Below are 68,272 nucleotides of genomic sequence, written 5' to 3'. Positions count from 1 at the left end.
CATATAGGACACAGCTGGATAGAGAATTAGTGAATTAAAACAGGTGGAAGAGATTGTGCAGAACACCTTATAGAGAGACAAAGAGAAAGAAAATTTTAAAGAGAGCCCAAGAGACTTATGAAATGGACTAAGAAGTTATAAAGTACATGTCCTAGGCATCCCAGAAGCAACACACTGGGTGAATTTTGGAAAAGGTCATACACATAAAGGTCATCCGTCACATTGGCTGATTTATGCCTACACCATTTTCACCTTAAGATGTCACCAAAGCAACCAAATTGTACTGATTTCATTTTCAGGTCCCAGAGAGAGTGTGAGTCCCATAACTAGAGTTCTCAATGCCATGAGAATGACTCTATCATGGCCCACTGCTGGGCATTTTCTTTCCTCCCAATATCATAACAGTATTTCATAACAATGTTATAACAGTATAAATGATATTCCACTATTTTCAGTAAATGATATTGGGAAAACTGGACAGCTATAGGCAAAAGAATGAAACTGGACCACTTTCTTATACCATGCACAGAAATAAACTCAAAATTAATTGAAAAGCTAAGTGTGAGACTTTAAATCATAGAACTCCTAAAAGAAAACATAAGCAGTAATCTCTTGGACATAGGCCTTAGCAACATATTTATGGATATGTCTCCTCGGGCAGGGAAAACAAAAGCAAAAATAAAAAGCTTTTGCACTGCAAAGGAAACCATTAACACAAGAAAAAGTCTAACTAGTGAATGGGAGAGGATATTTGCAAATGATATATTCGGTAAGTGGTGAATATCCAAAATATATAAAGAACTCAAACAACTAAAAAGGAAAAACACAATCTGATTAAAGAATGGATAGAGGACCTAAGGAGACATTTTTCCAAAGAACACATACAGATGACCAACAGACCCATGAATGGATGCTCAACCTCATTACTCATCAGAGAAATGCAAATCAAACCACAATGTGATATCACCTCACACCAATCAGAAGGGCTAGTATCAAAAAGTCCAGAAAATACAAGTGTTGATGAGGATATAATGAAAAGGGAGACCTCATGCACTGTTGGTAGGAATAAGACTTGGCACAAACACCGTGGAAAACAGTATGGAGGTTCCTCAAAAAATTAAGAAGTAGAACTATCATATGATCCAGTAATTTCACTACTGGGTATTTACCCAAAGAAACCCAAAACCACTAATTTCAAAAGATGTGTGCAACCCTATGTTTATTGCAACATTATTTACAATTGCCAAACTGTGGAGGCAGCCCAAAAGTCCATCAGGAGATGAATGGATAAAGAAAATGTGATATGGGGGCACCTGGATGGTGCAGTTGGTTAAGTATCCAACTCTTGGTTTCGGTACAGGTTCTGATTTCAGTGTCGTAGGATGGAGCCCTACGTGGGGCTATGTGCTCAGCGCAGAGCCTGCTTAGGATCCTCTCTCCCTCTCCCTCTGACAGCCCCCACATGCTCGTGCACACTTGTGTCTCGTGTGTGTGTGTGTGTGTGTGTGTGTGTGTGTGTCTCAAATAAGTAAATCTTTAAAAAAGAAGTGAGGTACAGATATAGATAATGGAATATTATTCAGCCATAAAATATAACAAAATCTTGCCATTTGCAACAACACGGATGGAGCTAGAGAATGTATGAAAAGCAAAATAAGGCAGTGAGAGAAAGACAAATGCCATATGATTTCACTCACATGTGGATTTTAGGAAACAAAACAAATGAGCAGAGGGGTAAAAATGCGAGAGAGAGAGAGAGAGACAGAGACAGAGAGAGACAGAGACAATCCAAGAAACAGACGCTTAACTGTAGAAGACAAAGCGATGCTTACCAGAGGGGAGGTGGGGGGGATTGGTGAAATAGGTGAAGGGGATTAAGAGTACACTTATCTTGATGAGCACTGAGTAATACATTGAACTGTTGGATCACTATATTGTACACCTGAAACTAATATTACACGGCATGTTAACTACACTGGAATTAAAATTTTAAGAAAACAAGAAAAAAATTTAAAATTACCTAGAAATGGGTCAAAGATCAAAATATGAGTTTAAAATATAAAACGATTAGGAGGAAACATAAAGGTAAATCTTCATGACCTCAGATTTGGCAACAGAATTTTAGATATGATACCACAAGCAATAAAAGAAAAACATAGGTAATGTGAACCTCATGAAAATTTAAAAATTCCATGCTTCAAAAAACATCACCAAGAAAGTGAAAACCCACAGAAGGGGAGAAAATATTTACAAGTATATGTGCATATATCTGATAAGGGACTTGTCTCTACAATATAGGAAGAACACTTACAGCTCTGTAATAATGTGACAAATAACCACATTAACAAATGGGCAAAAGATCTGAATGCACATCTCTTCAAAGAAGATACACAAATGTCCACTAAGCAAATGAAAAGATATTCAACATCATTAGTCACTGGGGAAAGACAAATCAAAACCACAATGGGATACCACTTCACACCTACCAGGATGGCTACAATCAAAAACACAGATAATAATAACAAAGTGTTATCAAGGATGAGGAGAAAGTGGGACTGTCATTTGTTGCCGGTGGGAAAGTAAAATCACGCAGCCACTTTGTGACCAGGCTGGCAGTTCCTCAAAACGTTAAACATAGAGATAACGTATAACCCAGCAATTCCATCCCAAAATATATACCCAGGAGAAATGAAAATCTATGTCCACATAAAATCTTATAAAAGAATAGTTATAGCAGCATTTTTTATAATATCCAAAAAGTGGGGGAAACCCAAATGTCCAGCAACTGATGAAGGGATAAACAGATGTGGTATGAAGGGAATATTATTCAGCCATAGAAATGAATGGAGTACTGATACATGCTGCAACCTGGACGAAACTGAAGTCATTTTGTAAGTGAAAGGAGCCAGTCAGAAAACGCTACATATCGTATGATTCCATTCTTATGAAATGTCCGGAACAGGCAAAACCACAGAGACATAAAACAGAAATAGCGGTTGCCTATAGTTGGGGAGATGAGGAGAATGGGGAGTGATGTCTCTGTTGCTGTGTCTGAAGGACTGCTACCCACCTCAGGGACCTCCTTCTGTCCATGGCTAACAGGGGAAGACAGGCTTCAGGTGGATGCAGTGGCAGGCTTGCCGGGGGAGCACGTCTTTCAGCACCTGGAGTGAGAAGACTGGGTTTGATCCCCTCCTCAGATGCTCACACCTAGCATCCTTCAGGCAAGACACTTCCATCACATTGCTACTCAAAATGTGCCCCCTGGGCTGGTGCTGATCCACAAACTGTTACCTTCCCACAACAGCGTAAACACAAAATTGAAAGCAGCATTTACAAACCTTGACAGCAATCTGACAGAGTGGCTTTATGGATGTTGAATTTAAGAATAAACAGGTTGAGCTCTTTAAAAAGAAACTCGGAGGCTTCCCTCTCAATCTCCCAGGTGGAATGACCAAGAAAGACACGTATTGGCTCATCTTGAGACACCTCCTCACGTATAGGAACAATGGCGGTGGCTCAGAGGCTGCAGGTCCATCAGAGGCTGATTCAGAAGCGTGGGGCTGCACTAATCGGATGCTCCACAATACCCATAGGGTTGTAAGTAACTAAGGCTTGACCTTTCAAGAACAAAAGGTTGTAGCCTGAAAAGAACAGTCAGGTAAATCTGAATGACTTAAGAGTAGCAGCCTCAGTTGGGAGGGGTCCTGAATACTTGTTGTTTCTTGAACTTTTGGATTTAGATATTTCCGTACTGAGTTTGAGTCCTTCTTATGCTTTTCAAAGAATTTCACACTATGACTAGCTTTGAAAAAGTTTGATTTGTATATGCCTGTCCTATTACTGCTATTTCCCCCGTGTTGTTGCTTATACTTTGTTAGTGAAGCAGTAGTCATTCCCTTACTTCATCTCAGTAACCACAGCATTACACCATGATTGCTCACTAGGTACCTTTTACTTCAATCATCCACTCATAGGAATAATCGGATGTACTCCTTTCCCACTCTGGTCTTCAACATCAAACCCCATTTTCCTTTCTCCTTCCCAGATTTCATGTGTATCTCTCACACTTCCACTCCAGATGTCCCATACACAGTCCAATTATGGTGCATTTAATGTTGTTTTCCCAGTCCTCCCATTTGATTTCCGAAATTACAAACGCAACACACACACACACACACACACACACACACACACACGCACACACACATACTCTAATGGATTCAGGTTCTGAAAATAACGTTTTACCTACTATAACGTGTATGACACCGATACGCATGAGTAACTTTGAAAAACATCCATATGTCATATTGACAAACATGGGCATTTTGAACCAGTAGCATTTAGCTTGATTGAATTTAAGAGACTTAGTGAAATTCAGTTTTCCTTTTCTAAACGGTCCACAGTTCTTTCTCTGAAAAGGCAAAGGGCTCCGCAAGGAGCCTTAGGCTTCTAAAATTTCTTCCCGCTATGTATGGCATTTTCTAGGTACCACCCACAAGGATTTACTTCCACTCGATTTCCTTGTGGCTTTTGTAGGATTTTTATGAAGCAAGCTCTTTCTCTCCCCCCTCAACTGCCTTTGGCCTTTTCTCTCTTCTAATGGGCTCCTGAAAAGGTTGGATTGCTGTAATTTTCCTAATTTTGTCTCACCGATTGGCTCAGAATGACATCTTTCACAGGTTTCTACAATCACATCAAAGGTTATTTAGATTTATTTTAGGGGCGCCTGGGTGGCTCAGTCGTTAAGTGTCTGCCTTCGGCTCAGGTCATGATCCCAGGGTCCTGGGATCAAGCCCTGCATCGCACTCCCTGCTCAGCTGGAAGCCTGCTTCTCATTCTCCCACTCCCCCTGCTTGTGTTCCTACTCTCGCGCGCGCTCTCTCTCTCTCTCTGTCAAATCAATAAGTAAAACCTTTAAAAAAATAAAAAAAAATAAATTTATTTTAGAAGTTCACATGGAACACATAGGAAACGTAACAAAATGGTGGGTTTTTGTGCAACTTGTAACAAATTTCCAAGGATTGGAGTTCCCACCCCAACCCTGCCACTCTGTTCTCTCTTCACAGATATATACGAAGCTAGAAATCATTGGAATGGAAAGCTCTTGGATAATCACCAGCTACTTTGAAATTCAGCATGTACCTATAGGAAAAGGAAACAAAGGAAGAAAAAAAGGCCATGCACCAAGAAGGAAAACACAATGGGTATTAAAGTGCATTACCATTATCCTAAGCCCTCCTACCCATCAAATCACTTGAGGTAGAGGAAGGAGTCACCTTAGTCCTCTTAATTGCCAAAGGGCCTCCTCTTATTTTGATGCAAAACGATAGGGACAGGTCCCACTGTGACATCTGCATGTTCACACTTCCACCACCCTGGTTAAAAGGAAGAGCTTCAACAGAAACCCACAGGCAGACATGTCGACGATCACACCACCTTACCACTCAATCTCCAGGCACAGGAAGGCTATTATCGGTTCAGCCCTGGTCACCCGACCACCCTTGGGGCCAGTGGCTGTGGATCCTGCGCTGCCAGTTGCTTATTGGCTGCTGCTAGGGGAGGAGGCTGGGAGCACAGCTGCTCTCACTGTCGACCCCGTCATCCAGGCATAATTGCAGGGCAGGAAGCCCTTTGTGTCAAAGGGAAAGATGGTAGGCTACCAAGGCGCAGAATCAGAGAAATTTGAATGAAGCAAAGTAGGCCTTTCACAAGGTCAGGAGCTTGAGCATGGCATTTTCCTAGACAGTTTGAACGAGTTTTCTGCACGGTGTTTGGGTCCTCTTTTATGCATTTATGTGAATTCGGACAACGGGATATGTTAAAGGAGTGTGAATGGGGTAAGTTTGATTGTTATAGCTGCTACTGAACTTTGATTATTCCTATACCACACATTTTGAAAACAAAATCTCTCGATGATACGACTGTACACAGGTGGGAGAATGACAATGCGTGAGGTAAATAAAATTCTTGTGCAAATAGTTTTGACCGTAGAGATCCCTGAAGAGGCTGACCTAAGGGAACACCTAATAGAAATGACCATTTAGAAAAGTGATGAAATGCTGTATGGTTAAGAAAAATCATAGCAAACTGCACTAAAGACATATATAACGTGGAGCGGATCATGTTTTTAACATTTCTTTCACAATAAGAATTTTTAAAACTTGGCAGAACGGCACAGGTCCAACACTAGGGTAGACTGCACTTTGGAGGGCCACAGGTCTTTTTCTGCCATGTGAGGTGGCTCAGAAAACAGCCTTTGGTTTGCGGTGTGGTCAGGTGCTCCTGAGGGAGCTCATTGGCCTCTGGTGTACCTAATGACGGCCTCAGTGGCCTCAGACATGGCATGCTTGGCTGTCTTCTTGGGCAGCAGCAGGTGCACGGCTGTCTGGATCTCTCCGGAGGTGATGGCAGAGTGCTTCTTGTAGTGGTATGAGGTGCTGTCCTTGGACACAACCCATTATCCAAGTGAATCATAATCCTGCATTTAGTTCTATCTTGTTAACTTTTTTCTTTAAGTTGCCATAATCAGTATAATTATCCTAGGCCGTCAATGTATCATTTACCCCTATTTGCCAATTCATTCTATTATCAATCCTTCTTATATCCCGCATCTATTTCTATCGTCCTCATTTACATTCTTTACAATTTGTGTTCATTTGGTGTCAGTTGATGTAAATACTCTGAGTTATCATTTTTGAATAAAGGTCTTTACTTTCGAGTTAAAGTCCTAAGGTAACCAGAATTGAGATGGTGTAAGGTGTGCAGGGCATTAAATAGGTATTTAATCTTCTGAAATCCTGAAAGGTGTCAATTATGTCCCTACCTCTTCTTACGTGATATTCCTACAGAGGCAATGGTGAAAAATGTTAACTCATGGGAAATGGAGTTAGATGGGGTCCATATCACTTTGGGTGGCTTTGAGGCTGACCCGGGTATATTGTCACACACCCCTGGGAATTTTGGTTAAGGAAAAATCATGTGCATAATTATTGTGCTGATTAAAATAATTGGACTGGCGTAATGAATATTCTTTCCCTTTTAGGAACTCAGTGTTCTTCCTCACATGGGGTAATCTCAGACATTGGAGAAAAATGAAGATATGGGGATCTCAGCTTCCCCATTCCTCGACAGCATCAATGATTAGATGGTGGTTCGTGAACAAAACCCATCTGGGAGACCTCTCCATTCCACTGAGGCGGCTCTAGCCATAGTGTCAAGCAAACAAACAAGCAGAGCAGAATTGCACAAGAAGTGAAGGAAGTCAACTTCCTTTTCCCTGCATCATTCCATCCCCCAAGCTAGTATTGTTCTGGGCCAAGAAGAAATGTCCCAGCTAGTAAGAATTCCTCTCACCAGGGAAGGAACAGTGGAGTGAGTGACCAGCTTCTCTAGACTGTCCTGGCACTGCATGAAGGTCTACCTTCAGTTTTACCACACCCATGGCAGCAAGGAGAGTTGGCTAGCGACAAGGAATAAAAGCAGAGGCTATTATTAGCATATACACAGCTGGACTGACTGCAGTTTATGGAGAATTTTGTGCAGACAAACTCAGCAGCTTCCACCACTGATGGAGTCACTGGCTGGGTGCACAGATGCTGACAACCGTCCCAGTGATATTTGGGTCCCTAAAGCCAGCCATACGTCAGCATTTGCGCCCTCCTTGCCCCGGACCTCTCTCCAAACAACACACCTACACCGACCCCACCCTGCCAGAGCCCAGAGCCACATGAGTAACCATCCAAACCATCTGCAGCTGCACAAGAATAGAACAGTAGCCACCTGGATCCTTTCCCACCTCAACCAGAATCCAGGAGTTAAGCTCACAGACAATCCATTTTCCTAGCAGTCGTGCAAGAGCAAGACACCATCATAGGTATCCTTGTCAGACCCACCAGCTTGCGTGCACTTGGGGCTAGCCCCTCTAACTTTCTATGTACCGGCATGCCATCGACTGGTACCTGTCATTGGCATCTGCTACGGCACGTATGCCCACAGAGGGGACTGTGCAGTGATGGGTGAACACTCTGACAGCCAGGCCCCTGCCAACAGCTGCTTATGGATAGGAATCATGCTCAGGCTCCTGTCACTGGCCTGAAACACCATGCCCACCTACAGATAGCACCTCTAGAAGGTTCACTCTAGCAGGTCTCCCACCACTGGCCCTCACTGTACTGCACAGGCACAGGGGAAAGATGGTGTGGCCACAGGACAGCATACTGATATTGAGGACCCAACCCCAATGTTCTCGTGGGTCTGTATCAGACCCTGTCATCTGTTACTGGCCAGGAATACGACACACAACTGTAGATAGTCCCTGCTGCTGTGAACCTATATACCCCCAGCCCGAAACCCATCAAGGGCTTTCAACTCAGTATGCAGGCCCAGGGCAAGAGATTGCAGCTATACAAGAGCCCCTGATCACTGAGAGCCCCTGTAGCTGTCAGTGAGCTCAGATCAGGCTCTGCCACCTGTCACTGGCTGGCATCACCATGCCCACAGGTAGCTTTTCCCTCCAGTGTGGACCCACATGAACCTCAGCCAGACCCCCATCACTGGACTCCACTACTGTCTGCAAACCTGGGGGTAGAGTGTGAAACCATAGGAGAGTACACTGGCACCCAGGCCCTCTACAGAAGCCAGTGAGTGCACAGTAGTCCTTGTCCTTTGCTACCTCCCCCTGCCCCCATCACCACAAGTGTGTCTGCAGGTGACACCTGCAGTAGACCAGCACAGCCTAGTGTGTGTACACCACTGGCTCTGGACACCATTACTGCTTAACTTGGTCCCTAACTATGGGTCCTGGAGTCACCACTTAGGAGCCCAACCGCCCTTCTAGACACTGCATTCTCTCTGCCATGCTCATCGACAAACACACAGATGTTGACACTGTGGACCCTCAGTGCCCTGAACTGAAGTGACATCAAAGCCCCCTTCGTCCTGCTGCTGCCATGTGCCCCTGTACATAGCACCCTGTGCCAGTAGATGCAGGGGCATAAAACAAGCCAGTATGCTGCACATCCATACAGCATAATCACTCCATAAAGTCTGGAAGATGTGACTGCTTCCTCAAATGCACAGACACTTATACAACGCAACAGTGATGAGAATGAGGGAAACCTGTCTACCAAAGGAATACTGTAAACCTCCAGTAACTGGCCCCAAAGATGTGGAGATCCCGGAATCCTCTGACAAGAATTCAACCCAAATTGTTCTACAAAGACTCACAGGGCTATAAAAGAACACAAATAAACAAATTAATGATATCAGGAAAACAATTCAAGAACAAATCTGAGAAGTTCAACAGAGAGACAGAAAAAGAACTAACCTGAAAATTTGGAGCTGAAGAACACAATGAACTGAATAATTCAATAGAGAACATCAACAGCAGACTTGAATGAGCAAAGGGGAGAATCAGTGAGCTCGAAGACATATCAATTGAAATTATACAACTAGAAATGCAAAAAGAAAAAAAACAATGAAAAGAAATGCAGAAAGCCTATGTGAGTTATGAGATACCATCAAAAATAATAATGTAGGAATCATTGTCACCCCAGGAGGATAAGAGGGGGAAAAACAGTAGAAAGCTTACTAAAAGAAATCATGACTGTAAACTCCCCAAACATGGGGAGAGATGTGGACATCCAAGTTCACGAAGCTAATAGGTCACCTCAAAATTACAATCCAAAACATGCTTCACTGCGACACATACCAATCAAATTGTCTAAATCCAAATTCAAAGAGAGAGTTTTAAAAGCAGCAAGAGAAAAAAAAAATTTCTCTCATACAAAGGAAGCCCCATAAGTGTATCGGTGGAGTTTTCAGTAGAAGCCTTAAAGGCCAGGAGAGGATAGGATGATTGATATATTCAAACAGCTAAAAGAAAGAAACTGCCCACCAAAAATACTTGACCCAACAATGCTGTCCTTCAGAACTGAAGGTGAAATAAAGACTTTCCCTAATAATTAAGCGCTGAGGGAACCTGTCGTGACTAAACCTGGATCACAAGAAACGCCGAAAGGAGGTCTTCAAGCTGAAACAAAAGGACACTAATTAGTAACACCAAATATATGAAAATATACAACACACTGGTAAAGATAGGCATATAGTCAGATTCAGAATACCCTAATACTGTGAATGCGGAGAGGGGTTGACCGGGTAACCTGAGAATAAAGGATAAAAGATAAAGGTATTGAAATCTGCCATAGTATCAGCAATTTGTTAATCGATACGCACACACACACACGTAAACGATGATGTAAGAAAAGTGAAAGGGTGAGCCATAACAGGATGGAGTTGGGGCTGTGACCAAAGTTAAGCTGTTTTCAGTATAAAAGAGAATGTTACACCTACAGGATGTTGTATGTAAACCTCACGGGAGGCACAATGCAAGGATCTACCATAGATACACAAAAAGTAAAGAGAAAGGAATCAAAGCACACCAGTATGGAAAATGGTCAATTTAGAAAGGAAGGCAACAAGAAAGGAAGAAGTGAAAAGTAGAATTACAAAACAGCCAAGAAACAAATAATAAGTTGGCATTAGTAAGTTCTATCAATAATTACTCTCTTAATGGAGTGAATTCTCCGATCAAAAGTCCTACAGTGCCTTAGTGTTCATAAAGCAAGATCTAACCAAATGCTGCCTACAAGAGGCTCACCTCAGCTCTAAAGACACATAGAGGTACAAAGTGAAGGGATGGCAAAAGATATTCCATGCAGGTGGAAACCAGAGAGAGCAGGGTTAGCTATACTAATGTCGGACAAAATAGACTTTAAGCCAAAATGGTACCAGGAGAGAGAGATGATAATTAGGTAATGACGAGGAGATCAGTTCTTCAGGAAGATATAACAATCATAAATATGAACTCCACACTGGAGCACAGAAATATATTAAGCAAATCCTTAAAAAACTGAAAGGAGAAATAGACAATAATATGATAATACAAGGAGACGCCAATACCCCAATTTCTTAAGATGTTGTTTATTTATTGGACAGAGAGAGTGAGCACAAGCAGGGAGAGTGGCAGGTAGAGGGAGAGGGAGAAGCAGGCTCCCCACTGAGTAGGGAGCCCAACATGGGGCTCGATCCCAGGTCCCTGGGATCATGACCTGAGCTAAGACGGACACTTAACCGACTAAGCCACCCAGGCACCTCCAAAAGCCCACTTTCAAAATTGAATGGGTCCTCCAGACAGAACATCAACAAGGAAACATTGGACTTGAGCCATACTGTAGGCAAAACGGTCTTAAAAGACATATATGGAACATTTCATCCAATAGCAGCAGAACACACATTCTTCGCAGGTGCACACAGAGCATTCACCAAGGTAGATTAAAAAAAAGCCTTATCAAACGTAACAATATTAAAATCATACTATCTATACCGACTACAAACGTACGAAATATCACTAACAGGCAAAAAGGTAGAACATTCACCAGTATGTGGAAATTAAACAACATGCTTCTTGATAACACTTGGGTCAAAAGGAAATCAAAAGGGGAAATCCAGAAGCAAAAGCAAATGGAATCACAGCATATCAATGCATATAGGTTGCTGCTAAAGCCGTTCTAAGAGGGAAACTTACAGTGACAAATACCTATATTAAGAAACAAGAATGACCTCAACCTAACTTTTCATCTCAAGGAGCTAGGAAAAAGAAAAACAAACTAAACACAAAGACAAGAGAAGGGAGCAAGTAACAAAGATGTGAGAGGAAATAAATGTACCAGAGACCAGAGGAAAGGATGGACAAGATAAGTGAAACTAAGAGCTGGATATTTGAAGAGAAATAAATCGGTGAAACTTTTGCTAGGCTAACTCTGAAAAACAGAGAGAGGACTCAAATGAATAAGATCAGTAATCAAAGAGGAGACATTACAACTCACTCCACGGAAATACAAAAGACCATGAGAGATTACTACAAATGGTTATATGTCAACAAATGGATCACCTAAAAGAAATGGATAAATTCCCAAAACACACAACCCACCAAGACTGAATCATGAAGAAACAGAAAATCTGACAGGCCAGTATCAAGTACAGAGATTGAGTCATTACTCAAAACCTGCCAAAGCAGAAAATCCCAGGAACAGATGTGTCCCTGATGACTTCTACCTAAACATTTAAAGAACCAGCACCAACACTTCAGAAATTCTTCCCAAAAACTGGAGAGGAAGGAATCCTCCCAAACTCATTTTACAAGGCCAGCATTACTCTGACCCCAAAACTGGATGAGACCACTATAAGGAAAGAAAATGACAGACTAATATCCCTGATGAATATAGACACAGATATCCTCAATAAAAGAAAAACCATTAGCAAACGGAATCCAAGAGCACATTCAAAAAAAATCATTCACCAGAATGAAGGGGAATTTATCTCTGTGATGCAAGGATGGTGCAACATAGGCAAATCAATAATTGTGATACACAGCATTAACGAGACAAAGGATAAAATCATATAATCGTCTTAGTAGATGCAGCAAAAAGTATTCGATAAAACTTAATACCCTTTTCTGATTTAAACAAAATAAAAATATAACCTCTCAGGAAATGGGGATGGAGTGGACACACCTCAACATAATAAAGGCCATGTGTAACAAGCCCACAGCCAACATCATACTCAATGGTGAAAAGCTGAAAGCAATTTCTCCGAGATCAGAAACAAGATCAGGACGCCCAATTTGCCACTTTTATTCTACAAAATATTGAAATTTCTAGCCAGAGCATTTAGGCCAGCAAAGAAATGAAAAGGCATCCAAATTGTAAAGGAAGAAGTAGTAGTGTCACTATTTGCAGACGACTTAATATCACATATAGAAAACCCTAGAGACTCCACCAAAACACTGTTAGAACTAAGAAATGCATTCAGTAAAGCTGCAGGAAAATCAAACTGCAAAAATCTGTTGCATTTCTGCACACTGCAAATGACCTATAAGAAAGAGAAATCAAGAAACCAATCCATTTACACTCGTATCATAAGTAAGAAAATAACCAGGATTAAATTTATCCAAGGAGGCAAAAGACCTGTGCACTGAAAACTATAAGATGGTGAAGAAAAAAATTGAAGAAGACACAAATAAATAGAAAGATATTCCATCCTTGGGGACGGGAAGAGTTGGTATCGTTAAATGTCTCTTCTACCCAAAGCAATCTAGAGAGGCAGTGCAATCTCTACCAAAATTCAATGGCATTGTTCACAAGAATAGAACAAACAATCCTAAACTTTGTATGGAACCACAAACAATCGTTCAATCAAACAAAGACAAACCCGAAAATAGGCAGTGCCGTCTTGAGAAAGAAGAACAAAGATGGAGGCCTCACACTCCTGGATTTCAAACACTTTTACAAAGCTATAACAATCAAAACAGTATGCTATCGGCATAAATCAGATGCCCAGCTCAACCGATGAGACTATAGAGAGCTCAGAAAGAAAGCCATACATATACGGTCAATTAATTTACAAAAGGAGCCAAGAATATACAATGGGGGAAAGAACAGTCCCTTCAGTGGTATTGGAAAACCTGGACAGCCGCATGCAAAAGAATGGAATGGGATCACCGTCTCACACCATGGGCTAAAAATGAAACATAAGACGCGAAACCATAAAATGCCTGGAAGAAATCATAGGTGGCAAGCTTCTTGACACCAGTCTTGGCAATTTTTTCATTTATTTATTTTGGAGCTGCAACTAGGGGAAGGACAACAGCAACAAATATAAACACATGGTGCTACATCAAACTAAAAAGCTTCTGCACAGCAAAGGTAATTGTCAACAAAATGAAAAGGCAACTTGGCCAACGGGAGAAAATACTTGCAAATCATGCATCTGATAAAGGGTTAATATCCAAAATATAAAATGACATCCAAAATCACAAGAGCAGAAAAATAAAAATCAAACAACTTGTTTAAAAACTGGGCAAAAGATCCGAATAGACATTTTTCCACAGAAGCCTTACAGATGCGCAACAGGTACGTGAAAAGGTCTTCTATATCACTAATCAGGGAAAGACAAATAAAAGCCACAACAAGGTAAAACTTCCGACCAGTTAGAAGAGCTATAAACAAAAAGACTAGGAATAACAACTGCTTGTGAGGACGGAGAGAAAAAGGAGGTCTCGTTCACAGTCGGTAAAGTATGCAATATAAATTGATGCACCACTGTAGAAAACAGCATGGAGGTTACTCAAAAAATTAGAAGTACCAAATGATGCAACCATTCCGCCTTGAGGGTATTTACCGGAGAAAACGGGTACAATGAATGCGCACTAACATGTTCATTGCAGCATCATTTACGACAGCCAAGATATGGAAACATCCTAAGTATCCGTTTCAGTCCGCAGGATATGGCCTGGTTTTACATGATTTGAAGTCAGACCGACCTTGCAAAAATCCCAGCTTTACTATTAACCAGTTGTGTGCCACTAGGGAAGTTGCCTGAGCCTGTGTTGTCTCATCAGTAAAAACGGGAATGAAAGTACTACCCACCTCAGAGGGTGGTCATGAGCATTAAATGAGATGGTGGAAGTAAAATGCTTAGCTCAAGAGAGGTAATGAGCACTCAATAAATTTGGACTGTATAATTTCCTCTCACATGGCACAGGAAGGCAGCCCATTCACCCAGGCCTGGCCTTCCTCTCCACAGTCTGGTTAATTCCCTCAACCAGGTCCCTGGGAAGTTGGTATAAGGAGGGCTTCCTTGGCCACTAAGCACCCTCCCACACTGCCTTCTCCTGTGAGGTTTTAGCCTTGGCAGAAAACGTGTACATGGCTTGCTTTTGCACGCCTCACCACACGTGTTTTACTGACAACTGTGGTGGGTTGAGATCTCTGACATGTCTTTCGAGCACCATCCAAGGCTATCCTGCCAACCCTGGCAGGCCTTAACCAGTTGGCACCTCCTGTTCTTCAGCACATGTTTTAATAGATAGCCCACTCTGCTACACTTCTCCTTCCTAAGACAGCAGTGGTTTGCCACAAAACTAAAACATTCTAAAAGAGTTGATCAGTGTCTTCATTAGCTCTGCTGTGTACGGTGAATGATTCCCTGGAAATAGCCGTCCACCTCCCCCCACCAAACATCACTGCAATGCAAGTAATGTTCTGACCAGTGGGTTGTGAGCAACCTAGGATCTCCAATCAATGTAGGTCTCCCAGAGTCCAGGAAGGAATCCAACATCCCCTGTGGTTTTTAGGAAAAGGGGTCTGAACAGAACTTTGGGGATGAAGGGAGGGTCATGGGTGAAAAGTGTTATGGAATGCATTACATCCCTACGTGTGGTACACCTGCCTCTGCAGGCACACGAGATGGTTTTAGTGGCACAGAGATTTTTTTCTTACAGTTAAGCAGTGTAGTTAGTGTGAATTTAAAATATACACACACCATGTTATCCTGAGACGTTGCAGATATTATGGCTTAGGAATATGTTTTCAAAAATCTTGAAATAAGTTCCTTAAAATAGCTCTATTCAATAAACAATTACATTGGTGACACGCACATGTAGCAAAAAGCTTGAAACTATTAGAGGAAGGACTTTACATGCCATCCAAATGGTTATAAGCTTCCGAGTCAGAGAAACCTCATTCAAACCTGGTCTACCACTTACCAGCTGTGTGACTTTAGGAAAGTAACCTAATTTCTCTGAGCCTCAGGGGAAAAAGGAGGAGACTAATAGTAGCAGCTTCACTGGACTGTTTTCAAGCTGAAGCTAGGAGCTTTACACTGTAGTGGTGGGAGGGCCCAAAATCTAGTGCCAGGTGTTCTGGTTTCCAATGCTACCTCTTCTGCGGACTAGCTCATTGACATTGAGCAACTTGCTTCATCTTTCTGGGCCTTAGTCTCCCCGTCTGGAACATGGGACTCTTAAAGGGTTAAATGAGTTACCACATTTGAAGTGCTTAGAAATATTTCTACTATATATGAGGCATCATGTGCTACTTAGATTAAAAATACCTTCATGTAAATCTCCTGACACCTGACTCCTAGTAAGTCCTCGTGAAATGTTAGCCATTGGTGGTGCTTTGTATTGCCAGCGCCTGGAACAAAGAACTCTACAGTCAGAGTTTGATTAAGAAGCAGCATTTAATTGCCCAGGACTGATGCAGAATGGACAGGGCCCAGCACCTCTCTGCAGTAAAAATCAAAACACAGGGCCGTGGCCACGGAGAGTGGGCCTTCTTAAAGGACTGCCAGGAGTGGGGTTGGAGAGAGGCCCCAAGCTAGCTTTCTTTATCCTGTTAAAATAGGTGTGGGTCATTCCAATGAAGAGAAAAGGAAATTAAGTTTCAGAGAAATTAAGCAAGCTGCCTAATGCCACACAGCATATAAATGACAGAGCTCGGTAGAATGCTATCTTGATTCAGAACTCACAGCCAAAGTGGAGGAATACAGAACTAGTCCACTGGGGTTCTGATGAAAGGGTTATTTTACGGAATTCCTATGGTAGAGGTATGGTGATGATGATAGTAATGTAACAGCAATACAAGTAACTGAGATTCAGCCACTATTACTGACTACCTATAGACATTGTCCTATCTCCCAATCCTAAAAAAAAACCCCTCTTCTGTGATACCATTAACACTCTCTTCCTACTTCCTGACCAGTATCCCTTTTCTTTGAAAGAGTACCCGATTTCTACCTCCATTCCTCATCTACCTCATCTCACTCCTCAACACACTGCAGTTTGCCTTTTCTTTCCCGACCCATCACCGCCTCTTCTGGGACTCTAGAACATCTGCTCTCATCCGTCTTCCCATATTTATTCCACAACTACTGAGTCCCTACCAAGCGCCATACATGGTACACCCTCCTGATATATGACAGCAAAGGAGACATGGTCTCTCTTCTCAGGATGTTCACATTTCCGGTAAAAACAAACTTGGATCTGCTGACTGAGTGCTCTCAAAAGCAGTTCACTCGATGATGGAGACGATCACTAACAGCGGGGCACATGATGGTCATACCCTCAGAATAGATAATGTCATCAGGGTGAACCTGTTTGAGTACCTACTAAAGGTAGGTAGAGCAGAAAGCTCCAGGCAGCACATTGACATTCTTAATCTTAGGGCATCTTGGAGCCCTTCCTGTGAGAAAATGCAAAATCACTCACTCGGTGATTGTGACAACAACTCCTTTTGAAGAAAGAGGAATGAGTTGGAGAACCAAGTAGGGCGATTAGTGTAGGGCTTGCATTTCAATGAGGTTAAGAAAGAGATGTGAATGCTCATAAAATTGGGAGTAATAAAAGAGTTCAGATGAACTTACAGCTTTCAGATCACTACTGATTGGGGAAGGTAGGCCTAAACGACATCAGCAAACAAACCACACAATATGTATCTCCGGGCTACAAACTTCTTTGAAGTGCCTCTGATGAAGGGGTTCCCTTCCACAAATTTAAGGAAATTTTAATATTGCAACATCGATAACCTACTTAAATAAACCAAGAGAAAAGAGTGTTTGCAATGCCTGCTGAAGCTACTGGAAGGGCATGTTTGATATCTAATAAGTTACCTGAAAGGCTTAGAAAACCAAAATTGTCATTCTGAGCACATAGATCTCAAAAAAATCTTAATACAACCTTTGCTGATGAAATGCTACTATCATTCTTATTATAGCCCGAAAGTGACAAGAAATCTCTTTATCAGCATTACAGTCGAAAAGTATCTGTGAATATTTGGAAATTAAATTTTAAAAGATGTAAACACTAAAAAAAAAGAGAACCTAAATAGCTTTAGTTGATCTGATTGCCCTGCAAATGAGTAAATACCTAGGACAGCTTTATCTTGGGAAACTTTACACTCTTAGAACGACACAGGAACCTTAGCAGACTCTAAGCAAATGCAACCTGAAGTCAGGCATGGATTTTGTTTGTTTGTTTGTTTGTTTGTTTACCCATAGACATATTTGCACTGTCTATTCCAGATATAGTAGATCCCAAGGATTCTGTTGAGTGAATGAATGAGCTATATTTTCAATCTTTAGGTAGTAAGAATGGTGGGGGTGGGGTGAGAAGATAAAGGAGATGACGAATTTAAATGAGAGGTGGTAAGAATTAACCGAATACAGTTTTCTTCAGCACCAGGAAAATGACTTCAATTGTATGTCTTTTCTCCACATTTTCTTATGGACCCTGGTGGAGCGTGTGGATTTCCTGAGTTCAAGAACTGACCTTGCACTTATGAGTTTTGGGACTCTGTGCTCTCTGGATCTGAGTTGCTTCTGTAATAAATTAGTTATGATAGCATGGTTGTAAACACCAGATAAAATAGTACCTGTAAAATTATGCTGTAAACTAACAAACATTGTATAGTGCTACGGTGATATTATCACAAATAGGACAGTACTGCTTTCTCTGCTGTTGAAATAAAAGACCTGATTAAACAAACACACAAAACAAAAACAAGTAAATAAATAGAGGAAGCACTGAAGCTGTACTGTCAATAACATCTGCCAATATTTACTATACAAAATATTAAGACAGAAATGTTCATATGTATTCCAGAATCCATTTAAATTTGTAATAGGAACCCACTATATCACGTTAACATAAATTTCAAGTGCATATGAAAAATATCTTTTCTATAAGAGCATAAAGGAGATTGATGTTGCTTCCGATACTTAAAAATCCCTCCAATAACCCTCGTAACAGAAGTCAGACGGATTCTGATTTCAGCTTCTGCACTTTATCTGTTGCCATATCACCCATAATGAACCTCTGGAAAATTCACCACACGCTCATGAGAGAATGAGAGAGAAAATGATAAACATCATTATACCAAAAATAACCCCCATTGAGGCGGACCTACAGAAATATCGAATAGAAATGGCTGTGTAGGAAAGCCAAGAAAAGCGGCATGGATAAGCAGAGTCCACAGTTGTCCAAGGGAAAAACTGCACGCAAATATAGATGAAAGCAGTGCCGATCATGTTTGGTTCAAAGTAAAACTACTTTAAATATCCACAGAATGCCACAACGAGAACAAAAACTCTAGAGTTTGTCCCACTTTTTAAAGCCTACAGGCCTTTTCCCGCCAAGTGAGGTGGCTCTGAAAAGAGCCTTTGGTTTGCAAGGTGGTCAGATGCTCTGGAGGCAGCTCATCGGCAGACGGTGTACCTGATGATGGCTTTGGTGGCCTCGGACTCGGCGTGCTTGCCAATCTCCCTGGGCAGCAGCAGGCGCACGGCTGTCTGGATCTCTCCCTGGTGGTGATGGTGGAGCACTTGGTGGAGCGGGCCAGGCGAGAGGCTTCGTCTGCGATGTGTTCGAAGATGTCCTTAACAAACGAATCGAAGTTGCTCACGGTCTTCTGCGAGAGGCTCAGGCCCTCGTGAACCTGCTTCACAACCCAGGGGAAGTAGGCGGCGAAACTGTTTGGGCGGCGTGGGCGGCGTGGGCGGCGCCGGCGGTGGTGGCGGCCGCGGCATTGGCGGCTTGGCTGCTCGTGCTTCGGGCTCCTCGGGTCCACTGCTGTGGGTTTTCCGTGCCCGGGCATTCCCCAGAAGGGGTCTCACAGCCAGGCTCAGCCATTTGGGGCTCCCCTTCCCGACAGCTCGGAAGGAAGTACAGTGGCGGCTGCCGAGGGGCGCTGGCCCATTTACAGTCGCTGCATTTCCTGACGTCACGGGCAACCTCCATATCTGATTGGACAAAATGCAACGCACGGGAACGGGACTCTATGCCAGGCCGTGTCCCCTGTGATGGCATACCCTCGAGCTTCACATCACATCAGACAATCGGAGAAGGAAATCCGGTGCCCTCTAAACTTGTTGGGACCTCGGTCAGAAGATCTTTCAAGCATTCCAATTCATTGTGCATTTTGTCTGCTGATTTTCAACATCAAAACAGTAACAGATCTTAGGAGAGTCCTGTTTTTATTGGAATACTTTATATTGCACATCATTACCTTATTTCTGATAAGCAGTAAGTGCCATTGGATCAGGACATGCTAGAAACCAGGATGCTCTGGAGACCCAGAGTGAATATGTCCATCTCTTAAAATGACACCAAAGGTAAAGTGGTGGTGATGGAAACACATGAGTACATAGGGAGAGAGGAAGAAAATGATGCCTGGGTTTAAACAGGCATGTGTAACAGGAGGTAGCAATATTGGAGCACCTTCCCTTTCTATTCAATGGCTTTGTGTATTGGGGGGGCAAATTTATTGGCAGGTCGGGAGCAGCACACAAGAAAGAGAGGCATAAATTGGACCAGTCCCTATTCATGTATCTACCCAAAAACAGTATATTAAGAAGTTAGAAATAAGAGGTGGGGGGGTATATCAACCGGTCATAAGTAATTACACATCTCATAATAGCTCCTGGTGGTGGTAGTTGGTAAACGCTGTAAGGAAGAGCCAGCAGAATGGGATAAACCAGAGCTGAATCTTATTTCTCCATGTTTTCTGCACAAAGCGAGAGGTGAGGATATGAGATTGGGGTGGTTGTCTGTGGAACTGCTGAAATGCCTGGGGCCCTGTGATCCTTCAGGTATGTCCACTAGAGATAACCGGAGATCCCAGAAATTATCAAGCAAAGCTCTCCTGTGCGTGCCTGGCCTGCCCCGCTGGGGCAAGACCAGAGTAGTGCCCAGTAGTGCCCAGAGTAGAATGAAGAGAAAGTCAAGCAGCCACGAATCCCCAGCGAGCCTCCATTCTGTCACAGTCACTGGAATACCTTTTCTTTTTTCTTCCCAAGCAACCAGATGCTGATCTTCACAGATGGCAAAGCCACTACTCACAAATGAATCAGAACAGGCCTGGGAACACAGGCCCGTTTGTCAAGACTGGTTTACTTACCTTTCCAAGTCACTACTATCATTGTCAGCTGCTCAGCCTAACCCAACAGGTGCCACTACAGGAGAGGAGAGGGAGAAGGACGAGTCCCAGAGGGCCCATTCCCAGTGTAACGCAAAGTCCTCTTCCTCCTGACAGCCTGGAACCTGCAGCTATCACAGATGGGTCCCCCTGAAGATCCTTTCCCCTCTTCTGGCTTTCCAGGCAACGTATCAACTAATCAGAGTTGGTATTAAGCTTCCTGTTGCCTCTCGCAAAAGTACCACAAAAACACACGAGTGAGAAGAAAGGTCAACCAACAACGGGTGTTCCCTGATGCCCCAGCAGGGGAGCTTCGGGAAGACTTCACCAGAAGCACCAAAATTGTACGCTTTTCAGCTTTGGCTTACTGAGAGTGTCTGACCTCCATATCCCAGGCCCCCAGTTCCAGAGGAATGACTGGCCAAATTGGGGCCATTTCTCCTACTACTCAGAATGGACTGTTGTCCTGGGGTAAGCCACCATGGTTTGGGCAGGAACTCTCCCATGGCCAGCAGAGTGCTGGTACAAATCAAGAGATATAATTGACGAACCCCTGCCCCGAGTTCTGACGGAGACCCTCAGGAGAAATGGCAAAGTCCATAGTCTCCAAACACAGCACACCAGGAGGTAGTCATACAGATAAAAATACCAGAAAGGTTTTTAGTGTTTTTATCAGCATTTGCCAAGTTTTCAAATTGTTTTCTTAACAGTAGTTAGGTTGTAAAAACAATACCCGCACACTAGAATTGCTGACCAATATAAGTGTTGTTGGCTGGAAAACAAAACAAAACAAAACAAAACACCAATTTACCCAAGTTGTCTAAGAAACCACCAGAGGGACCTATATTACTCAACTCTTGTTGATCCGACATTGGATGTGGCCATCAGGGGAAGTCCCAGAGCTGGGACAAGGCAGCTCTCTGTAGTGGAGGGAGCGCCTAAAAGGGCTAATCGCCGAGGACTGCCAGCTGACTGCACTCTCAGCAGCTGAAGCAGAGTCTGTCTTTGAGGAGAGTTCTGGTTGGAACATCTTCATATCTATGATAGCCTCATTATCAAATGATACTCTGGCCACCCAGGCAACCGTAGTTTGACAGTGGTTTTCTCTCAGCACTAGCTTTTGGCTTCCATTTCTTGGTGAAAAGAGGTATGTTATCACATTGTTTGGTATTCCATTTTTAGGCACCGTGCCCTGTTGTCTGCTAACTTGTTCTCTATGCTTATATCCTGGCTTTACTACAATGCATTCACGTGTCCTTCCTGAATCCGGGATGTCATGGCTGCCTTAAATTTGGGGAAATTACCAGACATTTGTCTTTGAATATTATTCTTCCAAAATTCATCCAATTTCTGCTTTGGAATGCAGCTGAGCTGCACTTAATAACTACTTACCCCATTCCTTAAGTCTCTTTACCTCACTTCCATCCCATTTTTGTCTTTATCCTTCTATGAGGCGTTCTGTCTTATTACTTTCACCTCTCTTCTAGCTCACCCATTCTCTCTATCTGGTATGTGTTCTTTGTTGTGTAAACTTTGGTGGATCTTTTAATCTAGCGGTTACTATTTTCAAGACTAGAAAACTATTTAAGACATTTTTGATAACGAGTCGCTTCCTACTCACATTTTACATGTCTTGTAATTATTTTTTCAAGAGGTTACTTTTTCATGTGTCAGAGAGAGAGAGTGCACAAGCAGGGGTCTGGCAGGCAGAGGGAGATGCAGGTTCCCCGCTGAGCAGGGAGCGTGATGCGGGACTCGATCCCAGGACCCTGGGATCATGACCGGAGCTGAAGGCAGATGCTTAACTGACGGATCCACCCAGGCGTCCCTCTTGTAATTATTTATATGAACGTTTTAACCGTGTTTGGAAGTTGGCATTTGGTAATAATTCTTTGGAACTTTCCAGTTTGTTTTCTTGTTTGATTTTGAGAGGGGCGGCTTGTTTTGGGATTGTCTGCTTGTGTAGGAGGACTTTATCTGCAGGAATCCTGTAACAGCCTCAATTAAGGTTACTCCCCCAGGAAGGATTAGAAGTTCATTTGCCATGTGTCTGGGTTTCTGACCAGGAACTGTTGGCATCGTGCTGGCAGTGCTAACCTGAAACCCAGAGCTACACCAGGACACTCGTGTGAATGCACATTCTCAGGGAATTTTTTTCCCCCCTCACTCAGAACTAAGGATCGGGAATAGAATTTTCCTTGGCATCTCCTTTTCCCAGTAGGAAACAGTCCAGTTTTCTCAAAGTCTGTAGTCATTCAAGCACCACTTCACGCAAAGCCGGGTATGTAATGCAATGGGACTTACTTGCTCAGGCCCATGTAGCAAGAGGTAAACAACAACAACAACAACAACAAAGTGTACATTCAAATAGCCTGAGTTCAGATACATGGTCGGCATCAAGGGAAATCCTTTTACTACTATTAATCTGAGCAATTATCCTCTGACCTGATGCAAGTGGTGAGAGAGACGTCCACGCACGGGCCTGGATTCATATCATTCTACTCATGGTTAAAAGCATACAACTAGTCAAACAAAGAAACAAACAGCAGGTAGACTATAATTCCAATTTCCCACTCAATCGCAAAGGCTGAGTACCCAGTAAGACTCTTACTGGTTCAGCCTGAGACACCTGACCACACCCTAGGCCCAATACTGCGGGTCAGCCGCTCCACATCTCTGATTGGGAAACTCACAGCTGACTGAGGCTTGAGTTGCCTTGCCTAGAAGCCTCCATCATCCTCATGAAGCCGATCTGCAAGTCCTGAAGGTTTCTGATTTCCACAAGAAAAGATTACAGGCTTGGGAAGAATAGAATCAGCTAAATCTGGCCTACTTAAAGTGTTACCTCCAGTTACTAGGGAGCCTGGAATAGGAATTGTTTCCTGAACACTCTGATTTAGCGATTTCTGTACTGAGTTTGGGTCCTCTTCTGTTTTTCCATGAATTCCATAACAAAAGTAATGTTGAATAATTTGGATTGGGGGGGCACGTGGGGGCTGCGTTGTTTAAGCGGCTGCCTTTGGCTCACGTCATGATCCAGGGTCCTGGGATCAGGCCCCTCATCAAGCTCTCTGCTCAGTGGGGAGCCAGCTAGTCCTCTCCCTCTGCCTGCCACTCTGCCTACTTTTCTTCACTCTCGCACTCTCGCTCTACATCAAATAAATAAATAAAACCTTTAAAAATAGTTTGATTGGGGATGGTCGACTTACTAGTACTAGTTTCCCAGGGTTGTTGCTTTTAATTTGTTACTTAAGTGACAAATCCACTTCTCTCAAACAGTCTTTACCATTAACCACACTATTAGAGAATGAATGCTCACCAGATGCCCTGTGTCCTCAGTTGCCTTCAGAAGTGATCAGGGGTACTCATTTCCATTTTTCTAGGCCTCAACATCCATTTTCCCTCACTGCATCTTGGAGTTTGTATCTGTCACTCACTTCACACTCCCAGTCTTCACGGTCTATGTGGTGCATTCAGTGTTGTTTTACTCATGCTATTTGGTTTCTGAAACTCTGGAGCAAAGCACCCAAAAGAGTGCCAAACTGTCCTATCGGATTCCATTTCTTAATATGAGTTCTCACATAAAACGATACATATGAGACTGGTACGTAAGAGCAAGATGCAAAACCTCTGTGTGTCACATGGCGAATTGCCGTGGATCCTGTACTGCCAGTTGCTTATTGGCTGCTGCCAGCGGAAGCTGGGAGCATAGCTGCTCTCATTGGACTAACCAGTCATCCAGGCTTAATTGCAGGGCAGGAAGGCTTTTGTGTCAAAGGGGAATGGTGGTAGGCTACCAAGGCACAGAATTAGATAAATTTGACGGAAGTGAAGTATGCCTAGTATTTTATTTAATTAATTAATTAATTTATTTATTTTTATTTTTTTGTGTTAGGTTAATTGCCTAAAGTAGGCCTTTCACAAGTTTAGGCAGTTGAGTAGGGCACGGTTCTAGATAGTTTGAGTTTTCTGCACGGTATTTGGGTCCTCTTTTAAGTATTTAACTGAATTAGGATGAGGGGATACGTTGAGGGAATGTGAATGGGGTAAGGGTGAGTTTTGTATCTGCTACAGTGCCTCACTTGTTCCTGTATCAACATACTCGGAAATTCTCTATAGGACACTACTCGACACAAGTGGGAGAAGGAGAATACTAAAGGCAAGTAAAATTATTGTGGCCCCAGCTGTGACCGTAAAGAGTCCCGAAGATGCTGACCTGAGGGAAGGGACCATTTAAGAAAGGTATGAAATGCTACATGGTCAAGGTAAATCATAACAGCCTACACCACACACATATATTAAAGTGGACTTGCTCACAGTAAAGGTGTTTTAAGAACGGGGAGAATGGCACAGGTTGAAACGCTAGAGTAGGTGGGTGTCTGGAGAGTTACAGGTCTCTTGTGCCAAGTTAGGTGGCTCTGAAAAGAGCCTTTGGTTTCCGAGGTGGTCAGGCTGTGTGGAGGCAGCTCATTGGCGGAAGGTGAACCTGATGATGGCCTTGGTGGCCTCGGACTCGGCGTGCTTGCCAATCTCCCCGGGCAGCAGCAGGCGCACGGCTGTCTGGATCTCCCTGGTGGAGATGGTGGATCGCTTGGTGGTGCGGGCCAGGCGAGAGGCCTCCTCGGCAATGCGCTCAAAGATGTCCTTGACGAACGAATCCATGACGCTCACGGCCTCCTGTGAGAGGCTCAGGCCCTCGTGAACCTGCTTCAGAACCCTGGGGAAGTAGGTGGCGAAACTGTCCGGGCTGCGGCGGCGGTGGAGACGGACAAAGTGGCGGCAGCGGCGACCACCACGGTGGCCTCTGCGCCTCGGCTGCTTCTGCTTCGGGCTCTTCTGGTCCGCTGCCGTGGGCTCCTCGGTGCCGAGGCTTTCCTCAGAAGAGGTCTCACAGCTAGGTTCAGCCATGTTGGGCTCGCCTTCCCGACAGCTCAGAAGGAAGGGCACTGGCGGCAGCTTGAGCAGCAAGGGCCCATTTATACTCGCTGCATTTCCTGACGTCACGGGCAAGTCCTATCTGATTGGACGAAATGCAAAGACAAGAAGCGAGTCACTGAGCCAAGTCTTGTCAGATCTGATTGCTTCCCTCGAGCTTGACATCGAAACCAGTTGCTTCTAATTTTCTTGTGGCGGCCGCCAGAAATCCGTTCAAACATTCCATGTAAACTTGTAGTTTACCTCCAGATGTCGGGTCACGGTCTCAGGTTTGTGAAATACAGAGTAACATCAGGCTCTGTGCTGAGCTTGGACCCCGCTTGGGAGTCGCTCCCTCTCCCCCTGCCCATTCCACTACTGCCCTCCCTCTCTCTCTGACTCTCCTTGAAAAAAAATTTCATGTTGGAAATCTGGAGGAAACTACACCTTTACATGGAATGTTTGAACATTTTTCTAGTGGCCGTCACAAAAAATTAGAGGACGCCTGATTCCGACTCTGACTGAAGAGACGTCAAGCTCGAGGGCAAGCAGTCGGATCTGACAAGACCTGGCGCAGTGACGTGCTTCTTAGCTTTGCATGTTGTCCAATCAGATAGGACTTGCCGGTGACGTCAGGAAATGCAGCGACTATAAATGGGCCCTTGCTGCTCAAGCTGCCGCCAGTGCTCTTCCATCTGAGCTGTCGGCAAGGTGAGCCCCACATGGCTGGACCTGGCTGTGAGACCTCTTCTGAGGAAAGCCTCAGCACCGAGGAGCCCACAGCAGCGGACCCGATGACCCCGAAGCAGAAGCAGCCCAGGCGCGGAGGCTGCTGCCGTGGCAGTGGCCGCGGCTGCCACCGCCGTGTCAGCCGCCGCCACCGCCGCCGCCTCGACAGTTTCGCCACCTACTTCACCAGGGTTCTGAGGCATGTTCACGAGGGCCTCAGGCTCTCGCAGGAGGCCGTGAGCGTCATGGATTCGTTCGTCAAGGATATCTTCGGGCGCATCGCTGAGGAGGCCTCTCGCCTTGCCTGCTCCACCAAGCGCTCCACCATCACCACCATGGAGATCCAGACAGCTGTGCGCCTGTTGCTGCCTGGGGAGATTGGCAAGCATGCCATGTCCGAGGCCGTGAAGGCAGTCATCAGGTTCTATGGACGCAAATGAGCTGCCTCCGGACGGCCTGACGACCTCGCAAACCAAAGGCACTTTTCAGAGCCACCTCACTTGGCACAAGAGACCTGTAACTCTCCAGAGACCCGCCCACTCTAGTGTTTGAACCTGTGCCATTCTGGCTGCTCTTAAAACACCTTTACCTTGAGAAGTCCACTTTAATACATGTGTGTGGTGCAGTCAGTTACGATTTCCCTGATCATGTCACATTTCATCACATTCCTAAGTGGCCCAGTCCTTCAGGTCAGCGTCTCCATGACTCTTTACGGTCACAGCTTGGTATACAATAATTTTATTTGCCTTTTGTATTCTCCTTCTCCCACTTGTTTCGAATAGCATCCTATAGAGAATTTCCGAGTGTGTTGATACAGCAACAAGTGAAGCACTGTAGCAGATACAAAACGCACCCTTACCACATTCACATTCCCTCAACGTACCCCCTCATCCTAATTCAGTTAAATACATAAAAGGGGACCCATACACTGTGCAGAAAACTCAACCTATCTAGCACTGTGCCCTAGTCAAGCTCCTGACCTTGTGAAAGGCCTACTTTAGGTGAATAACTTAACAGAAATAAATAAAATTTTAAAAAAAGGACTTTACTTCATTAAAAATTTATCTGAATCTGTGCCTTAGTAGCATGCCATCTTTACCTTTGACACAAATGGCTTCCTGCCCTGCAATTATGCCTGGATGACAGGGTCATCCAATGAGAGCAGCTGTGCTTCCAGCCTCCCCTGGCAGCAGCCAATAAGCAACTGGCAACGCAGGATCTACGGCCATTGGCCCAAAGGGTGGTGGGGTGACCAGGGCTGAACCAATAATAGCCTTCCTGTGCCTGGAGATTGAGGGGCAAGGTGGTGTGATCGTCGACATGTCTGCCTGTGGGTTTCTGTTGAAGCGCTTCCTTTGAACCAGGGTGGTTGAAGTGTCAACATGCAGATGTCCGAGTGGGACCTGTCCCCGTAATTTTGCATCAAAATAAGAGGAGGCTGCTTGGCATTTAAGGGAACTAAGGTGACTCCTTCCTCTACCTCAAGTGATTTGATGGGAAGACATAGGGTAATGGTAATGCACTCTAACACTCATGGTGTTTTTCTTCTTAGTGCATGGGCTTTTTTCCTTTCTTTGTTTAGTTTTCCTACAGGTACATGCTGAATTTCAAAGTGGTTGGTGATTATCCAAGTGCTTTCCATTTAATTGATTTCCAGCTTCCTATATATCTGTGAACGGAGAACACACTCTAGGGCTGGGTTGTGGGGCTTCATCCTTTGAAATTTGTTACATGTTGCATGAAAACCCACTATTTCGTTATGATTCCCCTGTGTTCCCTGTGAACTCTTAAAATAAATTCTAAATGACATTTGATTTGAATGTAGAAGCCGGTGAATGGTGTCACTCTGAGCCAAACAGTGAGACAAAAGCTCGGTAAACTACAACAATCAAAACTTTTCTTGAGCCCATTAGATGAGAGATAAAGCCAACGGGATATGGAAAGGGATGGGGGACTTGCTGCATAAAGACCCAAGGAAAGCTACCATAAAATGAAGTGCCAGTAAATCCCTGTGGGTGGTCCTTAGAAATGGACATTTACATGGGGAACTGAAGTTTGGAAGCCAAAAGCTCTTTTCAGAGCCATATGCCTTTTCAGAGAAAGGACTGGGGACCATTTAGAAAAATAAAATCCTGTTTCACGAAGTCACTTAATTTCTATCCTGCTGATTGCTGCTGGGTCAAAAGGCCCTTTTTGTCCACATGACTTACAGTGGTTTTTCAAAGTTATTCATGCACATTGGTCTCATACATATCATGTTATTTAAAAAGTCATTTTAAGACTGCGAATCCAGAGGAGCTTGGGAAGATGGCAGAGTAGGAGGAGCCTGAGCTCACCCCATCCCACATTTAAAACTAGATATCATCCAGAAAAATTAAATAAACCAGAGAGCACCCCAAGGACAGGAAGAAGAAACCCCATAACTAAATATAGGGAGGAAGCTGCATCTGAAAGGTTAGGAAGGTCAGAAACGTAGAGGGAGGGTGCCCACAGGAAGGAGGGAGCTGTGCATGGGGAGAGGGCAGAGAAATGGGCCCTCGCACCAGGGAGCTCACACGGGGGAAGCTAATACCCATACTGTTTGGCTGTGTAAACCAGAAAGGCTGAATACCCTGAGTTTGTAAAACCAGTGGGTCTTAGAGCCTGGAGCTTTGAAAGTCAGCTGACTCTGCACTCATCTAACACTGTGTGTTAACCAACTGGAATTAAAACAAAAACTTAAAAAAAAAAGAATGGGAATCCATTAGGATATGTGTGATGTGTGTCGGGGAGGGAGGGCACACGTGGGCTCTTTTGCATTTGTAATTTCGGATCAAATGGCAGTGCTAGGAAAACAAGGTTAAAATGCACCTAAAATGGGCTGTGGATGCAAGACTGGGAATGCAAGTGTGAGTGACACACACGAAATCTGGGAAAGGAGAAAAAAATGGGGTTCGATGTTGAAGTCCAGAGTGGAAAGTGAATACGTCTGACTATTCCCTTCAGTGGGTGAGTCAGGAAAAATGTACCTGGTGAGCAGTCATGGTCTAATGCTGTGGTTACCAAGAAGACGATATAAGGGAAGGGCTCCTGCTTCGCTAATACGTCATAAGCATCAACACCGGAAAATAGTATTAATAGGACAAGCATACCCAAGTCAATCTCTTCTCTTTTATTTTCTTAAGATTTATTTATTTATTTGAGAGAGAGAGAGAGAGAGAGAGAGAGAGCACACAAACAGGAGGAGCCACAGAGGGAGAGGGAGAAGCAGGCTCCCTAATGAGCAGGGAACCCGATGCCAGGTTTGATCCCAGGACCCTGGGATCATGACCTGAGCTGAAGGCAGACACCCAACCGACTGAGCCACGCAGATGCCCCCCAAGTCAATTTCTTCTAAGCACTACTCATATTAATTCAATTCATTGGAATTGCTTCATTGGAATTCACTGGAATTCATTGCAATTCATTGGAAAACAGAAGCAAGGACTGAAACCCAGTACAGAAATACCTAAATCCAAAAGTTCAAGAAGGAAAACCTATTCAGGCTCCCTAGAAACTGAAGTTACTGTTCTGACACATCCAGACTTATCTGACTCTGTTCCTTTCAGGCTACAAACTTTTGTATTTGAGAAACTTAAAATTTCATGACGTGCAACACCTCATCATGGGGATGATGGGAGACTCTGTTCAGAGCAGCTCAAGCCCCACACTCTTCTGAGTCAGCCAAGGAGGGGACCTACATCCTCTGAGACACAGCTATTGGCCCCATGTGTGAGAAGCTGTCCCAAAGTGAGCCACAGGAGACCTCCTTGGTTGTGCCACCTTGGAGATCGGTGGGGGGGGAGGATGGGGGAAAGAGCTGTTAGTCTTTACCGGCTATTTCTTATTTGCTTGATGGCTTAGTCATAGGTGTTTTAATCGTGTTGATTTAAGGTGTAATATTAGCTTTGTAGGGCTGCTAAATCAAATACCAGGGACTGGTCAACTTAAATGACATGTCCATTTATTGCCTCACAGTCCTGGAGGCTAGAGGTCCAAACTCATTGTCTGATGGGTGGGTGAGTCTCTGGGCTATGAGGCAAGCATCTTTCATAAGTCGTTCTCTTTGTCCTAAAATAGCCACATTCTCAAAATATCTACTCATATGGTCTTCCCTCTGTGAGTGTCTGTGACTCCAAATGTCTCCTTTTCCTAAGGACAACAGTCCTATTGGGTGAGGCCTACCTTAATGATTTCACCTGCACACGACCACCAGGGTAATGCCAGGGTAGTAGTCTACCATCAAATAAGGTCACATTTAGAAGAACGAGGGATCAGGAATACAACATATCCATTATCGGAGCACAAAGTTCAACCCATAAGAGTCAGCCCTCTCGCCCCCCAAATTCATGTCTTCATGTCCACAGTGCATTCATCCTATATGAATGTCACCAAAAGTCTTCGCCCATTCCAGCAACAATGCAAAGGCCAAATTTCATCTAAATATCCTGTACAACAGATGAGGGTGCATTTCCAACTCTGATTAATGCTGAAGGCGTAATACCTGCCCAGCTGAGAACGTGTGACAGGAGACAAGAAGTTACCTGCTTCCAAAACACAATGGACAGACAGGCACAGGACAGTCATTACTATTCCAAAATCAAGGTATTGGAAAGGGAAACAAGGGTTCGTGGGCCCAGAGCAAGTTTGGGTTCTAGTAGGAAACATTATACTAGATCATAAGGATGGAGAAGAATCCTCTCTGGCTCTAGGCCCCGAGCTCCGCTCCCACAAGGGGTGGCAGCCCTACACTCTCTGCATGGGAAGTGGCGGCCTCCCACCCATCCAGGGCTGCTGCAGTACCATCTTCTGAGGGCCAGGTGTTCCTAACCTTTGGAACCCAGGAGGCGGCCTCGGTCTCAGGAATCAAGGAGAAGATGGCTCTACAGATCCTGGCATTGCGCCTCTGGGTCTGTATTGGCAGTGGCAGCTCTGCCAGCCACTGAACCTTCTGTGGGGTCATTTGCCCCCTTTCCTGAAGAATAGCCCATGTTCCCAGTGAGATATAGCTGTGGGCCCTTTTCTCGCCTGCCGAATCCCAGCAGTCCCAACAGTCTTCCTTCGTGGTGTCTGTCCCATCTCTTTCCCTTGAGTTCCGGCTAGCCACCTTTCAGCCAGCATCAAATTCTCAGAATAAGACACCTGTTGGCTTTCCCTACAATCCAAAGGGTTCAAGCTATCACACAGTAGGGTCCTCCACACGTTTTTCTCGCATAACCCTATCTCCATTCCTGGTTCCTGCTGAGATGGTCGATTGGACCCACGTGTCACATGCCTAAGCTCCCAACTGATGGCTTTCCAGGCACACCCTTGGCCCTTTTACCAAAGCAGGCTACCTGGTTAGGCTGAGAAGGTTGCAAATCATTGTGTGCTAGTTTCTTCTCATTTCACGCTACCTTCTTCAATTTACGTCTCTCCTCTGGCATTTACTATGAGGAGCAAGGGGAGACCAGGCCATGCCTTCAACCCTGTGCTTACAAATCCCCTCAGCTTATCTGTCCCAGCTCATCATGTGAACCTTCTAGTCTTCACCAAACACAAAACACTCGCACATGGTGTGGGCAAATGCTCTGTCACCTGATAACAAGGATGGCCATTTCTCAAGTTTCCAATAACATGCCTCTAATTTCCATCTGCTATCCCAGCAGAAGCACCCTTCTCACTCACATTTCTAGCAACATAATTTTCATGATGCTCTATGTATTCTCTAAGATGATAAAGTCTTTCCCCATAGCTCTCCTCTTTTCTGTATGAGCCCTCACCTGAAATACACTTCATGTCCATATTTCATCCAACAGTCCCTCAAAGCATCTCAGCTTGTTCTGTCATGTATCTCAAAACGCTACCATCCTTACCCATTACCCAGTTTCTCCCCGCCCCCACATTACCCAGTTTCAGAGCCACTCCCAAGTCCTTAAATCTTTGTTACAACATCATCCCACTTCTGGCATCAAAATCTGCATGAGTGTGCTAAGTCTATCCTTACAAAGTACCACAGACTGGGAAGCTTAACAGAAATGTATTGTCTCACATCTGGAGGTTAGAAGTCCAAATCAAGGGTTATGTGCCACGTTACTTCCTTCTGAGATGTGTGAGGCAAGAAACAGATCCTGGTCGCTCTCTCTCGGGCTCTTAAATTACTGACTTCTCCTATTGTTTGGTTTTGTTTTTTTTTTCCCACATTTTCTTCTCTATGTGCATGTCTTTGTGTTAACATTTCCCCCCTTTCATACAGGCAAAAGTCATTTTGGATTAGTGTCCGTACGAACGAGGGTATTTTAGCTTGATTGCCTCATTAATGATTCTATATCCAAATATGATCCCATTGGAGGTCCTGGGAGTTAAGGATGTCTTCATATGATTTTGGTGCAGGTGGGGGGTGGGGTGGGGGATAGAACAACCCATGTGAGATAAGAAACCCGAGCTGTACATGGGCACATGCACTGCTTCTTCCATCATATCGATTACTTGTTGTCCCGTTAGAGAAGTGAGGTGACCTCATTCACCAACCTTTTCCTCAAGACGGTATTAATGTTGCTTAATTTTATCGTATTTTTTATTTTTCTAGCTTCCTATCTCTGCAAAAGTGAATATACTCTGATTTCAATTTTTAGAAATTGATTATGGTATTTTTGGCAATCCATATTTGGTCGATATTTTGAGAATGGCATTTGTACTCTTAAAATACTTTGTAAATGCCCCTGTGAATGATGACATTCCCTGCCAAACAAATCTGGATAATCTCCAAAATCCAAAAACTTTCCTTAGCCCTTCTGATGTGCCGCAGGAACCTCCTGGAGTGTCACATCACAAAACTTATTTAGCTATGACAGAACAATATGACTTCCAGAAAAATAGGGTGGGCAGTTCCAGAAAACGAAGGATACCAGAGAAAGCTTTTGTGTGTAGCAAAGACGTGAAGCGCTGCAATGCCTCTTCCATCACTAGGTGCCAAGTCTGGATTTTTGTTGTTATTTTGTTGTTTGTTTGGTCCAATGTAGAAGAACTCGGATGAGCCATTATAACTCCGGAGCTCTCCTTGGGATCATTACAGTAAGAATTTAGGATCAGTGGTCATGCTCATAAGGTTTATTGCTTATTGTTTCTCTGGAATATTTGAAAAATCTAATGAAAGGATTTGGAAAATTACGGAATTTATGCTGTAAGGCCAGTGGGAAACATTACCGGGAAATAAACAACCAGTAATTGTCCTTGGTAGTGTCTCAAGATGGGGAAGAATATTTGGGGAGCAAAGGCTCTTCACCACCATGCAGATTTTCAGAGATACAACGGTGAGCCTCTTTGCATAAACAGCATTCCACTGAGGGACTTCCTTTCTGTCATGCTCACTGCTGGTGTTTCAAAGTCCCCGTGTTTGTCCATGTGACACACAAAGCTTTTGTGTCTTGCTCTTACATACTGGTCTCTTATGTAGCATTTTATGTGAGAAGTCATATTAAAAAATGGAATCCATTAGGACACTTTGGCACTCCTTTGGGTGCTTTGCTCCAGAGTTTCAGAAACCAAATAGGAGCATGAGTAAAACAACACTGAATGCACCACATAGACTGTGAAGACTGGGAGTGTGAAGGTGAGTGACAGATACAAACTCCAAGATGCAGTGAGGGAAAATGGATGTTGAGGCCTAGACAAAATGGAAATGAGTACCCCTGATCACTTCTGACAGCACCTGAGGACAAAGGGCATCCGGTGAGCATTCATTCTCTAATAGTGTGGTTAATAGTAAAGACTGATTGAGAGAAGTGAATTTGTCACTTAAGTAACAAATTATAAGCAACAACCCTGGGAAACTAGTACTAGTAAGTCGACCATCCTCAATCAAACATTTTTTAAAGCTTTTAATTATTTATTTGATGGAGAGCGAGAGTGCGAGAGTGAGGACAAGTAGGCAGAGCGGCAGGCAGAGGGAGAGGAGAAGCCGGCTCCCCACTGAGCAGAGAGTCTGATGAGGGGCCTGATCCCAGGACCCTGGGATCATGACATGAGCCAAAGCCAGCCGCTTAAACAACACAGCCCCCGCGTGCCCCCTCAATCCAACTTTCTCAACATTAATTTGTTATGGAATTCATGGAAAAACAGAAGACAGGACCCAAACTCCGTACAGAATTCGCTAAATCAGAAAGTTAAGGAAACAATTCCTATTCCAGGGTCCCTAGTAACTGGAGCTAACACTTTAAGTAGGCCAGATTTAGCTGATTCTATAATTCCGAAGCCTGTAATCGTTTCTTGTGGAAATCACAAACCTTCAGGACTTGCAGATCGGCTTCATGAGGATGATGGAGGCTTCTAGTCAAGGCAACTCAAGCCTCAGTCAGCTGTCATTTAACCAGTCAGAGATGTGGAGCCGCTGACCCACAGCATTGGGCCTAGGGTACAGTCAGGTGTCTCAGGCTGAACCAGTAAGATTCTTACTGGGTACTCATCCTCTTCACTGAGTGGGAAATTGGAATTATACTTTACCTGCTGTTTGTTTCTTTGTTTGACTAGTTGTATGCTTTTAACCATGAGGAGAAGGATATGAATCCAGGCCTGTGTGTGGATGTCTCTCTCACCACTTCCATCAGGTCAGAGGAGAATTGCTCAGATTAATAGTATTAAAAAGATTTCCCTTGATGTCGACCATGTATCTGAAGTCAGGCTATTTGAATATACACTTTGTTGTTGTTGTTGTTGTTTACCTGTTGCTACATGGGCCTGAGCAAGTAAGACCCATGGCATTACATACTCGGCTTTGCATGAATTAGTGCTTGAATGACTACAGACTTTGAGAAAACTGTACTCTTTCCTACTGGGAAAAGGAGATGCCAAGGAAAATTCTATTCATGGTCCTTAGGTCTGAGTGAGGGGGAAAACAAATTCCCTGAGAATGTGCATTCACACGAGTGTCCTGGTGTAGCTCTGGGGTTCAGGTTAGCACTGCCAGCATGATGCCAACAGTTCCTAGTCAGAAACCCAGACACATTGCAAATGCACTTCTAATCCTTCCTGGAAGAGGAACCTTAATTGAGGCTGTTACAGGATTCCTGGGGATAAAGACCTCCTACACAAGCACACAATCCCATAACAAGCTGCCCCTCTCAAAATCAAACAAGAACCCAAACTGGAAGGTTCCAAATATTATTACCAAATGCCAACTTCCAAACACGGTTAAAACGTTCATATAAATAATTACAAGAGGGACGCCTGGGTGGTTCCGTCGGTTAAGCATCTGCCTTCAGCTTCGGTCATGATCCCAGGACCCTGGGATGGAGTCCCACTTTGCGCTCCCTGCTCAGCGGGGCCCTGCTTCTCCCCCTGCCTGCTGCTCCCCCAGCTTGTGTGCTCTCTCTCTCTGACACATGAATAAGTAACATCTTGAAAAAATAATTACAAGACATGTAAAATGTGAGTAGGAAGCGACTCGTTATCAAAAATGTCTTAAATCGTTTTCTAGTCTTGAAAATACTAACTGCTAGATTAAAAGATCCACCAATTTTACACAACAAAGGACACATACCAGATAGAGAGAATGGGTGAACTAGAAGAGAGGTGAAAGGAATAAGGCAGAACTCCTCATAGAAGGATAAAGACAAAAATGGGATGGAAGTGAGGCAAAGAGACTTAAGGAATGGGGTAAGTAGTTATTAAGTGCATCTCAGCGGCATTCCAGAAGCAGAAACTTGGATGAATTTTGGAAGAATAATATTCAAAGACAAGTGTCTGGTAATTTCCCCAAATTTAAGGCAGCCATGACATCCCGGATTCAGGAAGCACACGTGGATCCACTGTAGTAAAGCCAGGATATAAGCATAGAGAACAAGTTAGCAGACAACAGGGCACGGTGCCTAAAAATGGAATACCAAACAATGTGATAACATACCTCTTTTCACCAAGAAATGGAAGCCAAAAGCTAGTGCTGAGAGAAAGCCACTGTCAAACTACAGTTGCCTGGGTGGCCAGAGTATCATTTGATAATGAGGCTATCATAGACATGAAGATGTTCCAACCAGAACTCTCCTCAAACCAGACTCTGCTTCAGCTGCTGAGAGTGCAGTCAGCTGGCAGTCCTCGGCCATTAGCCCTTTTAGGCGCTCCCTCGACTACAGAGAGCTGCCTTGTCCCAGCTCTGGGACTTCCCCTGATGGCCACATCCAATGTCTGATCAACAAGAGTTGAGTAATATAGGTCCCTCTGGTGGTTTCTTAGACAACTTGGGTAAATTGGTGTTTTGTTTTGTTTTGTTTTGTTTTCCAGCCAACCACACTTATATTTGGTCAGCAATTCTAGTTGTGCGGGTATTGTTTTTACAACCTAACTACTGTTAAGAAAACAATTTTAAAACTTGGCAAATGCTGATAAAAACACTAAAAACCTTTCTGGTGTTTTTATCTCTATGACTACCTCTTGGTGTGCTGTGTTTGGAAACTATGGTCTTTGCCATTTCTCCTGAGGGTCTCAGTCAGAACTCGGGGCAGTGGCTCGTCAATTATATCTCTTGATTTCTACCAGCACTTTGCAGGCCATGGGAGAGTTCCTGCCCAAGTCATGGCATCTTAGCCCAGGACAACAGTCCATTCTGAGTAGTAGGAGAAATGGCCCCAAATTGGCCAGTCATTCCTCTGGAACTAGGGGCCTGGGATATGGAGGTCAGACTCTCTCAGTAAGCCAAAGCTGAAAAGCCTACAATTTTGGTGCTTCTGGTGAAGTCTTCCCGAAGCTCCCCTGCTGGGGCATCAGGGAACAAGTGTTGTTGGTTGACCTTTCTTCTCACTGGCGTGTTTTTGTGGTACTTCTGAGAGAGGCAACAGGAAGCTTAATACCAACTCTGATTAGTTGATACGATGCCAGGAAAGCCAGAAGAGGAGAAAGGATCTTCAGGGGGACCCATCTGAGGTACCTGCAGATTCTAGGCTGTCAAGAGGAAGAGGACTTTTTGGTACACTGGGAATGGGCCCTCTGGGACTCGTCCTTCTCCCTCTCCTCTCCTGTAGTGGCACCTGTTGAGTTAGGCTGAGCAGCTGACAATGATAGTAGTGACTTGGAAAAGTAAGTAAACCAGACCTGCCAAAGGGCACTGTGTTCCCAGGCCTGTTCTGATTTATTTGTGAGTATTGGTTTTGCCATCTGAGAAGATCAGCATCTGGTTGCTTGTCAAGAAAAAAGAAAAGGTATGCCCATGACTGTGACAGAATGGAGGCTTGCTGGGGATTCGTGGCTGCTTGACTTTCTCTCCATTCTACTCTGGGCACTATTGGGCACTACACTGGTCTGGCCCCACCGGGGCAGGCCAGGCACACACATGAGAGCTCTGCGTGAGAATTTCTGGGATCTCCGGTTATCTCTTGTGGACACACCTGAAGGATCACAAGGTCCCAGGCATTTCAGCAGTTCCACAGACAACCACCCCAATCTCCTATCTTCACCTCTCGCTTTGTGCAGAATACATGGGGAAATAAGATTCAGCTCTGGTTTATCCCATTCTGCTGGCCCTTACTTACAGCGATTACAAACTAGCCCTGCCAGGAGCTATTATGAGGTGTGTAATTACTTATGACCAGTTGAAATCCCCCCCCACCTCTTAATAGTAACTTCTTAATATACTGTATTTGGGTAGATAAATGAAAAGGGACTTGTCCAATTTATGCCTCTCTTTCTTGTGTGCTGCTCCCCACCTGCCAAAAAATTTGCCCCCCCCACACACAAAGCAATTGAATACAAAGGGAAGGTGCTCCAATATTGCTACCTCCTGTTACACATGCCTGTTTAAACCCAGGCATCATTTTCTTCCTCTCTCTCTATGTATTCATGTGTTTCCATCACCACCACTTTACCTTTGGTGTCATTTTAAGAGATGGACATATTCACTCTGGGTCTCCAGAGCGTCCTGGTTTCTAGCATGTCCTGATCCAATGGCACTTACTGCTTATCAGAAATAAGGTAATGATGTGCAATATAAAGTATTCCAATAAAAACAGGACTCTCCTAAGTTCTGTTACTGTTTTGATGTTGAAACTCAGCAGACAAAATGCACAATGAAATGGAATGTTTGAAAGATCTTCTGACCGACGTCCCAACAAGTTTACTGGGCACCTGATTTCCTTCTCCGATTGTCCGATGTGATGTGAAGCTCGAGGGTATGCCATCACAGGGGGCACGGTCTGGCATAGAGCCCCAATTCCGTGCGTTGCACTTTGTCCAATCAGTTATGGAGCTTGCCCGTGACGTCAGGAAATGCAGCGACTGTAAATGGGCCAGCGCCCCCTCGGCAGCCGCCATTGTCCTTCCTTCCGAGCTGTCGGGAAGGCGAGCCCCACATGGCTGAGCCTGGCTGTGAGACCCCTTCTGGGGAATGCCCAGGCATGGAGGAACCCACAGCAGCGGACCCGAAGAGCCCGAAGCACGAGCAGCCAAGCCGCCAATGCCCCCGCCACCGCCACCGCCGCTGCCGCCGCCGCCCCAACAGTTTCTACGCCTACTTCCCCAGGGTTCTGAAGCAGGTTCACGAGGGCCTGAGCCTCTCGCAGAAGACCGTGAGCATCTTGGATTCGTTCGTTAAGGACATCTTCGAGCGCATCGCCGACGAAGCCTCTCGCCTGGCCCGCTCCACCAAGTGCTCCACCATCACCACCAGGGAGATCCAGACAGCCGTGCGCCTGCTGCTGCCCGGGGAGATTGGCAAGCACGCCGAGTCCGAGGCCACCAAAGCCATCATCAGGTACACCGTCTGCCGATGAGCTGCCTCCAGACCACCTGACCACCTTGCAAACCAAAGGCTCTTTTCAGAGCCACCTCACTTGGCGGGAAAAGGCCTGTAGGCTTTAAAAAGTGGGACAAACTCTAGAGTTTTTGTTCTCGTTGTGGCATTCTGTGGATATTTAAAGTAGTTTTACTTTGAACCAAACATGATCGGCACTGCTTTCATCTATATTTGCGTGCAGTTTTTCCCTTGGACAACTGTGGACTCTGCTTAAACATGCCACTTTTCTGGGCTTTCCTACACGGTCATTTCTGTTTGATATTTCTGTAGGTCCGCCTCAATGGGGGTTATTTTTGGTATAATGATGTTTACCATTTTCTCTCTCATTCTCTCATGAGCGTGTGGTGAATTTTCCAGAGGTTCGTTATGGGTGATATGGCAACAGATGAAGTGCAGAAGCTGATATCAGAATCCGTCTGACTTCTGTTAGGCGGGTTATTGAAGGGATGTTTAAGTAGCTAAAGCAACGTCAATCTCCTTTATGCTCTTATAGAAAAGATATTTTTCATATGCATTTGAAATTTATATTAACATGATATAATGGGTTCCTAGTACAATTTTTAAATGGATTCTGGAAAATATATGAACATTTATGTCTTAATATTTTGTACAGTAAATATAGGCAGATGTTACTGACAGTACAGCTTCGGTGGTTCCTCTTTATTTATTTACTTGTTTTTATTTTGTGTGTTTTTTTAATCAGGTCTTTTATTTCAACAGCAGAGAAAGCAGTACTGTCCTATTTGTGATAATACCACCGTAGCACTATACAATGTTTAATAGTTTACAGCATATTTTTACAGGTACTAATTTATCTGGTGTTTACAACAATGCTATCATGACTAGTTTATTACAGAAGCAACTCAGATCCAGAGAGCTCAGAGTCCCAAAACTTGTAAGTGCAAGATCAGTTCTTGAATGCAGGAGATCCACAGGCTCCACCAGGGTCCATAAGAAAATGTGGAGAAAAGACATACAATTGAAGTCATTTTTCTGGTGCTGAAGAAAACTGTATTCAGTTACTTCTTTCCACCTCTCATTTAAATTTGTCATCCCCGTTATCGTCTCACCCCACCCCCACCATTCTTACTACCTAAAGATTGAAAATATGGCTCATTCATTCACTCAACAGAATCCTTGGTATCTACTGTATCTGGAATAGACACTGCAAATATGTCTATGGGTAACAAACAAACAAACAAACAAACAAACAAAATAGCCATGCCTGACTTCAGGTTGCATTTGCTTAGAGTCGGCTAAGGTTCCTGTTTCGTTCTAAGAGTGTAAAGTTTCCCAAGATAAAGCTGTTCTAGGTATTTACTCATTTGCAGGGCAATCAGATCAACTAAAACTATTTAGGTTCTCTTTTTTTTTAGCGTTTACATCTTTTTAAAATTTAATTTCCAAATATTCACAGATACTTTTCAACTGTAATGCTGATAAAGAGATTTCTTGTCACTTTCGGGCTATAATAAGAATGATAGTAGCATTTTATCAGCAAAGGTTGTTTTAAGATTTTGTTTGAGATCTGTGTGCTCAGAATGACAATTTTGGTTTTCTAAGCATTTGAGGTAACTTATTAGATATCAAACATGCCCTTCCAGTAGCTTCAGCAGCCATTGCAAACACTCTTTTCTCTTGGTTTATTTAAGTAAGTTATCGATGTTCCAATTTTAAAATTTACTTAAATTTGTGGAAGGGAACCCCTTCATCGGAGGCACTTCGAAGTAGTTTGTAGCCCGGAGATACGTATTGTATGGTTTGTTTGCTGATGTCGTTTAGGCCTACCTTCCCCAATCAGAAGTGATCTGAAAGTTTTAAGTGCATCTGAGCTGTTTCATTACTCCCAATTTTATGAGCATTCACATCTCTTTCTTAACCTCATTGAAATGCAAGCCCGACACTAATCGCCCTACTTCATTCTCCAACTCATTCCTCTTTCTTCAAAAGGAGTTGTTGTCACAATCCCTGAGTGAGTGATTTTGCATTTTCTCACAGGAAGGGCTCCAAGATGCCCTAAGATTAAGAATGTCAATGTGCTACCTGGAGCTTTCTGCTCTACCTACCTTTAGTAGGTGCTCAAACAGGTTCGCCCTGATGACAGTATCTATTCTAAGTGTATGACCATCATATGCCCCGCTGTTAGTGATCGTCTCCATCATCGAGTGAACTGCTTTTGAGAGTACTCAGCAGATCCAAGTTTTGTTTTTACCGGGAATGTGAACTTCCTGAGAAGAGAGACCTTGTCTCCTTTGCTGTCATATATCAGGAGGGAGTACCATGTATGGCACTTGGTAGCGACTCAGTAGTTGTTGAATAAATACGGGAAGATGGATGAGAGCAGATGTTCTAGAGTCCCAGAAGAGGCGGTGATGGGTCAGGAAAGAAAAGGCAAACCGCAGTGGGTTGAGGAGTGAGATGAGGTAGATGAGGAATGGAGGTAGAAATCGGGTACTCTTTCAAAGAAAAGGGATACCGGTCAGGAAGTAGGAAGAGAGTGTTAATGGTATCACAGAAGAGGGGTTTTATTTTAGGATTGGGAGATAGGACAATGTCTATTGGTAGTCAGTAATAGTGGCTGAATCGCAGTTACTGGTATTGCTGTTACATTACTATCATCATCACCATACCTCTATCATAGGAATTTTGAAAGATATTCTGACCGAGGTCCCAACAAGTTTAGTGCGCACCTGAATTGCTTCTCCAATTGTCCGATGTGAGGTGAAGCTCGAGGGTATGCCGTCACAGTGGACACGGGCTGGCATAGAGTCCCGTTCCCCTGCGTTGCATTTTGTCCAATCAGATATGGAGGTTGCCCATGACGTCAGGAAATGCAGCAACTGTAAATGGGCCAGCGCCCCCTCGGCAGCCGCCATTGTCCTTCCTTCCGAGCTGTCGGAAAGGTGAGCCCCACATGGCTGAGCCTGGCTGTAAGACCTCTTCTAGGGAATGCCTGGGCATGGAGGAACCCACAGCAGCGGACCCGAAGAGCCCGAAGCACGAGCAGCCAAGCCGCCAATGCCGCCGCCGCCACCGCCACCGCCGCCGCCGCCGCCGCCCCAACAGTTTCGCCGCCTACTTCCCCAGGGTTCTGAAGCAGGTTCACGAGGGCCTGAGCCTCTCGCAGAAGACCGTGAGCATCTTGGATTCGTTCGTTAAGGACATCTTCGAGCGCATCGCCGACGAAGCCTCTCGCCTGGCCCGCTCCACCAAGTGCTCCACCATCACCACCAGGGAGATCCAGACAGCCGTGCGCCTGCTGCTGCCCGGGGAGATTGGCAAGCACGCCGAGTCCGAGGCCACCAAAGCCATCATCAGGTACACCGTCTGCCGATGAGCTGCCTCCAGACCACCTGACCACCTTGCAAACCAAAGGCTCTTTTCAGAGCCACCTCACTTGGCGGGAAAAGGCCTGTAGGCTTTAAAAAGTGGGACAAACTCTAGAGTTTTTGTTCTCGTTGTGGCATTCTGTGGATATTTAAAGTAGTTTTACTTTGAACCAAACATGATCGGCACTGCTTTCATCTATATTTGCGTGCAGTTTTTCCCTTGGACAACTGTGGACTCTGCTTAACCATGCCGCTTTTCTTGGCTTTCCTACGCGGTCATTTCTGTTCGATATTTCTGTAGGTCCGCCTCAATGGGGGTTATTTTTGTTATAATGATGTTTACCTTTTTCTCTCTCATTCTCTCAAGAGCGTGTGGTGAATTTTCCAGAGGTTCGTTATGGGTGATATGGCAACAGATGAAGTGCAGAAGCTGAAATCAGAATCCGTCTGACTTCTGTTAGGCGGGTTATTGAAGGGATTTTTAAGTATCTGAAGCAACGTCAATCTCCTTTATGCTCTTATAGAAAAGATATTTTTCATATGCATTTGAAATTTATGTTAACGTGATATAATGGGTTCCTAGTACAATTTTTAAATGGATTCTGGAATACATATGAACATTGCTGTCTTAATATTGAGCCCTCAATAAATTTGGGCTGAATAATTTCCTCCCACATGGCACAGGAAGGCAGCCCATTCACCCAGGCCTGGCCTTCCTCTCCAAAGTCTGGTTAATTTCCCTCAACCAGGTCCCTGGGAAGTGGTTATAAGGAGGGCTTTGTTGGCCGCTAAGCACCCTCCCACACTCCCTTCTCCTGTGAGGTTTTAGCCTTGGCAGAAAAGGTGTACATGGCTTGCTTTTGCACTCCTCGCCACACGTGTTTTACTGACAACTGTGGTGGGTTGAGATCTCTGACATGTCTTTCGAGCACCATCCAAGGCTATCCTGCCAACTCCGGCAGGCCTTAACCAGTTGGCACCTCCTGTTCTTCAGCACATGTTTTAATAGATAGCCCACTCTGCTACACTTCTCCTTCCTAAGACAGCAGTGTTTTGCCACAAAATTAAAACATTCTAAAAGAGTCGATCAGTGATTTCGTTAGCTCTGCTGTATATGGTGAATGATTCCCTGGAACTAGCCATCCACCTCCCCCCACCAAACATCACTGGAATGCAAGTAATGTTCTGACCAGTGGGTTGTGAGCAACCTAGGAAATCCACTCAATGTACGTCTCCCAGAGTCCAGGAAGGAAACCAACATCCTCCGTGGTTTTTAGGAAAAGGGGTCTGAACAGAACTTGGGGGATGAAGGGTGGGCCGTGGGTGAAAACCGTTATGGAATGCAATACATCCCTACGTCTGGTACACCTGCCTCTGCAGGCACATGAGATGGTTTTAGCGGCACAGAGATTTTTTTTCTTACACTTAAGCAGTGTAGTTAGTGTGAATATAAAATATACGAACACCATGTTATCCTGAGACGTTGTAGATATTATGGCTAGGAAAATGTTTTCAAAAACCTTGAAAATAAGTTCCTTAAAATAGCTCTATTCAATAAACAATTGGATTGGTGATATGCACATGTAGCAAAAAGCTTGAAACTGTTAGAGGAAGGATTTTACATGCCATCCAAATGGTTATAAGCTTCCGAGTCAGAGAAACCTCATTCAAACCTGGTCTACCACTTAGCAGCTGTGTGACTTTAGGAAAGGAACCTAAATTTTCTGAGCCTTAGGGGAAAATGGAGGAGAATAATAGTAGCAGCTTCACTGGACTGTTGTCAAGCTGAAGCCAGGAGCTTTACACTTTAGTGGTGTGAGGGCCCAAAATCTAGCGCCGGGTGTTCTGGTTTCCGATGCTACCTCTTCTGCTGACTAGCTCATTGTCATTGAGCAACTTACTGCATCTTTCTGGGCCTTACTCTCCCTGTCTGGAAGATGGGACTCTTAGAGGGTTAAATGAGTTACCACATTTGAAGTGCTTAGAAATATTTCTAGTATATATGAGGCATTATGTGTTTCATAGATTAAAAATACCTACATGTAAAGCTCCTGACACCTGACTCCTAGTAAGTCCTCATGAAACAGTACCCATTGGTGGTGCTTTGTGTTGCCAGCACCTGGAACAAAGAACTGTACAGTCAGAGTTTGATTAAGAAGCAGCATTTAATTGCCCAGGACTCATGCAGAATGGACAGGGCCCAGCACCCTTCTGCAGTAAAAATCAAAACACAGGGCCGTGGCCATGGAGGGTGGGCCTTCTTAAAGGACTGTCAGGAGTGGGGTTGGAGAGAGGCCCCAAGCTAGCTTTCTTTATCTTGTTAAAATAGGTGTGGGTCATTCCAATGAATAGAAAAGGAAATTAAGTTTCAGAGAAATTAAGCAGGCCGCCAAACGCCACACAGCCTATAAATGACAGAGCTCGGTAGGATGCTATCTTGAAGCAGAACTCAGAGCCCAAGTGGAGGAATAGAGAACTGGTGCACTGGGATTCTGATGAAAGGGGTAAATAACGGAAATTCCTATGGTAGAGGTATGGTGATGATGATAGTAATGTAACAGCAATACCAGTAACTGAGATTCAGCCACTATTACTGACTACCTCTAGACATTGTCTTATCTCCCAATCCTAAAATAAAACCCCTCTTCTGTGATACCATTAACACTCTCTTCCTACTTCCTGACCGGTATCCCTTTTCTTTGAAAGAGTACCCGATTTCTATCTCCATTCCTCATCTTCCTCATCTCACTCCTCAACCCACTGCGGTTTGCCTTTTCTTTCCCAACCCATCACCGCCCTTCTGGGACTCTAGAACATCTGCTCTTATCCGTCTTCCCGTATTTATTCAAAAACTACTGAGTCCCTACCAAGCGCCATACATGGTACTCCCTCCTGATATATGACAGCAAAGGAGACAAGGTCTCTCTTCTCAGGAAGTTCACATTCCCGGTAAAAACAAAACTTGGATCTGCTGACTGAGTGCTCTCAAAAGCAGTTCACTCGATGATGGAGACGATCACTAACAGTGGGGCACATGATGGTCATACCCTCAGAACAGATAATGTCATCAGGGAGAACCTGTTTGAGCACCTTCTAAAGGTAGGTACAGCAGAAAGCTTCAGGCAGCACATTGACATTCTTAATCTTAGGGCATCTTGGAGCCCTGCGTGTCAGAAAATGCAAAATCACTCACTCAGGGATTGTGACAACAACTCCTTTTGAAGAAAGAGGAATGAGTTGGAGAATGAAGTAGGGCGATTAGTGTCGGGCTTGCATTTCAATGAGGTTAAGACATAGATGTGAATGCTCATAAAATTGCGAGTAATGAAAGAGTTCAGATGAACTTACAGCTTTCAGATCACTTCTGATTGGGGAAGGTAGGCCTAAACGACATCAGCAAACAAATCACACAATCCGTATCTCCGGGCTACAAACTTCTTCAAATTGACTCCGATGAATGGGTTCCCTTCCACAAATTTAAGGAAACTTTAATATTGGAACATCGATAACTTACTTAAATAAACCAAGAGAAAAGAGTGTTTGCAATGGCTGCTGAAGCTACTGGAGGGCATGTTGGATATCTAGTAAGTTACCTGAAATGGCTTAGAAAACCAAAATTATCATTCTGAGCACATAGATCTCAAACAAAATCTCAATACCACCTATGCTGATGAAATGCTCCTATCCTTCTTATTAGAGCCAGAAAGTGACAAGAAATCTCTTGATCAGCATTACAGTCGAAAGGTATCTGTGAATATTTGGAAATTAAATTTTAAAAAGATGTAAACGCTAAAAAAGAAGAGAACCTAAATAGTTTTAGTTGATCTGATTGCCCTGCAAATGAGTATATACCTAGGAGAGCTTTATCTTGGGAAACTTTACACTCTTAGAAAGAAACAGGAACCTTAGCAGACTCTAAGCAAATGCAACCTGAAGTCAGGCATGGCTTTTATGTTTGTTTGTTTGTTTACACATAGACATATTTGCACTGTCTATTCCAGATAGAGTAGATACTAAGGATTCTGTTGGGTGAATGAATGAGCCATATTTTCAATCTTTAGGTAGTAAGAATGGTGGGGGTGGGGTGAGAAGATAAAAGAGATGACGAATTTAAATGAGAGGTGGTAAGAATTAACCGAATACAGTTTTCTTCAGCAGCAGGAAAATGACTTCAATTGTATGTCTTTTCTCCACATTTTCTTATGGACCCTGGCGGAGCGTGTGGATCTCCTGCGTTCAAGAACTGATCTTGCACTTACGAGTTTTGGGAGTCTGTGCTCTCTGGATCTGAGTTGCTTCTGTAATAAACTAGTTATGATAGCATTGTTGTAACTACCAGATAAAATAGTACCTGTACAATTATGCTGTAAACTAACATTGTATAGTACTACAGTGATATTATCACAAATAGGACAGTACTGCTTTCTCTGCTGTTGAAATAAAAGACCTGATGAAACAAACACACAAAACAAAAACAAGTAAATAAATAAAGAGAACCACGAAACCTGTATTGTCAATAACATCTGCCAATATTTACTGAACAAATTATTAAGACAGAAATGTTCATATGTATTCCAGAATCCATCTAAAAATTGTACTAGGAACCCATTATATCACGTTAACATAAATTTCAAATGCATATGAAAAATATCTTTTCTATAAGAGCATAAAGGATATTGACGTTGCTTCAGATACTTAAAAATCCCTTCAATAACCCGCCTAACAGAACTCAGACAGATTCTTATATCAGCTTCTGCACTTCATCTGTTGTCATATCACCCATAACGAACCTCTGGAAAATTCACCACACGCTCATGAGAGAATGAGAGAGAAAAAGTTAAACAACATTATACCAAAAATAACCCCCATTGAGGCGGACCTACAGAAATATCGAACAGAAATGACCGTGTAGGAAAGCCAAGAAAAGCGGCATGGTTAAGCAGAGTCCACAGTTGTCCAAGGGAAAAACTGCACGCAAATATAGATGAAAGCAGTGCCGATCATGTTTGGTTCAAAGTAAAACTACTTTAAATATCCACAGAATGCCACAACGAGAACAAAAACTCTAGAGTTTGTCCCACTTTTTAAAGCCTACAGGCCTTTTCCCGCCAAGTGAGGTGGCTCTGAAAAGAGCCTTTGGTTTGCAAGGTGGTCAGGTGGTCTGGAGGCAGCTCATCGGCAGACGGTGTACCTGATGATGGCTTTGGTGGCCTCGGACTCGGCGTGCTTGCCAATCTCCCCGGGCAGCAGCAGGCGCACGGCTGTCTGGATCTCCCTGGTGGTGATGGTGGAGCACTTGGTGGAGCGGGCCAGGCGAGAGGCTTCGTCGGCGATGCGCTCGAAGATGTCCTTAACGAACGAATCCAAGATGCTCACGGTCTTCTGCGAGAGGCTCAGGCCCTCGTGAACCTGCTTCAGAACCCTGGGGAAGTAGGCGGCGAAACTGTTGGGGCAGCGGCGGCGGCGGCGGTGGCGGCGGCGGCGGCGGCGGCATTGGCGGCTTGGCTTCTCGTGCTTCGGGCTCTTCGGGTCCGCTGTTGTGGGTTCCTCCGTGCCCGGGCATTCCCCAGAAGGGGTCTCACAGCCAGGCTCAGCCATGTGGGGCTCGCCTTCTCGACAACTCGGAAGGAAGGACAATGGCGGCTGCCGAGGGGGCGCTGGCCCATTTACAGTCGCTGCATTTCCTGACGTCACGGGCAACCTCCATATCTGATTGGACAAAATGCAACGCAGGGGAACGGGACTCTATGCCAGGCCGTGTCCCCTGTGACGGCATACCCTCGAGCTTCACATCACATCGGACAATCAGAGAAGGATCCAGTGCCCACTTAACTTGTTGGGCCTTCGGTTAGAAGATCTTTCAAACATTCCATTTCATTGTGCCTTTTGTCTGCTCATTTTCAACATCAAAACAGTAACAGATCTTAGGAGAGTCCTGTTTTTATTGGAATACGTTATATTGCACATCATTACCATATTTCTGATAAGCAGTAAGTGCCATTGGATCAGGACATGCTAGGAACCAGGACGCTCTGGAGACCCAGAGTCAATGTGTCCATCTCTTAAAATGACACCAAATGTAAAGTGGTGGTGTTGGAAACACATGAGTACATAGGGAGAGAGGAAGAAAATGATGCCTGGGTTTAAACAGGCATGTGTAACAGGAGGTAGCAATATTGGAGCACCTTCCCTTTCTATTCAATTGCTTTGTGTGTGGGGGGGGGCAAATTTTTTGGCAGGTGGGGAGCAGCACACAAGAAAGAGAGGCATAAATTGGACAAGTCCATTTTCATTTATCTACCCAAAGGCAGTATATTAAGAAATTACAATTAAGAGGTGTGTGGGGGGGTATTTCAACTGGTCATAAGTAATTACACATCTTATAATAGCTCCTGGTGGTGCTAGTTTGTAAATGCTATAAGGAAGGGCCAGCAGAATGGGATACACCAGAGCTGAATCTTATTTCCCCATGTTTTCTGCACAAAGCGAGAGGTGAGGATATGAGATTGGGGTGGCTGTCTGTCGAAATGCTGAAATGCCTGGGGCCCTGTGATCCTTCAGGTGTGTCCACAAGAGATAACCAAAGATCCCAGAAATTCTCAAGCAGAGCTCTCCTGTGCGTGCCTGACCTGCCCCGGTGGGGCAAGACCAGCGTAGTGCCCAGTAGTGCCCAGAGTAGAATGGAGAGAAAGTCAAGCAGCCACGAATCCCCAGCGAGCCTCCATTCTGTCACAGTCACTGGCATACCTTTTCAATTTTCTTGCCAAGCAACCAGATGCTGATCTTCTCAGATGGCAAAACCACTACTCACAAATAAATCAGAACAGGCCTGGGCACACAGGCCAGTTTGTCAGGACCGGTTTACTTACCTTTCCAAGCCACTACTATCATTGTCAGCTGCTCAGCCTAACCCAACAGGTGCCACTACAGGAGAGGAGAGGGAGAAGGACAAGTCCCAGAGGGCGCATTCCCAGTGTACTGCAAAGTCCTCTTCCTCCTGACAGCCTGGAACCTGCAGCTAGCACAGATGGGTCCCCCTGAAGATCCTTTCCCCTCTTCTGGCTTTCCAGGCATTGTATCAACTAATCAGAGTTGGTATTAAGCTTCCTGTTCCCTTTCTCAGAAGTACCACAAAAGCACGCCAGTGAGAAGAAAGGTCAACCAACAACACTTGTTCCCTGATGCCCCAGCAGGGGAGCTTCGGGAAGACTTCACCAGAAGCACCAAAATTGTAGGCTTTTCAGCTTTGGCTTACTGAGAGAGTCTGACCTCCATATCCCAGGCCCCTAGTTCCAGAGGAATGACTGGCCAATTTGGGGCCATTTCTCCTACTACTCAGAATGGACTGTTGTCCTGGGCTAAGTCACCATGGCTTGGGCAGGAACTCTCCCATGGCCAGCAGAGTGCTGGTGCAAATCAAGAGACATAATTGACGAGCCCCTGCCCCGAGTCCTGACAGAGACCCTCAGGAGAAACGGCAAAGACCATAGTCTCCAAACACAGCACACAAAGAGGTAGTCATACAGATAAAAACACCAGAAAGGTTTTTAGTGATTTTATCAGCATTTTCCAAGTTTAAAATTGTTTTCTTAACAGTAGTTAGGTTGTAAAAACAATACCCGCACACTAGAATTGCTGACCAAATATAAGTGTTGTTGGCTGGAAAACAAAACAAAACAAAACGAAACGAAACAAAACAAAACACCAATTTACCCAAATTGTCTAGGAAACCACCAGAGGGACCTATATTACTCAACTCTTGTTGATCCGACATTGGATGTGGCCAGCAGGGGAAGTCCCAGAGCTCAGACAAGGCAGCTCTCTGTAGTGGAGGGAGCGCCTAAAAGGGCTAATGGCCGAGGACTACCAGCTGACTGCACTCTCAGCAGCTGAAGCAGAGTCTGTCTTTGAGGAGAGTTCTGGTTGGAACATCTTCATGTCTATGATAGCCTCATTATCAAATGATACTCTGGCCACCCAGGCAACCGTAGTTTGACAGTGGTTTTCTCTCAGCACTAGCTTTGGCTTCCATTTCTTGGTGAAAAGAGGTATGTTATCACATTGTTTGGTATTCCATTTTTAGGCACCGTGCCCTGTGGTCTGCTAGCTTGCTCTCTATGCTTATATCCTGGCTTTACTACAATGCATCCACGTGTGCTTCCTGAATCAGGGATATCATGGCTGCCTTAAATTTGGGGAAATTACCAGACATTTGTCTTTGAATATTATTCTTCCAAAATTCATCCAAGTTTCTGCTTCTGGAATGCCGCTGAGATGCATTTAATAACTACTTACCCCTTTCCTTAAGTCTCTTTGCCTCACTTCCATCCCATTTTTGTCTTTATCCTTCTATGAGGCGTTCTGTCTTATTTCTTTCACTTCTCTTCTAGCACACCCATTCTCTCTATCTGGTATGTGTCCTTTGTTGTGTAAACTTTGGTGGATCTTTTAATCTAGCGCTTAGTATTTTCAAGACTAGACAACCATTTAAGACATTTTTGATAACGAGTCGCTTCCTACTCACATTTTACATGTCTTGTAATTATTTTCTCAAGATGTTACTTATTCATGTGTCAGAGAGCGAGAGCGCACAAGCAGGGGGAGCGGCAGGCAGAGGGAGAAGCAGGCTCCCCGCTGAACAGGGAACGTGATGTGGGACTCGATCCCAGGACCCTGGTATCATGACCGGAGCTGAAGGCAGATGCTTAACCGAGGGAGCCAGCCAGGCGTCCCTCTCCTAATTATTTATATGAAAGTTTTAACCGTGTTTGGAAGTTGGCATTTGGTCATAATTCTTTGGAACTTTCCAGTTTGGTTTCTTGTTTGATTTTGAGAGGGGCGGCTTGTTTTGGGATTGTGTGCTTGTGTAGGAGGACTTTATCTGCAGGAATCCTGTAACAGCCTCAATTAAGGTTACTCCTCCAGGAAGGATTAGAAGTGCATTTGCCATGTGTCTGGGTTTCTGACTAGGAACTGTTGGCATCATGCTGGCAGTGCTAACCCGAACCCCAGAGCTACACCAGGACACTCGTGTGAAAGCACATTCTCAGGGAATTTTTCCCCCCCTCTCTCAGACCTAAGGACCGGGAATAGAATTTTCCTTGGCATCTCCTTTTCCCAGTAGGAAAGAGTCCAGTTTTCTCAAAGTCTGTGGTCATTCAAGCACCACTTCACGCAAAGCCGAGTATGTAATGCGATGGGTCTTACTTGCTCAGGCCCATGTAGCAAGAGGTAAACAACAACAACAACAATAATAACAAAGTGTACATTCAAATAGCCTGAGTTCAGATACATGGTCGGCATCAAGGGAAATCGTTTTACTACTATTAATCTGAGCAATTCTCCTCTGACCTGATGGAAGTGGTGAGAGAGACGTCCACGCACAGGCCTGAATTCATATCCTTCTCCTCATGGTTAAAAGCATACAACTAGTCAAACAAAGAAACAAACAGCAGGTAAAGTATAATTCCAATTTCCCACTCAATCACAGAGGCTGAGTACCCAGTAGGACTCTTACTGGTTCAGCCTGAGACACCTGACCGCACCCTAGGCCCAATGCTGCGGGTCAGCGGCTCCACATCTCTGAATGGCTAACTCACAGCTGACTGAAGCTTGAGTTGCCTTGCCTAGAAGCCTCCATCATCCTCATGAATCCCATCTGCAAATCCTGAAGGTTTGTGATTTCCACAAGAAAAGATTACAGCCTTGGGAAGAATAGAATTAGCTAAATCTGGCCTACTTAAAGTGTTAGCTCCAGTTACTAGGGACCCTAGAATAGGAATTGTTTCCTGAACTTTCTGATTTAGCGATTTCTGTACCTAGATTGGGTCCTGTCTTCTGTTTTTCCATGAATTCCATAAGAAAAGTAATGTTGAGTAAGTTGGATTGGGGGGGCACGTGGGGGTTGCGTTGTTTAAGCGGCTGCCTTTGGCTCACGTCATGATCCCAGGGTCCTGGGATCAGGCCCCTCATCACGCTCTCTGGTCAGTGGGGAGCCGGCCTCTCCTCTCCCTCTGCCTGCTGCTCTGCCTACTTGTCCTCACACTTGCACTCTCGCTCTCTATCAAATAAATAAATAAATCCTTTAAAAAAAAGTTTGATTGGGGATGGTCGACTTATTAGTACTAGTTTCCCAGGGTTGTTGCTTATAATTTGTTACTTAAGTGACAAATCCACTTCTCTCAATCAGTCTTTACCGTTAACCACACTATTAGAGAATGAATGCTCACCAGATGGCCTGTGTCCTCAGTTGCCTTCAGAAGTGATCAGGGGTACTCATTTCCATTTTGCCTAGGCCTCAACATCCATTTTCCCTCACTGCATCTTGGAGTTTGTATCTGTCCCTCACCTTCACACTCCCAGTCTTCTCGGTCTATGTGGTGCATTCAGTGTTGTTTTACTCATGCTCCTATTTGATTTCTGAAAGTACGGACCAAAGCACCCAAAGGAGTGCCATACTGTCCTAATGGATTCCATTTCTTATTATGACTTCTCACATAAAACGCTACATATGAGACTGGTATGTAAGAGCAAGACGGAAAACCTTTGTGTGTCACATGGACAAACACGGGGACTTTGAAACAGCAACAATGAGCATGACAGAAAGGAAGTGCCTCAGTTGAATGCTGCTTAAGCAAAGAGGCTCACCGTTGTATCTTTGAAAACGGGCATGGTGGTGAAGAGCCTTTAGCTCCCCAAATAGTTTTCCCCATCTTGAGGCACTACCAAGGACAAATTACTGGCTGTGATTTCCTCATAATGTTTCCCACTGGCCTTAGAGAATACATTCCATACTTTTCCAAATCCTTTCATTAGATTTTTTAATTATTCCAGAGAAACAATAAGCAAGAAACCTTGCGAGGGTGGCCACTGATCTTAAATTCTTACTGTAACGATCCCAAGGAGAACTCCGGACATATAATGGCTCATCCGAGTTCTTCTACATTGGAACAAACAAAGAACAAAACAACAACAAAGAACCCGGACTTGGCACCTAGTGATGGAAGAGGCATTGCACCCCTTCACGTCTTTGCTACACACAAAAGCCTTCTCTGGTATCCTTCGTTTTCTGCAACTGCCCACCCTATTTTTCTGGAAGTCATATTGTTCTGCCATAGCTAAATAAATTTTGTGATGTGACACTTCAGGAGGTTCCTGGGGCACTTCTGATGGGCTAAGGAAAGTTTTTGGATTTTTGGAGATTATCCAGATTTGTTTGGCAGGGAATGTCATCGTTCACAGGGGCATTTACAAAGTATTTCAAGAGTACAAAAGCCATTCTCAAAATATCGACCAAAGATGGATTGCCAAAAATACCGTAATCAATTTCTAAAAATTGAAATCAGAGTATATTCACTTTTGCAGAGATTGGAAGCTAGAAAAATGAAAAATATGATAAAATTAAGCAACATTAATACCATCTTCAGGAAAAAGGTGGTGAATGAGGTCACCTCACTTCTCTAACGGGACAACAAGTAATCTATATGATGGAAGAAGCAGTGCATGTGCCCATGTACAGCTCGGTTTTCGCATCTCAGATGGGTTGTTCTATACCCCATCCCACCCTCCACCTGCACCAAAATCATATGAAGACATCCTTAACCCCCAGGACCTCCAATGGGATCATATTTGGAGATAGAATCCTTAATGAGGCAATCAAGCTAAAATACCGTCTTTCGTATGGACACTAATCCAAAATGATTTTTGCCTGTATAAAAGGGGGGAATGTTAACACAAAGACATGCGCATAGAGAAGAAAATGTGGAAAAACAAACAAAACAAAACAATAGGAAGAGTCAGTAATTTACGAGCCCGAGAGAGAGGTACCAGGATCTGATTCTTCTCTCACACATCTCAGAAGGATGTAACCTGGCCCACAACCCTTGATTTGGACTTCTAACCTCCAGAACTGAAACAATACATTTCTGTTAAGCTTCCCAGTCTGTGGTACTTTGTAAGGATAGACTTAGCACACTTATGCAGACCTTGATGCCGAAGTGGGATGATGTTTTAACAAAGGCTTAGGGAGTTGGGAGTGACTCTGAAACTGGGTAATGTGAGGGCGGGAAGAAACTGGGTAATGGGTAAGGATGGTAGCATTTTGAGATACATGGCAGAACAAGCTGAGATTGCTTGGAGGGACTTTTGGTTGAAATATGGACATGAAGTGTATTTCAGGTGAGGGCTCATACAGAAAAGAGGAGAGCTATGGGGAAAGACTTTATCATCTTAGAGAATACATAGAGCATCATGAAAATTATGTTGCTAGAAATGTGAGTGAGAAGGGTGCTTCTGCTGAGATAGCAGATGGAAATTAGAGGCATGTTATTGGAAACTTGAGGAATGGCCATCCTTGTTATCAGGTGACAGAGTATTTGCCCTCACCATGTGCCAGTGTTTTGTGTTTGGTGAAGACTAGAACGTTCACATGATGAGCTGGGACAGATAAGCTGAGGGGATTTGTAAGCACAGGGTTGAAGGCATGGCCTGGTCTCCCCTTGCTGCTCATAGTAAATGCCAGAGGAGAGACCTAAATTGAAGAATGTAGCGTGAAATGAGATGAAACTAGCATGCGATGATTTGCAACCTTCTCAGCCTAACCAGGTAGCCTGCTTTGGAAAAAGGGCCACGGGCGTGCCTGGAAAACGATCAGTTGGGAGCTTAGGCATGTGACACGTGGGTCCAATCGACCATCTCAGCAGGAGCCAGGAATGGAGATACTGTTATGCAAGACAAACGTGTGGAGGACCCTACTGTGCAATAGCTTGAACCCTTTGGAATGTAGGGAAAGCCAACAGGTGTCTTATTCTGAGAATTTGATGCTGGCTGAAAGGTGGCTAGCCGGAACTCAAGGGAAAGAGATGGGACAGACAACACGAAGGAAGACTGTTGGGACTGCTGGGATTCGGCAGGCGAGAAAAGGGCCCACAGCTATATCTCACTGGGAACATGGGCTATTCTTCAGGAAAGGGGGCAAATGACCCCACAGAAGGTTCAGTGGCTGGCAGGGCTGCCACTGCCACTACAGACCCAGAGGCGCAATGCCAGGATCTGTAGAGCCATCTTCTCCTTGATTCCTGAGAACGAGGCCACCTCCTGGGTTCCAAAGTTTAGGAATACTTGGCCTTCAGAAGAAGGTACTGCAGCAGCCCTGGATAGGTTGGAGGCCGTCACTTCCCATGGCAAAGAGTGTGGGGCTGCCACCCCTTTTGGGAGCAGAGCTCGGGACCTAGAGCCAAAGAGGATTCTTTTCCACCCTTATGATCTAATATAATGTTTCCTACTAGGACCCAAACTTGCTCTGGGCCCACGAACCCTTGTTTCCCTTTCCAATACCTTGATTTTGGAATAGTAGTGACTGTCCTGTGCCTGTCCGTCCATTGTGTTTTGGCAGCAGGTAACTTCTTGTCTCCTGTCACACATTCTCAGCTGGGCAGGAATTACGCCTCAGCATTAATCAGAGCTGGAAATGCACCCTCATCTGGTGTACAGGATATTTAGATGAAATTTGGCCTTTGCATTGTTGCTGGAATGGGCGAATTCCTTCTCCGATTGTCCGATGTGATGTGAAGCTCGAGGGTATGCCGTCACAGGGGACACGGCCTGGCATAGAGTCCCGCTCCCCTGCGTTGCATTTTGTCCAATCAGATATGGAGGTTGCCCGTGACGTCAGGAAATGCAGCGACTGTAAATGGGCCAGCGCCCCCTCGGCAGCCGCCATTGTCCTTCCTTCCAGGCTGTCGGGAAGGCGAGCCCCACATGGCTGAGCCTGGCTGTGAGACCCCTTCTGGGGAATGCCCGGGCACGGAGGAACCCACAGCAGCGGACCCGAAGAGCCCGAAGCACGAGCAGCCAAGCCGCCAATGCCGCCGCCGCCGCCGCCACCGCCGCCGCCGCCGCCGCCCCAACAGTTTCGCCGCCTACTTCCCCAGGGTTCTGAAGCAGGTTCACGAGGGCCTGAGCCTCTCGCAGAAGACCGTGAGCATCTTGGATTCGTTCGTCAAGGACATCTTCGAGCGCATCGCCGACGAAGCCTCTCGCCTGGCCCGCTCCACCAAGTGCTCCACCATCACCACCAGGGAGATCCAGACAGCCGTGCGCCTGCTGCTGCCCGGGGAGATTGGCAAGCACGCCGAGTCCGAGGCCACCAAAGCCATCATCAGGTACACCGTCTGCCGATGAGCTGCCTCCAGACCACCTGACCACCTTGCAAACCAAAGGCTCTTTTCAGAGCCACCTCACTTGGCGGGAAAAGGCCTGTAGGCTTTAAAAAGTGGGACAAACTCTAGAGTTTTTGTTCTCGTTGTGGCATTCTGTGGATATTTAAAGTAGCTTTACTTTGAACCAAACATGATCGGCACTGCTTTCATCTATATTTGCGTGCAGTTTTTCCTTTGGACCACTGTGGACTCTGCTTAACCATGCCGCTTTTCTTGGCTTTCCTACGCGGTCATTTCTGTTCGATGTTTCTGTAGGTCCGCCATAATGGGGGTTATTTTTGTTATAATGATGTTTACCTTTTTCTCTCTCATTCTCTCATGAGCGTGTGGTGAATTTTCCAGAGGTTCGTTATGGGTGATATGGCAACAGATAAAGTGCAGAAGCTGAAATCAGAATCTGTCTGACTTCTGTTAGGCGGGTTATTGAAGGGATTTTTAAGTATCTGAAGCAACGTCAATCTCCTTTATGCTCTTATAGAAAAGATATTTTTCATATGCATTTGAAATTTATGTTAACGTGATATAATGGGTTCCTAGTATAATTTTTAAATGGATTCTGGAATACATATGAACATTTCTGTCTTAATGTTTTGTACAGTAAATATTGGCAGATGTTATTGACAGTACAGCTTCGGTGGTTCCTCTTTATTTATTTACTTGTTTTTTGTTTTGTGTGTTTTTTTAATCAGGTCTTTTATTTCAACAGCAGAGAAAGCAGTACTGTCCTATTTGTGATAATATCACCATAGCACTATACAATGTTTGTTAGTTTACAGCATAATTGTACAGGTACTATTTTATCTGGTGTTTACAACAATGCCATCATAACTAGTTTATTACAGAAGCAACTCAGATCCAGAGAGCACAGACTCCCAAGACTCGTAAGTGCAAGGTCAGTTCTTGAAGGCAGGAGAGCCACGCGCTTCACCAGGGTCCATAAGAAAATGTGGAGAAAAGAGATACAATTGATGTAATTTTCCTGGTGCTGAAGAAAACTGTATTTGGTTACTTCTTACCTCTCATTTAAATTCGTCATCTCCTTTATCTTCTCACCCCACCCCCACCATTCTTACTACCTTAAGATTGAAAATATGACTCATTCATTCACTCAACAGAATCCTTGGTATCTCCTATATCTGGAATAGACACTGCAAATATGTCTATGTGTAAACAAACAAACAAACAAACAAACAAACATAAGAGCCATCCCTACTTCAGGTTGCATTTGCTTACAGTACGCTAAGGTTCCTGTTTCTTTCTAAGAGGCGTAAAGTTTCCCAAGATAAAGCTGTCCTAGGTATTTACTCATTTGCAGGGCCATCAGATCAACTAAAACTATTTAGGTTCTCTTTTTTTTTTAGCGTTTACATCTTTTTAAAATTTAATTTCCAAATATTCACAGATACCTTTCGACTGTAATGCTGATCAAGAGATTTCTTGTCACTTTCTGGCTCTAATAAGAAGGATAGGAGCATTTCATCAGCATAGGTGGTATTAAGATTTTGTTTGAGATCTATGTGCTCAGAATGACAATTTTGCTTTTCTAAGACATTTCAGGTAACTTACTAGATATCCAACATGCCCTTCCAGTAGCTTCAGCAGCCATTGCAAACACTCTTTTCTCTTGGTTTATTTAAGTAAGTTATCGATGTTCCAATATTAAAATTTCCTTAAATTTGTGGAAGGGAACCCCTTCATCGGAGGCACTTCGAAGAAGTTTGTAGCCCGGACATAGGTATTGTATGGTTTGTTTGCTGATGTCGTTTAGGCCTACCTTCCCCAATCAGAAGTGATCTGAAAGCTGTAAGTTCATCTGAGCTCTTTCATTACTCCCAATTTTATGAGCATTCACAACTATTTCTTAACCTCATTGAAATGCAAGCCCGAAACTAATCACCCTGCTTCATTCTCCAACTCATTCCTCTTTCTTCAAAAGGAGTTGTTGTCACAATCCCTGAGTGAGTGATTTTGCATTTTCTCACACGAAGGGCTCCAAGATGCCCTAAGATTAAGAATGTCAATGTGCTGCCTGAAGCTTTCTGCTGTACCTACCTTTAGAAGGTGCTCAAACAGGTTCAGCCTGATGACATTATCTATTCTGAGGGTATGACCATCATGTGCCCCGCTGTTAGTGATCGTCTCCATCATCGAGTGAACTACTTTTGAGAGCACTCAGTCAGCAGATCCAAGTTTTGTTTTTACCGGGAATGTGAACTTCCTGAGAAGAGAGACCTTGTCTCCTTTGCTGTCATATATCAGGAGGGAGTACCATGTATGGCTCTTGGTAGGGACTCAGTAGTTGGTGAATAAATACGGGAAGACGGATGAGAGCAGATGTTCTAGAGTCCCAGAAGAGGCGGTGATGGGTTGGGATAGAAAATGCAAACCGCATTGGGTTGAGGAGTGAGATGAGGTAGATGAGGAATGGAGATAGAAATCGGGTACTCTTTCAAGGAAAAGGGATACCGGTCAGGAAGTAGGAAGAGAGTGTTAATGGTATCACAGAAGAGGGGCTTTATTTTAGGACTGGGAGATAGGAAAATGTCTAGAGGTAGTCTGTAATACTGGCTGAATCTCAGGTAATGGTGTTGCTGTTACATTAATATCATCATCACCATACCTCTACCATAGGAATTTCCGTTAATTACTCCTTTCATCAGAACCCCAGTGCACCAGTTCTCTATTCCTCCACTTGGGCTGCAAGTTCTCCATCAAGATAGCATTCTTCCGAGCTCTGTCATGTATAGGCTGTGTGGCATTCAGCAATTAAATGCTGCTTCTTAATCAAACTCTGACTGTACATTTCTTTGTTCCAGGCGCTGGCAACACAAAGCACCAGCAATGGGGAACATTTCAGGAGGACTTACTAGGAGTCAGGTGTCAGGAGCTTTATATGCAGGTATTTTTAATCTAAGAAACACATAATGCCTCATATATACTAGAAATATTTCTAAGCACTTCAAATGTGGTAACTCATTTTACCCTCTAAGAGTCCCATGTTCCAGACGGGGAGACTAAGGCACAGAAAGATGAAGTAAGTTCCTCAATTTCAATGAGCTATTCAGCAGAAGAGGTAGCATTGGAACCCAGAACACCCGGCGCTAGGTTTTGGGCCCTCACACCACTACAGTGTAAAGCTCCTGGCTTCAGCTTGACAACAGTCTAGTGAAGCTGCTACTATTATTCTCCTCCATTTTCCCCTGAGGCTCAGAGAAATTAGGTTACTTTCCTAAAGTCACACAGCTGGTAAGTGGTAGACCAGGTTTGAATGAGGTTTCTCTGACTCGGAAGCTTATAACCATTTGGATGGCATGTAAAGTCAGTTTCAAGCTTTTTGCTACATGTGCATATCACCAATCCAATTGTTTATTGAATAGAGCTATTTTAAGGAACTTATTTTCAAGATATTTGAAAACATTTTCCTAAGCCGTAATATCTGCAACGTCACAGGATAACATGGTGTTTGTGTATTTTAAATTCACACTAAGTAAACTGCTTAAGTGTAAGAAAAAAAATCTGTGTGCCACTTAAAACCATCTCGTGTGCCTGCAGGGGCATGTATACCACACTTGGGGATGTATTGCCTTCCATAACACTTTTCACCCACGGCCCACCCTTCATCCCCAAAGTTCTGTTCAGACCCCTTTTCCTAAAAATCACAGGGGATGTTGGTTTCCTTCCTGGACTCAGAGAGACGTACATTGAGTGTAGTTCCTAGGCTGCTCACAACCCACTGGTCAGAACATTACTTGCATTGCAGTGATGTTTGGTGGGGAGAAGTGGACGGCTAGTTCCAGGGAATCATTCACCATACACAGCAGAGCTAACGAAAACACTGATCGACTCTTTTAGAACGTTTTAGTTTTGTGGCAAAACACTACTGTCTTAGGAAGGAGAAGAGTAGCAGAGTGGGCTCTCTACTAAAACATGTGCTGAAGAACAGGAGGGGCCAACTGGTAAAGTGCCTGCTGGAGTTGGCAGGATAGCCTTGGATCGTGCTCGAAAGACATGTCAGAGATCTCAACCCACCACAGTTGTCAGTAAAACACTGAGTTTTACTGGTTGGAATGCAAAAGCAAGCCATGTACACCTTTTCTGCCAAGGCTAAAACCTCACAGGTGAAGGGAGTGTTTGAGGGTGCTTAGCGTCCAACAAAGCCCTCCTTATACCCACTTCCCAGGGACCTGGTTGAGGGAAATTAACCAGACTGTGGAGAGGAAGGCCAGGCCTGGGTGAATGGGCTGCCTTCCTGTGCCATGTGGGAGGAAATGGTACAGCCGAAATTTATTGAGTGCTCATTACCTCTTTTGTGTTAAGCCTTTTACTTCCACCATCTCATTTAATGCTCATAACCACCCTCTGAGGTGGGTACTACTTTCATTCCCTTTTTTACTGATGAGACAACACAGGCTCAGGCAACTTCCCTAGTGGCATACAACTGGTAAATAGTAAAGCTAGGATTTGTACCCAGGTCGGTCTGACTTCATATCATGTAAAACCAGGCTATATCCTGCGGACTGAAAGAGATACTTAGGATGTTTCCATATCTTGGCTGTCGTAAATGATGCTGCAATGTACATGTTAGTGCCCATTGTACCCGTTTTCTCTGGTAAATACCTCCAAAGTGGAATGGTTGCATCATACGGTACTTCTAATTTTTTGAGGACCCTCCATGCTGTTTTCTACAGTGGTGCACCAATTTACATTGCATACATTACCGACAGTGCCCGAGACTTCCTTTTTCCCTCCGTCCTGTTCACAAGCATTTGCTATTCCTAGTCTTTTTGGTTATAGCTATTCTAACTGGTGGGAAGTTTTTCCTTGTTGTGCTTTTCATTTGTCTTTCCTTGATTAGTGATATACAAGACCTTCTCACGTAACTGTTGGGAATCAGTAAGGCTTCTGTGAAAAAAATGTCTATTCGGATCTTTTGCCCAGTTTTTAATCAAGTTGTTTGATTTTTCTTTTTCATGCTCTTGAGTTTTTGGACGTCATTTTGTATTTTGGATATTAACCCTTTATCAGATACATGATTTGCAAGTATTTTCTCCCCTTGGACAGGTTGCCTTTTCATTTTGTTGACAATTTCCTTTGCTGTGCAGAAGCTTTTTAGTTTGATGTAGCACCATGTGTTTATATTTGTTGCCATTGTCCTTCCGCTAGGCGTCAGCTCCAAAATAAATAAATGAATACATTGCCAACACTGGTGTCAAGAAGCTTACCACCTATGATTTCTTCCAGGCGTTTTATGGTTTCCCGTCTTACGTTTAATCTTTAGCCCATGGTGTAAGGCGGTGATCCCATCCCATTCTTTTGCATGTGGCTGTTCAGGTTTCCCAATAGCACTGAAGGGACTGTTCTTTCCTCCGTTGTATATTCTTGGTTCCTTTTCTAAATTAATTGACCGTATATGTATGGCTTTCTTTCTGAGCTCTCTATAGTCTCATCGGTTGCTATCGGCATCTGTTTTTATGCCGATAGCATACTGTTTTGTTTGTTATAGCTTTGTAAAGTGTTTGAATTCCAGGAGTGTGAGGCCTCCAGCTTTGTTCTTCTTTCTCAGGACTGCGCTGCCTATTTTCGGGTTTGTGTTTGTTTGATTGATCGATTGTTTGTGGTTCCATACAAAGTTTAGGATTCTTTATTCTGTTCTTGTGAAAAATGCCATTGAGTTTCGGTAAAGATTGCACTGGGTAGTGCACTGGTAGATTGCTTTGGGTAGGTTAGACATTTAACAATACCAACTCTTCCCATCCCCGAAGATGGAATATCTTTCCAATTATTTGTGTCTTCTTCAATTTTTTCTTCATCATCTTATAGTTTTCAGTGCACAGGTCTTTTGCCTCCTTGGTTAAATTTAATCCCGGTTATTTTCTTCCTTATGATACGAGTGTAGTTGGATTGGTTTCTTGATTTCTCTTTCTTATAGGTCATTTTCAGTGTGCAGAAATCCAACAGATTTTTGCAGTTTGATTTTCCTGTAACTTTACTGAATGCATTTATTAGTTGTAACAGTGTTTTGGTGGAGTCTCTAGGGTTTTCTATATGTGATATTAAGTCATCTGCAAATAGTGACAGTTCTACTTCTTCCCTTACAATTTGGATGGGTTTTCATTTCTTTGCTGGCCTAAATGCTCTGGCTAGAACTTTCAATATTTTGTAGAATAAAAGTGGCAATTTGGGCGTCTTGATCTTGTTTCTGATCTCAGAGAAATTGCTTTCAGCTTTTCACCATTGAGTATGATGTTGGCTCTGTGCTTGTCACACATGGCCTTTACTATGTTGAGGTGTGTCCCTTCCATCCCCACTTCCTGAGAGGTTTTATTTTTATTTATTGAAATCAGAAAAGGGTATTAAGTTTTATCAAATACTTTTTGCTGCATCTACTAAGACGGTTATATGATTTTATCTTTTGTCTGGTTAATGCTGTGTATCACAATTATTGATTTGCCTATGTTGCACCATCCTTGAATCACAGAGATCAATTCAACTTGATCCTGGTGAATGATTTTTTTTTAATGTGCTCTTGGATTCCGTTTGCTAATGGTTTTTCTTTTATTGAGGATATCTGTGTCAATATTCATCAGGGATATTAGTCTGTCATTTTCATTTCTTATAGTGGTCTGATCCAGTTTTGGGGTCAGAGTAATGCTGTCCTTGTAAAATGAGTTTGGGAGGATTCCTTCCTCTCCAGTGTTTGGGAAGAATTTCTGAACTGTTGGTGCTGGTTCTTTAAAAGTTTAGGTAGAAGTCACCAGGGACACATCTGTTCCTGGGATTTTCTGCTTTGGCAGGTTTTGAGTAATGATTCAATCTCTGTACTTGATATTGGCCTGTCAGATTCTCTTTCTTCATGATTCAGTCTTGGTGGGTTGTGTGTTTTGGGAATTTATCCATTTCTTTTAGGTGATCCATTTGTTGGCATATAACCATTTGTAGTAATCTCTCATGGTCCTTTGTATTTCCGTGGTGTCAGTTGTAATGTCTCCTCTTTGATTACTGATTTTATTCATTTGAGTCCTCTCTCTGTTTTTCAGAGCTAGCCTAGCAAAAGTTTCACCAATTTTATTTCTCTTTTCAAATATCCAGCTCTTACTTTCACTTATGTTGTCCATCCTTTCCTCCTTTCTCTGGTACATTTATTTCCTCTCGAATCTTTGTTACTTTCTCCCTTCTCCTGCCTTTGTGTTTAGTTTGTTCTTCTTTTTCCTAGCACCTTGAGGTGAAAAGTTAGGTTGAGGTCATTCTTGTTTCTTAATGTAGGTGTTTGTCACTGTATGTTTCCCTCTTAGAACGGCTTTAGCAGCAACCTATATGCTTTGATATGCTGTGATTTCATTTGCATTTGCTTCTGGATTTCCCCTTTTGATTTCTTTTTGACCCAAGTGTTATCAAGAAGCATGTTGTTTAATTTCCACATACCGGTGAATTTTCTACCTTTTTGCCTGTTAGTGATATCTCATTTCATACGCTTGTAGTTGGAAAAAATAGTATGATTTTAATATTCTTACATTTGCTAGGGGTTGTTTTGCGATCTATCTTGGTGAACGCTCTGTGTGCACCTGAGAATAATGTGTATTCTGTTGTTGTTGGATGAAGTGTTCCATATATGTCTTTTAAGTCCGTTTTGCCTACAGAATGGCTCAAGTCCAATGTTTCCTTATTGATGTTCTGTCTGGAGGACCCATCCAATATTGAGAGTGGGCTATTGGAGGCGCCTGGATGACTTAGTCAGTTAAGTGTCTGTCTTAGCTCAGATCATGATCCCAGGTTCCTGAGATCGAGCCACTCGTTGGGCTCCCTACTCAGTCGGGAGCCTGCTTCTCCCTCTCCGTCTACCTGCCAATCTCCCTGCTTGTACCCACTCTCTTTGTCCAATGAATAAATAAAATTTAAGAAATTTGTATATTGGAGTCTCCTTTTATTATTGTATTATTTTCTATTTTCCTTTCGGTTTTTTAAGGATTTGCTCAATATATTTCGTTGCTCCAGTGTGGAGTGCATATTTATGATTGTTATATCTTCCTGAAGAATTGATCCCCTCGTCATTACCTAATGACCATCTCTGTCTCCTGTTAACATTTTGGCTTAAAGTCTATTTTGTCCGACATTAGTATAGCTAACCCTGCTCTCTCTGGTTTCCACCTGCATGGAATATCTTTTGCCAACCCTTCACTTTTTACCTCTCTGTGTCCTTAGAGCTGAGGTGAGTCTCTTGTAGGCAGCCTTTCGTTAAATCTTGCTTTTTGATCACTAAGCCACTGTACGTCTTTTGATTGGAGAATTCACTCCATTAAAAGAGTAATTATTGATAGGACTTACTAATGCCACCTTATTATTTGTTTCTTGGCTGTTTTGTAATTCTACTTTTCCCTTCTTCCTTTCTTGTTGCCTTCCTTTGTAAATTGACCATTTTCCATACTGGTGTGCTTTGATTCCTTTCTCTTTACCTTTTGTGTATCTATGGTAGATCCTTGCTTTGTGACTCCTGTGAGGTTTACATACAACATCTTGTAGGTATAACATTCTCTTTTACACTGAGAACAGCTTAACTTTGGTCACAGCCCCAACTCCATATTGTTATTCCCCACCCTTTTACTTTTATTACATCATTGTTTGGGTGTGTGTCTCTGTGTGTGTGTCTGTGTATCCATTAACAATTTGTTAAAACTACGCAAATTTCAATCCATTTATCTCTTATCCTTTATTCTTAGGTTACCCAGTCAGCACCTCTGCGCATTCACAGTATTTGGGTATTCTGAATCTGACTATATGCTTGCCTTTACCAGTGTGTAAAATGTATTGGTGTTCCAATTAGTGTCCTTTTTTTTCAGCTTGACGAACTCCTTTCGGCATTTCTTGTGATCCAGGTTTAGTCATGACAGGTTCCCTCAGCTCTTATTTATTAGGGAAAGTCTTTATTTCACCTTCAATTCTGAAGGACAGCATTGCTGGGTCAAGTATTTTTGGTGGGCAGTTTCTTTCTTTTAGCTGTTTGAATATATCAATCATCCTATCCTCTCCTGGCCTTTAAGCCTTCTGCTGAAAAATCCACCGACAGCCTTTTTTTTTTTAAAGATTTATTTATTTATTTTGAGAGAGTGAGAATGAGAGAGAGAGAGCACATGAGAGGGGGGAGGGCCAGAGGGAGAAGCAGGTTCCTCGCTGACCAGGAAGCCTGATGCGGGACTCGATCCTGGGACCGCAGGTTGATTACCTGAGCCGAAGGCAGTCGCTTACCAACTGAGCCACCCAGGCGCCCTCCACTGATACCCTTATGTGGTTTCCTTTGTATGAGAGAAAAAATTTTTTTCTCTTGATGCTTTTAAAACTCTCTCTTTGATTTTGGATTTAGACAATTTGATTGTTATGTGTCTCAGTGAAGCATGTTTTGGATTGTAATTTTGAGGTGACCTATTAGCTTCATGAACTTGGATATCCACATCTCTCCCCATGTTTGGGGAGTTTTCAGTCATTATTTCTTTCAATAAGCTTTGTACTCCTTTTTCCCTCTCTTCTCCTTTGGGGTGCCAATGATTCCCACATTATTATTTTTGATGGTATCCCATAACTCACATAGGCTTTCTTCATTTCTTTTCATTGTTTTTTATTCTTTTCCCATTTCTAGTTGTATAATTTCAATTGATATATCTTTGAGCTCACTGAGTCTCCCCTTTGATCATTCAAGTCTGCTGATGACGTTCTCTATTGAATTATTCAGTTCATTGTGTTCTTTAGCTCCAAATTTTCAGGTTAGTTCTTTTTCTTTCTCTTTGTTGAACTTCTCAGATTTGTTCTTGCATTGTTTTCCTGATATCATTAATTTGTTTATTTGTGTTCTCTTATAGCCCTGTGAGTCTTTATAGAACAATTTGGGTTGAATTGTTCGTCAGAGGATTCCCGGATCTCCACTTCTTTGGGGCCAGTTACTGGAGGTTTATGGTATTCCTTTGGTAGACACAGGTTTCCCTCATTCTCATCACTGTTGCCTTGTGTAAGTGTCTGTGCATTTGAGGAAGCAGTCAGGTCTTCCAGACTTTATGGAGTGATTATGCAGTATGGATGTGCAGCATACTGGCTTGTTCTATGCCCCTGCATCTACTGGCACAGGGTGCTATGTATAGGGGCACATGGCAGCAGCAGGACATAGGGGGCTTGATGTCTCTTCAGTTCAGGGCACTGAGTGTCCACAGTGTCAACATCTGTGTGTTTGTCGATGAGCATGGCGGAGAGAATGCAGTGTCTAGAAGGGCTGTTGGGCTCATAAGTGGTGACCCCAGGACCCATAGCTAGGGACCAGGGTAGGCAGTAATGGTGGCCAGAGCCAGTGGTGTACACACACTAGGCTGTGAGGGTCTACTGCAGGTGTCACCTGCAGACACATTTGTGGTGATGGGGGCCAGGGAGGTAGCAAAAGCCAAGGCGAACTGTACATTCAGTGGCATCTGTAGAGTGCCTGGGTGCCAGTGGCTTCATGCTCTACCCCCAGGTATGGAGACAGCAGTGGAGTCCAGTGATGGGGTCTGGTTGAGGGTCATGCGGGTCCAAACCTGGAGGGAAAAGCTACCCATGGTCATGGTGATGTCAGCCACTGACAGATGGCAGAGCCTGATCTGAGCCCACAGTCAGCTACAGGGACCCTGGATGATGGTGGGCTCTTGTACAGCTGCAGTCTCTTCCCCTGGGCCTGCATACTGAGTTGAAAGCCAGTGATGGAGGTAGGGCTCGGGGTCTAAAGGTACACAGCTCCAGGGACTATCTACAGGTGTGTGTGGTATTGCTGGCCAGTAACAGATGACAGGGCCTGAAACAGACCCACGAGGACATTGGGGGAGGGGGTTCCTAGATGTCAGTATGCTGTCCTGTGGCCACACCATCTTTCTCCTGTGCCTGTGCGGTACAGTGAGTGCCAGTGGTGGGAGATCTGCCAGAGTGAGCCTTCTAGAGGTGCTCTCTGTAGTTGGGCATGGTGTTGCAGGGCAGTGACAGGAGCCTGAGCATGATTCCAATCCATAAGCAGCTGTTGGCAGGGGCCTGGCTGTTAGAGTGTTCACCCATCACTGCACAGTCCCCTCTGTGTGCATACCTGCCATAGCAGATGTCAATGACAGGCACCAGGCCATGGCATGCATGTGCATAGATAGTTAGAGGGGCTAGCCCCAAGTGCATGCAAGCTGGTGGGTCTGACAAGGGTACCTAAGATGGTGTCTTGCTCTTGCACAGCTGCTAGAAAAATGGATTGCCTGTAAGCTTAACTCCTGGATTCTGGTTGAGGTGGGAAAGGATCCAGGTGGCTATTGTTCTATTCTTGTGCAGCTTCAGAGAGTTTGGATGGTTACTCATGTGTTTCTGGGCACTGGCAGGGTGGGGTCTGTGTAGGGGTGTTGTTTGGAGAGAGGTCCGGGGCAAGGGAGGCCCACATGCTGACGTATGCCTGGCTTTAGGAACCTAAATATCACGGGGATGGTTGTCAGCATCTGTGTACCCAGCCAG

At 44.1% G+C, this 68,272-nt stretch overlaps 4 protein-coding genes and 1 pseudogene across 4 annotated transcripts; 4 read left to right on the top strand and 1 right to left on the bottom strand.

Annotated features, from left to right (window-relative positions):
* Positions 1–19,095: 19,095 nt before the first annotated feature.
* Positions 19,096–19,528, bottom strand: LOC113930761 (annotated as a pseudogene).
* Positions 19,529–26,449: 6,921 nt separating this feature from the next.
* On the top strand, positions 26,450–26,896 carry LOC113931358 (late histone H2B.L4-like). Its single transcript, XM_027609246.1, has one exon. It carries the CDS (start codon positions 26,450–26,452, stop codon positions 26,894–26,896), a length of 447 nt encoding a protein of 148 aa, XP_027465047.1.
* Positions 26,897–38,788: 11,892 nt separating this feature from the next.
* On the top strand, positions 38,789–39,436 carry LOC113931308 (late histone H2B.L4-like). The gene has a single exon (XM_035725853.1). It carries the CDS (start codon positions 38,789–38,791, stop codon positions 39,206–39,208), a length of 420 nt encoding a protein of 139 aa, XP_035581746.1. The 3' UTR covers positions 39,209–39,436.
* A 2,709-nt stretch (positions 39,437–42,145) lies between these two features.
* LOC118356595 (late histone H2B.L4-like) lies at positions 42,146–43,255 on the top strand. Its single transcript, XM_035725852.1, has one exon. It carries the CDS (start codon positions 42,146–42,148, stop codon positions 42,566–42,568), a length of 423 nt encoding a protein of 140 aa, XP_035581745.1. The 3' UTR covers positions 42,569–43,255.
* Positions 43,256–56,318: 13,063 nt separating this feature from the next.
* Positions 56,319–56,741, top strand: LOC118356494 (late histone H2B.L4-like). Its single transcript, XM_035725434.1, has one exon. It carries the CDS (start codon positions 56,319–56,321, stop codon positions 56,739–56,741), a length of 423 nt encoding a protein of 140 aa, XP_035581327.1.
* Positions 56,742–68,272: the final 11,531 nt, after the last annotated feature.

This window comes from Zalophus californianus, chromosome X (genome assembly GCF_009762305.2).
Source record: "Zalophus californianus isolate mZalCal1 chromosome X, mZalCal1.pri.v2, whole genome shotgun sequence".
NCBI classification, from domain to species: domain Eukaryota; kingdom Metazoa; phylum Chordata; class Mammalia; order Carnivora; family Otariidae; genus Zalophus; species Zalophus californianus.
Note: the sequence above shows the minus strand (reverse complement) of the source record. Positions and strands in the feature narration are given on the sequence as shown.

Coding starts and splice junctions, on each gene's coding strand:
- LOC118356494 (XM_035725434.1), top strand. CDS start 56,319: ATGGCTGAGCCTGGCTGTGAGACCCCTTCTGGGGAATGCCCGGGCACG.
- LOC118356595 (XM_035725852.1), top strand. CDS start 42,146: ATGGCTGAGCCTGGCTGTAAGACCTCTTCTAGGGAATGCCTGGGCATG.
- LOC113931358 (XM_027609246.1), top strand. CDS start 26,450: ATGGCTGGACCTGGCTGTGAGACCTCTTCTGAGGAAAGCCTCAGCACC.
- LOC113931308 (XM_035725853.1), top strand. CDS start 38,789: ATGGCTGAGCCTGGCTGTGAGACCCCTTCTGGGGAATGCCCAGGCATG.